At 28.5% G+C, this 72,089-nt stretch overlaps 1 protein-coding gene and 1 long non-coding RNA gene across 11 annotated transcripts; one reads left to right on the forward strand and one right to left on the reverse strand.

Annotated features, from left to right (window-relative positions):
- Nucleotides 1-6,235: 6,235 nt before the first annotated feature.
- LOC122272446 (uncharacterized) lies at nucleotides 6,236-17,442 on the reverse strand. Its single transcript, XR_015431137.1, has 2 exons — nucleotides 16,780-17,442; nucleotides 6,236-14,922 (listed from the first exon to the last, which is right to left on the reverse strand). It is a non-coding gene; the product is annotated as an uncharacterized LOC122272446 (long non-coding RNA).
- A 3,455-nt stretch (nucleotides 17,443-20,897) lies between these two features.
- Nucleotides 20,898-55,352, forward strand: LOC147800824 (transcription-associated protein 1-like). 10 transcript variants are annotated; one of them, XM_087156363.1, is made up of 12 exons: nucleotides 20,898-21,957; nucleotides 22,905-23,026; nucleotides 25,957-26,121; nucleotides 26,702-26,751; nucleotides 35,123-35,206; nucleotides 36,368-36,571; nucleotides 39,234-39,396; nucleotides 40,853-40,950; nucleotides 43,002-43,138; nucleotides 46,334-46,538; nucleotides 49,612-49,747; nucleotides 54,881-55,352. In XM_087156363.1, exons 3-7 carry the CDS (start codon nucleotides 26,016-26,018, stop codon nucleotides 39,261-39,263), a joined length of 474 nt encoding a protein of 157 aa, XP_087012489.1. In that variant the 5' UTR covers nucleotides 20,898-21,957; nucleotides 22,905-23,026; nucleotides 25,957-26,015; the 3' UTR covers nucleotides 39,264-39,396; nucleotides 40,853-40,950; nucleotides 43,002-43,138; nucleotides 46,334-46,538; nucleotides 49,612-49,747; nucleotides 54,881-55,352. The 10 variants fall into 10 exon arrangements, with proteins under 10 accessions (XP_087012489.1, XP_087012496.1, XP_087012490.1 ...); XM_087156370.1 differs by lacking the exon at nucleotides 22,905-23,026 and adding an exon at nucleotides 37,270-37,372 and having other exon boundaries at nucleotides 43,002-43,135; XM_087156364.1 differs by having other exon boundaries at nucleotides 20,898-21,955; nucleotides 22,898-23,026.
- Nucleotides 55,353-72,089: the final 16,737 nt, after the last annotated feature.

The following is a 72,089-nucleotide window of genomic DNA, read 5'->3' on the forward strand; positions in this document are numbered from 1 at the left end:
AAATTAAAATATTCCGTAAAAAAATCTGACAATTTAGTTCAGAAAATATGTAATTTAGAATAAACATATTTAAATGTTTTATATCTTAATCTTTATAGGGCAATACCTGCCATAGATATTTCATTAAAAGATATATTGGAATATAAATAATCGTATAAAAAATAAGAGTGAACTACAGAAAATTTTTAACATGAACATACATAGAACTTCTTACACTAAATTATAATATTTCAAACGTTCACTTCTTTGAAAAATTCTTTGTAAGCAGTTAAATTTAAAAATTACTTTGAGCAAAATAAAAAATGAATCATATCAGTAGCTGTATAGTAATTCTAAACTCTCGACAACTAACCATTAAGCATTGTGTATAGTACAATATTCTGCCACAATGGAATAGTTCGCATAAATATCATTTGTAATTTTTTGAGGGGAAAAAAGGGAAAAGATACAGATTCGATTGAACAGAAAGATTATTAAAAGTGGAGAATCGAAAATTGAATTAGTTTTGTTTGGTGAATTTTAACCATTTGCATTTTGCGCAAATATGCATTGAATTTTTACTCATAAATTTAGGAGGTTTTTCTTTTAGGTCACAAGAAATTTATTTGCTGAAAGATCAGAAAGTGCAAACAGGGTTGACAAAGATGTTATAACAATCAGTTTGATTGATTCAAATCTTACAAGCAGCATATTTTATAATGTCACTCAATTGTTAAACTACTATGAAGAAATTTAATACATGAATGTGATTGATGATTTCTTAACACTTCTGGGCCTTGGATTTCCGGATCAATAATTCCATGCACAGGTGATTTTATATAGATATAGAAAATAGTTTCCTGCTGTACATTGTTCTTCAGTTCCATTAAAACTGATGCTCATACAATAAATGTATGTTTTACTCCTTAAACTATTTATACATAAAATAAGTTAAAAAGTATCTTACAGGAATGGCAAAATTTAAGATACTATTATTTTTTTAGAAAATAACCTTTAACTGTCAATAATATTAATTTTAAAGCATTAACACATCGAAACATTTTGAAGTTAAGAAAAATGTCCAAAAATCTGTAGAAATTTTTTTTTCTGAGAGATTTAAATTATAACTTAACAGATGGGAGTAATAAATACAAGATGCAACTATTTTTTAAAGTATTAATAAAATACATATTTTGTAAAATACTTTCAGTAATTACTTAACTGAAAAGTTCTAACATATAATTTTAACAATGCAAATAATTATAACAACCTCGTAAAATAAAAATTATAACAAGATTAACTTAATATTTTATCTGATCTTTCTTTTCTTGATGTAATAATCAAGAAAAAGAGTTCATCGTCTGAAACTAGTTATTTTATCATGATTATGTAAAGTCTTTGAAAATTATTTTGCATTTTGCTAATGTATATTGTACTTAAAAGGTGCTTATTTTTTTGTTGAATGATTTTTCTACGCACCCTGATCTGTTAGCAGGTTTTGCATTTTGATTACACCAACGACAGAACAGGATCTAAAGAAACTAAGAGATCAAAGAACTGATTTAAATAAAAACTTTTACTTAAATTATATTGTTTAATCAACTTCTCGTGATTCAAGAAAAATGTATTAAAAGGCTCTCAATCGGTTTAAAAATGTTGGTCTTAACTGATATATTTAGTAGTCATTTACAGGTATGATGATTTAATAATCTCTACTGGCTTCTTTATTTCGCTCTGCTTCATTAAGTTTAGTTTTGATTACGGTAACTAAACGAAATTGATATTTTTCTCCCCATAATATTATTTTCTAGTAACCGTAAACATATATTAATTGTGCTTAATTTCAGAAAAAATTCCTTCGAAAGAATACATTTTGAACAGTAATTTCAGATAAATACTGAAAATTTTGAAGTTTCTACATTTTTTATATAGGTCCTTTACTATTATTTTTTAAACAATCATTTACTTAAAATCTGCTTTGAATTGTGTTTTTTTTTATTATCAGTTAAATTATCGAATTCAAAGGTAAATTCGTAAAGGTTTTTGGGTCTTAATATTTTAAAATGTTTTAACTTGTTTCTCACTGAAAACCTTTTATTAAATATTGAGCAAAATGTTATTTGCATGCGTGTAAAAAGAAACGATTCTTTAAAGATAGTATAATGCAATCATAATAAAATAGCATAGAATGTAGGACCAATTTATGAGCCTTTACTTTTTTCTACTAAAAAAGCTTAATATTTCATCTTTTTTTACTCCCCTTAAAAAACCACAAGATATAGATAATAACTACTGATTTATTCGAAACAAAAAATATTTACTTTGGGTTTTTATTAGTGGAATAATGAATGTTCCATAAAAACATCCAAGTGTTAAAAAAAAGTAAACTTAATTATTTAGCAAAGCTACTACATAAAAAAAATTGCTATACATTTTTAATTTCGCCAAGAAAAAGAAGTAAAACTTATAAAAATATTCATGAACTCAACAATTCAACTTATTTTGTATTTCAAATGTTTGTGATTTATATCAAGTAAAACAAAAAAATTTCAAATATTAGATATGCTTACCAACAAAAAAATAGGTACTTTATAAATTTGTTTTGTTTAAAGCAATTTGTTAAGTGATTTTACTTCTTAAATTAGGTTAAAATTATGCAAGGTTGTACTAAAAGTAATATTAATAAGAGGCCGTCAGCAAAGATGCAAAGAATTGAGAAGATTAATTTCGAGGGAGAAGTAACAAGTACCACATCACGCATTTTAGTTTAAATATATTCTAGTAATTTAAAATGTTTTATTTTAACTTGCATCCTTAAAAAATATAAAGTTCTATTTCCCTCTTATATAAGGGCGAGTCGGGTAGCCCCACCCAGCGGGTACCCCCACCCACTGTCAATTTCATATGTATAGAATATTTTTTCAAGTCAATGGGCCATCGGACATTAATTGTTATATTAAAAACAGATTATTTTCAAAGTTTCAAGTATTTATGCAGCTGTTAACATGGTAAACAATAGTTTTGAAAAAATATTGAATACAGTAGTCATGATATTAAGAAAAATTGGTTGAATGTTCGATTCAACTTCATTTTAATACTTAAAAAAAAAATAATTTTTTCTATACATACGGCATTAAAGTATGTAGTCTTAAGTTTAATTTGCACAAAGAAAGAAGTTTATATGTGAAAAATTGTTCAAGTAATTACAAATTTACAAAAAAAATGGATTTCGGGTAGCCCCGCTCGCATGAATGCCGGGTATCACCGCCCAATTTTATTTCGTCGATAAATGTATGATTGCAAAGATTATTTTATTGCTTCAAATTTGAATGTAATATGCATTTTTAACAACAAATATAGTTGTTATTAAATGATTGTTATTAAATGATAGAATTCACTAAAAGTATATAAATATGTAATAAATAAAATAATTTTGTGATAAAAATGATAAGCGGGGTTTATTTATTGTCAATACATTAGTTATTTTCATTTACACCTGAAAAAACAGTCAAGAAACATAATTTTTGTAACTAGGCGGGGCTACCCAACACATTTTGAAAATAACTGAAAAACATGTTTCTTTAAATTTCTATTTTTTTAGGCTAAACTATTCTTTTTTTGGTTTATTCTCTTTGCATTATTTAATTAGATGATAAAACAATAGAAACATACAAAAATATTGATCATTACTCAATATTATTCAAAAATATAAGCAATACTCCTTAAGTGGGCGGGGCCAGGGACCGATCAAGACAAATTCAGGCCCAAGGCCCACCAAATTTTCTGGGCCCCTTACAAAATATTTTGAAATTAAATTACTAAAGAGTAGTCCTAATAATGAAAAAGAATCCATTAAACTGCATGACTCAATAGAAACATTCTAAGAAATTTTAAAAGCAGACAATTGAAGATTATTTTTCTAAGAAAAAGTTTACGTATCTATAAATTAAAGCAAAATATAAAAACAATACAATGTTATATCAGAATAAAAAACAGTTTGATGATCACAAACAATTGAAATCAGTGATTTTTGCTAAAAGTCACTGATTAGCTGAATTATTTTTAATTTAGTACTTAAATCAAGACAAAGCTAGCTCACCTTTAATTAGCGATTTTACTAATTTTTGAGGCCCCTCAGAAATTGGGGGCCCTAGGCCCATGCCTATTGGGCCTAGGCTATAATCAGGCACTGGGCGGGGCTACCCGACTCTCCCCTAAATATTTTATTTACTAGTTTTTAATTGCGCTTTTTCTTGTAAATATTAATCTCAATTCAAGCAATATTGCACAAATAATTATTTTATGCTTTAATTATATTATAACACTTTATTATTTAAAAGTAAAACGTAATGTGTTCTATAAATAAGTTTCTGTATTTCGGGTATATGTTTATCTAATGTAGTTTTACTTTTGACAATGGTATAGCAAAAAAGAGGTAATCGAAGTTATTGAAAAATATGACTTCAATCATGGACTACAGTTTCATTGCTCATTAAAACAGTAAGACATGGCGAATGTCAAATGCGATTAATTCTTTCGGAATTACTAAAAACTGTCATTGAAAGATTCAGTATAATACTAGTGTACATGGATTTTATCGTTTGAGAGCATAAAAGTGCACTTAGTTTTATTAGTTGTCTAAACCAGTTGTATGTTTAACAAAAAGAACATTTATTCATATAGATCAGAAGAATTAACATAGTTTGTTGCTTAGTTGTTGAACCACTTTCTGTTTTCCATAAACATGTTTGATGTTACGTAAATACATAGTTTAAACCGCTATCAAACTCATTCTATAAGGTAGTAACAAAACATTTATAGAACTCTTAAGCGCCGCAAGTGTTCCTAAAACATACCTTCAGCTGCCTTAAAAGTATTCATTGATGTAGAAATTGAGATGTTTGTAAACGTTTTGAATGTTGCTTAAATTTATAGTTCACTTTCTTTGTTTAAGAGTTCAATCCAGTTTAATTTTCCAACTCTTTATACTCATTTCAAACTTAGCAATTTCAAAATACTATTTCAGTTATTATTTCTCAGTAAATTATCGAATTTTAACTATACCATTTGAGCTGCATCTGACGAAATAATGAGCAATAACACTCGCATATTGCAATGAATGTTGATATTAACTCCCATGCATTTTATGCATATTAAAGATATTCAAAGCTGTACACTAAGCTTCACGTAGCTAGCTATAAGAAGGAATTTAAACTCGAAATGTTATGTTTAGGTTGTAAAATAAAATTTGTCGATATTATGTTAAAGGAAAACATTTAAACATGCAAATTAAAGAATTAGAAAGGTAAAAAGTGTGAATCGAAAGTTTCTACTTCCTTCAAATTTCGCAGATTTCTTTAAGTAAATTAGAAATGTGAATTCTCCCTCCAAAAAATTAGACTTTATTTTGATTACTAAATTGTAATTTTTGCATGGACACAAAATCACAGGAATTTAATTTTGAAGAAATTTTTATCAAAAGTAATTACAAAACGATAGCTCAATGACTTATTGCAATATGCAATTTGAAAGAAAAATTCTTTCAATTTGAGGATAAAACTCAACTCAAACGTATGTTTTCCTGAACATTTTTAAGGTATCTACAATTTCAGAAATTAATCTCTGAAACAGATTCAAACCTGTCAAAATAAAAACTGCAGATGCTTGTTTCGTAGTGAACAATCATTTTAAGATTTTTTGCGTGATTTTTATGCTTTGTCACATTATGAACTGTTCAATACGCTCAAATTTATGTATCAAATTTAAGCCTTTGATAGTTCAAATTAGTATACAATATTGTGATTAAGGAATCTATATTTTGGTTCAACATTGAACCAACTTTTCTGAAAAGTTATCAATTAAAAGAATGATAAATTAAAATTTCACGTGTATTAAATGAAGTTACATGTAACACTAGTTATTAAATTTAATTTTATAATCTTTGGTAAAATTTTGATAGTCTTAAAAGTTGGATATAAGGTAAATGAGCAAAAGTGAATTTAGCATCAACTAAATTTATGAACTACCATATATACTTTCCAAATTTCCTTTGCAATCCTAAAATTTGATGCTAAATAAGGGCTAAGATCCATTGTGCAGTTGGTATTAGGATTAGCAATTTTATTTTTGCGTGGTGTACATAGCAACTAGTGTTTAAAATAGGTTTGTTCATAAGTTTAAAATAAAGAGTAAAAGTAAAATAGTACGGAAGTAAGATTTCTGAATGTTTTAAGAAAAACCATTAAATACACATTAATACATACAAGACTAATTTATTAGTTCCTCATTTTAAATGTACATCAAAACTAAGAGAACGTCAAATTATAACAGAAATAAAACGCTCACAAATTCCAGCATACATTCAGTACAAGTTCTAATATACAGGACTACCAATGCTAAAAAAAATTCTATTGCCAAGCACAGGTCAAACAAAAATTCACATTTGCAAATACTAATTTAGTTATGCATGCAATTTTGAAGAAATTTAGCACTACTACATATAAATGATCATTTAAGAGAAACTTGACTACAGTTCACTAGTTTACAAGAACTAAAATTTAAAGTTCGTTCAAAAACTAGAATTCGGGGAACAGAAACAAAATTCTATTTAAATGAATTTCTTTTCGCACTTTTACTAATTAAACATATTAGATTAGTAAGAATAAATTGCAAGCTTTTTATGCTCATTATTACAAAATGATTTTTATTAAGAGACTAAATTAATTCAGTGAAAAGTGATATTTCGATGGTTTTCCAACTAAAATTTTAAAAAAACTATCACTTAATTTATTAATTTCAATTACTAATTTCATTTTACAAAATTTTCGAGGTTTTAATTATCAATGTTAAACTTTTTAGCCTCATAATTTTGAATCATACCTAAAAGACAAACGTTTCTCAAACTCTGAAAAAGTCTTGGGTGATAACTTTGGAAAACTAGCCGAACTTTTGTTAAGTCTTAATGTTACATTTAGCAAGGATTCAGCATTAAAAAAAACTAGAGTATGAAATGGATAATTGAAACAAAATAAAGTACTGAAAGAAAAAGATACTTCGTACTAGAAACAATTATTAATTCCATTTGCTATTATAAGCAATTTCCTAAACATTTAATGAAATTATAAAATAAACTTATACAATATAAGTTTACATATATACATATATAAGTTTTCCTCCAGACAGTGATTTACTTTCTATTGCTTTTTTGGTTCAACACAACATTTATAGGTCGTACATTAATAAGCATAAATCCACAGCAAAAAGAACAAACAAGATGTTGAAAATACAAATTAAACATTGACTGAAGGTTAGAATTTGAGTTAGAAACTTATTTACTTTGGATTATGCAACTTAATTCTTTATCTCTATTGAATATCCACATTTTTGTTCTTTTATTTTCCTCTATAGCAGGAAAGAACATTAAAAGAAATTTATAAATTTCAGACTGTTTAAAAAAAAAGAAAAAAAGAATTGAAACAACATATGTAAAATCAATGATCTGAATCTGATAAATTTACTTCATTTTGTTTTTAAAAATTCCTTTCTTATTTAAAAAGGTAAATTACAGGATCCTCATTTAAAGTAAATAAAAGGATCGTTCAAGATTTTTTTTTAAATGTTAGATTTAGAATATATTTTATTCCACAATTGAGATAAAAACTTTCCCGCAATTCTAGCTCTTAAGGCTCAGTTTTAATAAAAGTTAATTGAAAGCTCGCATTTAAAGTGACAGTTTGATTTGACAGTTTTGTTTTGAGAAACACCATTAAATACACATCAATACTTACAAGACTAATTTATTGCTTCCTCATTTTAAAAATGCACATCAAAACTGAGAAAAATTGGCACAAATTATAACATCGAAATAAACAGTTCACAAATTCCGTCATACGTATAGTACAAGTTCTAATATACAAGACTACCAATGAAAAAAATTTCTATTGCCAAAAAGAGTTCAAAACGAAAATTCACATGTAAATGTTAAATTTAGTTATGCATGCAATTTTGATTAAATTTAGCACTACATATAAATGATGATTTAAGAGAAAACTTTACAAGAACTAAAATTTAAAGTTCGTTCAAAAACCAGAATTAGGGAAACAGAAAAAAAAGTTCTATTTAATTTGTTTTCCTACTTTTTCGAATTAAACATTAGTAAAATTAAATTGCAAGCTTTCCATGCATTAAAACAAAAAAATTTTTGACTAAATTTACTCATTTAATTCAGTGAAAAGTGATATTTCGCTTACTTTCCAACTAAAATTTAAAATAAACTCACTTCTTAATTTATTAATTTCATTTTATAAAATTTTCGGGGTTTTAATTATCAATGTTAAACTTTGTAGCTTCGTAATTTGAAATCATACCCGAAAGACAAACGTTTATCAAGCACTGAAATAGTCTTAAGTGATAACTAACCGAACTTTTGAAGAACTAACCGAATTTTTGTTAAGTTTTAACGTTACAGTAAAGTGATCCGAATATGCAAATAGACAAAAAAGCAACGAAAATCTCCAATAGGTAGCCTGAGAAGGGGATTCAAGCCCATGATCCCTTTTATCACCGAGTTTATTTTACGTTAAAACTGGAGTCTGGGAGAGCCGCAAGCCTAATTCAAATCGACCAGGTCATCTCTAGGATTTGAATTAGAGTCACCTAAATAAGAGGCAAGCGCTCTATCCCTTGAACATTTGTTTTCATACTTCTACGAAATATGAAAACACGGCACGAAGCCGAATTGTCCAGAAACAGACATTTGAATAAGTGAATTGTGAAGTTCGGAAACGGCTGAAAGAGTGTGAAACACAAAGCAAAAGCGATAGCGGCCGTCTACCACTTCCACTTCATGCATCACATTCTCCCAGTCAATTCAAAACTTCTGGTCATTACTTGCAAGATCCTGTTTTATATTGTCCTACCACAGCACGAAGCCGAATTGTCCAAAAACAGAAATTTGAATAAGTGAATCGTGAAGTTCCGAAACGGCTGAAAGAGTGTGAAACACAAAGCAAAAGCGATAGCGGCCGTCTACCACTTCCACTTCATGCATCACATTCTCCCAGTCACTTCAAAACTTCTGATCGTTACTTGCAAGTTCCAGTTTTATATTGTCCTATGTTGCATTAATTCAGCAATTCTCATTTCGGTATGACATTCACTAAATTTAGGCTTTCTTTCAAGGGAAGAAAAGTTGCTTTCAGTATTAAAAATTTAGGATCTGATAACAGTTTGGCTAACCATTGGAGTTTTTCGCCGTTTCCTTTCCATCTAATGCAAATGCTGCGCACTAAAAAAACTATTAAGGGACCGTTATTCGATTTTCTGTAACAGAAACGAGATTGACATGGAAGATTTACTCATCGAACAGGGATTAAATAAGTCAAATTCGCCAAAGAAAGGAATAGCTTGACCCAGAGATTATCGTATTTTATAGAAATAACGGAGAATCGCGTGTCCATTTTTAGGACGGGAAAACCGAAACGCATGGTAATTTAAGAGTTACGAAACGACAATTAATTTCCACTAACAGTTAAAACAACCCATCTTTCCTTAACTAATCGCAGTAATAGTTAATGACTTTTTCTGAAACTTCTTGTTAAGTAACGCAAAAAATTTTTAATTACTATTTTAGAGACAATCTCTGGGATATAAAGCAGATTTATAGGATTAAATTTTATTGACGTTTATCGGGACTATTTAGAAATAGAAGCTAATTTAAATGTAGAAAATTCGTTATTTTCGAGGAAAAAAAAATTTATAAAGTCCCTTTAAATTTTAGTTCTTTAGTTTAACATTTAGAAAGGATTCAGCATTTGAAAAACTAATAGATGAAATGGATAATTTAAACAAAATTAAGTTCTCGCTACTGAAAGAAAAGATTCTTCGTACTGGAAAACAAGCATTTCAAACCATTGAAAATATTAAGAAATTTCCACAACATTCAAAGAAAGTACAAAATAAACTTTAATACAAATTATGGTCTTCCTCCAGACAGTAATCTACACATTTTAAACAGAATTTTTGACTACACAACATTTATAGGTCGCACATTAACAAGCATAAATTCTTAACTAAATGGGAAAAAAACAAAGATGTTGAAAATAGAAATTGAACATTGACTGAAAGTTCTAATTTGAGTTGGAAACAGATTACTTTGTATTATACAATATAATTCCTTATCTCTTGACAATACCCAATTTTCGTTCTATTATCTTTCTTTATAGCAATGAAAGAACATTAATATAAATTTATAAATTACAGAATGTTTAAAAAAGTTAAATTTTGAAAAATTACAATTACGCTGAATCCTTCTGATAAAATTCATACCTTTTCTTTTAAAAAAGTATTTTAAAGCAAATCAGTAGAAACTACTAATACACTATAATCTGTTACACATTCAATATGTAAAGTGTCTCAGTTGGAGATTTGAAACGATATGCAAAACCAATGACTGAAAATCTGATAATTGAACTTCATAATTTTGCTTCTTTAAAAAAAAAAATTCCTTTCTTATTTAATGCAAACTAAATTACATTAATACGTCAAAAACCCATTGAAATTAAAATTGGAGATTAGATTTTAAATGTGAAATTTAGATAACTTCTACTCTTATTTAATGCCGCAAACTGAACGAAAACTTTATCGTAATTCCTGCTTTTTCAAGGCTCTGTTTAAGTAAAAGTTAATTGAAAGCTCGTATTTAAAATAACAGTTTATACTTTGACAGTGAAGCTTCTGTTCTGCGGAAAATAGTCAGCACACTTCCCACACTAGTTTCTGAAAAAACACTGCTTTTCATGCAAAATCAGTGCATGCTCATGTTTGATTTAAAATAAAATTTTATTCATTCTACTTAAAATTTTTATAGCAGTACCCAAATACTTATACTTAGCAACCTTTTCTTGAGATCCCGTCACTTTAGCAGAAACTTCAAATGTGAATTAAAAAGAAATTAAAAAACTTATTTAAACCTCGCTCTCAGAAATATGTAAAGGAGAATCCTACATAAATATTGTTCTGTGAAACTGGCTTTCGTTCTTTAACAAAGGCTTATTCCGGATTTTTAGAAATCCTGAAAATTCTACCGATACATTTCTGGAGATAAAAATTTCGTATTTTTACTAATCTTTGTGAAGACAATGATTGCTGGTTTTTAGGAGAAAAAAGTCATAATTAATTTTAGAATTAAACTGAAGTTATGGATTCTTAAGATTGAAATTATGAAAAGCGGGCGTCTAAAATTAAGTTCCTTGATGGAAGTAAATTTCTGATCAAAGACAGGGTCTTAACTACTTTAGTTACTTTTTTCAGCTAATTTTGCATTTTCTTGCTTTAAATTTTGTGCTTAAGATCGTGCTTACAAGTTTAAAACATAAAATTCCTAGATTAATATTTTAGTACTACAGAGTTAATTCAAAAATTCTAGACCCTTTGATATTATTTAACTTTATATTATGGTTGTACGTGTTTCATTATTCCTAAATTTTTCTGAATTTCGTATGACCAACGACGTAGAAATGTTTGATATTGAAAATCATATCTACAACAAGTCTTTGTTGAGAAAAAATAAAAGATCAAGAAATTTGAACTTTAAAGGAACAATTTATGAATAACATATCTACTACGACCACAGTGACTAGAATTCCACTTTTTATTTTTCTCAACAAAAAAGCAATCTGAACATATTGAGGCAAATAAGAAATTCAAGTAAATGCTGTTTCAAGGTATGAAGTTAATCTACCAGTAAAATAAATTAGATAATTCAGTATCTTTAAATAAAAATCTAAAATTACAGAATAATTTAACATTCTTACAAATTAAAACTGGTTCAAAATTTGAGATTATCCAGCACCATTTATAAAGGCTAGTGATCTAATTTTTACCTAAGCATTTTTAAATAATCAATATTTTAGTCATTTCTAAAAATATTTACTTTAAACTAGATATTGTAACTATATAGTTTGGAAATAAACAGATAATCTAATTCACAATCTTCAGAATTTACAAATGTCAGCAATTTTTATGATTAATTTTCTTTATAATAAGAAATCCGTATTCCAATCCTACGTTAAATATTCCACGCAAATCAAATCTTATTTTGCTTCTGAAATAAGTTAGTGTTAGCTTTCTGTTGGGATAAGTTAGAGTTACTTGTTAGTAATTTACTCAGAGCGAAACAAGATTTGAATCTCTTCTGAAGAATTCAGAAGCCACTTAATAAGAATTTCAATTTTTATAAAGATTTCCCCCTATTAAATACTTTTAACTGAAACGTAAGGGACGTAAAAATTAAACTTTTCGTAGATAAACTGAATATATTTAGAAACTTAAAAAAATCCAACTAAACATTACTGAATCTTGTTAAGATATTTAAATAAAGCGCAATTTTATTTCATCTTTTTCAGTCTTCACTTCATACTTTCCCTTATTTGCCAATATTTTCTTTCGCCACCAAAAGATTTAAAGTTAAACGAAAATATTAAAAATTTATTTACTAACTTAAAACAATTATCCACTTGCAAAGCTTTTCAGGTTCTATTAAATCTTTGAAAACTCTAAAATGAGAGCAAATAAATTTTTAATATGCGTGGAGCTGGAAAAAAAAAGCAAAAACTCCAAGTCACTGTGGTGCTTAGAATAAGGGTAAATCCTGATAATTCTTTAAACTTTTTTAGACAGAAAAAATAGAATTTTGATTTAAAAATGATCTAGAATATTCTTAAACACACTTTATTAGCCCTTTCCGAAGCTACGAATTTAGATTGAAAACTTTAGTGGTGCAGAACATTAGAAAGTTCGTCCTTAGACATTACATTGAAAGTAAAGATACTGTAGCTCTTAGTTATTTAATCAGTGGTTGCAAAAAATCCGTGCGTTTAGTTTTACATTTCTAGTGTTTTGTTAAGTATGTCGAATTAGTAATCGTTTTTATTAAGCTTCTTCCGATGTTTACTTGCGCCCTATATCTATTTTTTGAAGCTGATTACAAGCAAAACATTTTGCTATATCTTAATAAAAAAAAAAGTAAACTAGTTACTAAATAAATATGTTAGATTATTGAAATTACATAAACACTTTATAAAATATAAAAAAGTTCTCATTGAAAAATTTATCAAGTGCATTTAAGATCTTTTAAGGATGAATAACCTTTTTAGATTTAGAAGTGAGTCGTATTGAGCAGTGAGTCGCCAAAAAGTCACCGGTGTTTTACGCTGTATTTTATAACTATAAATTATTAAAGAGTTAAATACGTTTTTCACTTGTTTTGGCCTAAATGCAAAATGAAAAAGTGCAAATTGGTTTAATGGTTTAATTCTGTGTCGAAGAGTTGAAAAAGGAGGGGTCTGTTAAAACTAAAATTACTTCGGCGAATCTAAGAAATTTACCACTGCCAACTATTTGGGAAGTCGCAGAAACAAGGAAAACATATGAAGATAATGTTTGAGATTTCCAGATTACAGTAGATTTCTAATCTAAATGATAGAATGTTTCTGCTCTGTTTAAATTATAAACATCTAAATGTTTTAGATCATTTTTAATTTTGGAAATATTAAATAGCCATTATGTAATTTTATAAATGTTAATACTTTATATTAGATTGCCGATTACACAATATAGATTACAAAAAGTGGTTTCTAGTCCTTGGAAAATTTGAATTTTGTTATCCCTTACGGTGAACGTATTTATATATTGTATTTCTCTATCATTTTACTGTTTAACAGTAAGTTTATCTAGTTTTTAAATTTAATATTGTTCTATTTTTACAATTTAAGTTTTATCCCTTTAGTTTTTTTTCCACTACTTATAACCATTATATTTTACTATTGAATCACAATTTTTAAACTTACTATTCTAATATAGTAAATTTCCGTTTAATGCAGCAATTTATTTATCTGTATCCACATTTAAAATAAAGAGAAACAATGCCATATTGAGTTGGAATTTTGGATTTAAGTTAGAGAACCAGTAAATCTAAATTCACTTTTCTTAAAAATTTAATTTTTAGAAATTATTTTTACCCAACCTGCATGTTTAAATGCAAAAACATTAAGATTTTTATCTTTCCCGTTTCAAGCTTTTAAAAAAATTTAGATTTGTATTTTTAAAGAAATTAAAATGTAAGATTTGCAATTTTTTTAAACTTTTATTTAAATTTATAAATTTCTTTGCTTATTCAACTGTCTATGAAGACTGAAATGTTTTAACGTTGAAATTAACATAGATTACAGTTTCAATGCGCCAATTCATCTTACTATACCTTCCAGCATTTATCGTAGAATTAACTAAATAAAGACTTGGACTTCTATTTGTTTCTTATATTAGTGGTTCAACTTATGATTTTCAGTCAAACTATTTGCAAATTAAAGATTTCATTTCTGAAAATTATTTAAAATTTTTTTGAAAAGGTAGATTTAAAATTTCAAAAAGTTACAATTATTTTAAGAGATTTTAACATTAGAATAGATACGACTTAATTTACAGGAATGCATAGGTTTAACAAATTTTTTAACTGTCAGTTATTTGACTTCCTTTTCATTTCTTAACTAGTTCTGAACTGATAAAAGGGCAGAAGCATACTGATATGTAGATCAAAACAGGAAACAATTAGTTCGAGTAACATATTTGCCTCCGTACTTTATACTGTACAAAAAACATCAACTGAAATAGTATATTTTGAATAAATATTTTGAAACAGTTGTCAATTCTCTAAAACAATGTTTTGTAAAAATGCATCAATACAGCTGCGAAATAATTTTTAAGTTCGAAGAAAAATGTAAACTAACTTATTGTAGGGTGTGGCAAAACTTTATTGCAAGTAGACTTCCATGAACTATTGCTCTGTTGTCGTTGCTCTGTCTATCGACGGGAATTTAGATAGACAGACTTCTGGTGATTCTGATAGAAGAACTAAAGACTGCACTCTGGACGAAAACGGTAGTGAAGCTGTAAGAAAAGGACATTCATTAGTCACGAAGAAAAACTTAATTCATGTATAGTTTAAAAATCTTAATTTGAAAAACTTGCTTAAAATTTATCACTATTCCATCGATTAAGCTTAAATTTTGTATTTTAAAGTTTGAGTTTAAAATAAAAATAAAAAAATTTGTTTTTTACCGAATTTTTCAACCACTAACATATTCAAAGCTATTCGTTATATAAGATTATCTTTTGATACACTAGTTTTCAAAACTATTATGCACAAAAAGTTTTCAATTAACTTTACCTATGGTAATGTGCCGAAAAGAAAACAAATCTTTTAAAGGATTTTTGAGATTGAGTACCACCCAAATTTCGATCACAAATCTACAAGAAGGTATATTCTAGGAGCATAAGTTTGTGTTTAATGTCGCTACCTAATTGTTTAATTATCGTAATTGATTCTTACGAAGATCACTGTACAAAGTATAATAAGCACGTGTGTAATTATAAGTATATAGCTTTTATAAGCACATTATAATTTAATAAGCACATAGTTTTTATTGAAATAGTTAAAAAAAAAAGACACCATTTTTTAATTTTTGCTTGTTTGCTCTAAGTTTAATTTTTCGAGTGAAAATCTCATTTCTAAGGAAAACCTGTTCGTTCTAGAAAAACCGAAAAAGTCAGTGCTAGATCCAAGAAACAACTTAGTTTAAAAAACTCAAAGAATAGCCACGTCGAGTATTACATTCTTGCAGTATTTTTGAAATATGTCTTATTAAGAAACTCCTTTAAGCGTACAAGCGTTGTGCATGAAGGCTATACTTTTTATTTAAATCTGTCTATTTTATTTTCTTTCTACTCAATTTTTAACGATATTTTGAATAAAAAATATCACAATTCGCTTTTTTGGCAGAGTTTCTGATGTGTTTATAAATTCAGGATTCAATGCAAGACGACAACATTAAAGCAATATAAGTTGAACTCAAAAATACAATTGTGAAACAAAATGGCGGCTGAAATAAGGCGAGCAAAAGTAAAAAAATAATACAGCACGTTTAAATAATATAACAATGAAAATATAATAGTTTTCGTAATTTTATATTATAAATGAAAAGCAAAGTTTTATTTCCGAAGTAATTACAAAATAAATCACATTAGAAAATAATGCAAAAACCTGAAGAAAAAAAAACACAACTTTTGTTTTTCGGTATATTTAGTCCACCTTTGCAATACGGGCAAAATGGGGCATATTTTTTCGAAAGAAACATCAATGACGACAACAACAAAAAATTTAGCTAATTACCTCGTGGAACTTTTTGGAACTAAGTTTCGAAAATCATTCAAACATTGTAAAATGTCAAATGATAAGATATAAACTATAAGTTTGTCAAGAGTATTAACTTATCCAACAAATTGAAAAATTGTATTATAATTTAACACTAACTAATTACTCTGATAAAAGTGTAACAGTAAGGTAAAATTCCTATATATATATTTATGAAATAAAAATTAAAAAGTTACATTTAAAACAATTTTTGTTAACATATTTTTCAATAAATTGTACTCTCGTCGGTCCAAAAAGTAAATCATAATCTTTGGAATGATTATGAATACTTAATTTGGGATATATTAAAACTGCCTACGCATATTCTGGTTGAAAAATAATTTTTTTCTTTTGGCCAAAGATCATAATCTTCTGGCCCACAGTGCAACGTAGAGCTTTATCGTCTATTCAGCTATTTCAAAGTTGCCTGTTAGTAAAACGGCCTCAGTGAGAAAAATAAATGAGGACAACAAGTCAGTAAATTATTTAAATTATCATTTAAACAAAAATGCGAAAAGTTTTTTTGAAAATAATTAATTGAATATATCACTTACCGGAAGAGGATGCTGTTGAAATACACTTTCGCACTGGCAAATTTAATAATTCATCTGCGATCTGGAAGATTCTACGGAATATTCGATTAAAGATAAATATTTTTTCGATTTAAGATAAACTGTCAGATATCTTTTCATTTTTGAAAGTACATAAAGTTCGATCAAAACCACTCATCTAAAATATACGCACACCATATACATTGAATATATATGTAAGAAAAAAGCGTCAAAATTATCGTATATAACTACAACCATTTGCTAGAAAAAATAACAATTTCGATGGAAAAACTCCAGACAGTCACAACCTGGTCGCAAAATCTTAGGACAGAGGAACAAACTCTCGACTTCGGACATATATATACTCCATAAAAATGCCGATAACGATTATTTTAGACAAAAATTTAAATTTGAAAAGGGGCCTTCCTAGCCGAGTGGTATCACCCGCAATAGGCTGTGCGAATCGTGAAGATTTCAGGTTCGTAACCCTGAATGTCTTCTTCGTGATGTGCTCCAAGCATCACAGGTTGCGATCAGTGTTCGGGTGGGTGACCACTTGGATCAGACTGTGTAGGGACAGAGGGTGTGCGGTATTGGTCCTCGTTAAACTGTTCTACCGTAAAGTACTCGACTTTGCGTGCATGTCATCGGGCTACCGAAGAGGGAATGCCATCCCCTCTACCAAGGATCAAAATTGTGATTGCATGTCTTAGGATCATTCTCAAGGATGTTTCCCAGACCGTCACCAATAGGCTATTGTGCAACTCTAGTGTGACGTAAATGAACTACAACATCGTGATGTCTTTCACTAAACTTTTCTATCTGTCCTTCTACTTGATAAAGGTTCAATAGCCTAAATTGAGCACTCAAGTCTTCAAATGTATGTAATTTCAGCAACACCGAAATGACCGAGATTTCTAAAAGGTTAGTTTCCCGAAATTGCAGCAAGGAGAATTGTTGTATTCATTGTTCTGCAGCAGAAGTATTAATAGTTACAAATAATCTGCGAGTTTCGTTAAAAGTAATCAAACAACTCTCATTTATTTTATTGTAATTTTTTTGATGAACATTTCGTTTTATTTTGCAAACAAAAATTACAAAAAACAGAAATCCTAATTAGTTAATACTCAATTACTGAATTAATTTGATTTTTTTTATAATTACACATTTAAGTAACATAAAGTAAGTACGTAACATAAAGTATGTATATAACTTTTTTATATTGGTAAGTAGGTAGGTACTTTATTTGCGTCGCACTAGAGCTGCACAATGCGCATTTGACGACGGTCTGGCAAACGTTCCTGAGGATGATCCGAAGAAATGCCATCGCACTTTTGTCCCTGCTTTGGTAGCCCGACGACTTGAGCGCGAAGTTGAGCTCTTTACAGTAGAACAGTTTAACAAGGTACTTTCCGTTAGAACTATGTTTCATGTAGTTTTCAGTTCCATGTAGCTTTAAAAATTAAAAGATTTTAATCTACATGAAAATCAAGGCAGAAACTAACTTCCTTCCTTCTTGTATGACTCTCCTCACGCTAATATTGAAAGCATGCGAAGTGTTGCCATAGGTAGAGAGTTCTATTTTACGCCACTCGCTAATTTCAACTGCCTTATTTCTTCCTCAGTGACTCCTCAGCTCTAGTACGACGTAAATGAACAAACAAGCGGCCTTATTTCTCGGTGGCTGTGCTGCACAGCAACCTCCTGCTATCTATTAAGCCTCAACCCTAAACTACATTGATGGGAAAATAGAGCTATAAGCTAATGCAAAGATTTCGAGGCGATCTATATCAATTCAGCTAGTAGTGTCTATTTATTAGATTGAAGCAGGGACTAATATAGGGGATAAGGACATTTAACTTCTCCCGGGGGGTTTCAGAAAAGCAACATGCTTGAGACAGACCGGTTTTACGCACAAAAAGTGGCGTTCACGTCGTCCTAGTGATTATTTTCTGACATTCCCGCCGTACCTTAGCATTGCGCGTAATCAGTGTTGATCATTAAAAAGCAATTTAATTTAAATTCTAAAATTTTTTCATTTCCGTAAACCAGTATATTATTTTGTATATTGCTTAAAGATGTCTATTCATTACTCATAATTTATTTGTTTGTTTATTGAAATTTTAAAACCAGAGATCATTCAGATTACGAGCAATTATATACTATAGTTTCGGTTTTGTTTAATTTCGGTTTTCAGAACTTGGGTTAATTAAAACCGAAGGAAGGATATTTGCTTATTCAACCATAGTTATTAGTTTGAAACGCCTGGTTCTATTATAACTGAAGTATAGATGCTTATATTAGCATTTTTTTATATTTAAAAATTTGATATAGCAGAACGAGTTCAAAACTAAAACTCTTTGAATTTTATAAGTTTACTATTATAGTTTTAAAATCGTTATAATTAAAAATGCACATTAATGACAAATTTTTTTAAGCAAAATATAAGCCATGCAACCTTAAATTTTTTAAATTTTCCTATGAGAATCAAAAATAAAAATCTTTTTCATGAAAATAATTATTCGTAGCATTTATTATGAATTTATGAATTCGATTGTATGTTTCAATTTCCGATCTTTATTAATGTCTTTGCACGAATAATTATTCAAATTATTATAATATATATATATATATATATATATATATATATATATATATATATATATATATATATATATATATATATATATATATATACCTATCAAAATCTCCCAATTCATTTCTTAATGTCCGCGTAAGACTATCTACCTTGCTAATTAATTGCCCTCAATCATTTTGTTTTGATTTAACAAGGAGTAAAGATAAAATAAATCATAATTTATGTAAATATTTAAACATTGCTGCCTTTATGAATGTTTTTTTTAAAGAAAACAATCATATTTTGCGTTACACGTAAAGGGAAACCACGAAAATATCATTCAGATTGTTGACGCTTGAAGAGTTCCAGCGAAATGCTCAGTAATCGTAATGAATTTTTTTTATATAATAAATCATTTTTTTTTTGCGTCTTTGACAGACAGTCAATTATTTCGGTGATTAGCGAGATGCTCTTCATATTTTTTGTAACTTTAAACTCATTCCAAAAATCAAAGTAGCGTGCAATTTAAATATCGGCGTAAAACAATGTTTATAAAAGTTATTAAAATAATTTATTTTAACCAAGATTAAGTTGAAATTAAAGTAATCAAATATTGCGTTAAATGCAAAGGAAAACCTCGAAAAATTCTTTCAGATAACTGAACAATAATAAGATTACAGCTAAATGTTCATTATCGCAATGAATTATTTTTTAACCATTAATTTATATCATCCTTGACAGACAATTTATCCATGGTCCATCCTAGCTCCATGAATTTATCATCTTAGTGGATGTTGTGAAATACTTTTCCGATATTTTTAACTTTTAACAAGACCCAGATATCAAAGTAACTTGCAATTTAAATATCAGAGTAAAATCATGTTTATAAAAGCTTTTGTAGCAACCTACATATTATTTAAAATAAAATTAAAATTTAGACAAATCAAATGTTGCGTTAAATGCAAAGGAAAACCACGAGAATGTCTTTTAGATTGCTGAACAATAATCGCATTACAGCTAAATGTTCATTATCGCAATGAATTGTTTTTTTAACCATCAATTTTTTTTATCATCCTTGACAGACAATTTGTCATCTTAGTGGATGTTGTGAAACACTTTCTTATATTTTTAACTTTTAACACGACCCATAATATCAAAGTAACTTGTAATTGAAATAGAGGAGTAAAATCATATTTTGAAAGACTTTTTGAATGAAAATAATTAGAATTTCCATTACACACAAATAGAAAACCAAGAAAACGTTTTACTAGCAAACTAGTTGTACGCTAACAGGCAATAATGAGACTATATCTCAGCAATTATTATCATTTTCCTATTTCTTGTGTTTTATATGAAATTTAATGTTTTGACTAGCTTGGAATGTTTACTAAAATGTTGTTTATTTTATTTATTTATTAATTTTTTGTAAATACATGAATTGTATTTTATTTTATTTGAAATATTTGAATTTCAGAATGATATAAAGAATTAAATTTTAATAACATATTAGTTTTTTTTCTTTTTTTTTTTAAGTTTAAAATTTACGAATTATAAATCTTTAAAAAAATCTGGAAAAAAATGTGTCATAAAATTTGCGAATTTCAGATTTTTCTGGCAAAGAGACTGAATGTTATGAATTATTATTAATCATTACAACTTATAATAAAAATCAAATTAAAAAAAAGAGCAAATTATGTACAGCTGCAATAAATAAGCACCGCAGTTCACTAGAGGGCGTGGATATAGAGTACAAACTAGTTACTAAACCAGTGATGTCAACGTTCACCGTGACGTCCGTTTGGTCGAGTGATTTGAAGGTAAAAGTACCCAGCGGTAAGCCAAGAAGCGGTAAGTTCCTGCAGATAAATGTGCGGAACAATGAGCAATCGCGAAGCTCGAAATTCGTGTAGGTGGTCCAGTTGTTCGCCGCCGCAACACTGTGTGCGAATCAGATTTTTTTTCGCATGATATTGGTGAAAATTATGAGTTGTTGTCAATTTACGTCGCACTAGAGCTGCACAATGGGCTATTGGTGACGGTCTGGGAAACATCCCAGAGGATGATCCGAAGACATGCCATCGCAATTTTGATCCTCTGCGGAGGGGATGGTACCCCCGCTTCATTAGCCCGATGACCTGCGCACGAAGTGGACCACTTTACGGTAGCACAGTTTAACGAGGACCAATACCGCACACCCTCGGTCCCTCTGCAGACTGATCCACGTGGGCACCCACCCGCCCACTGACCGTAGCCAGTGATGCTTGACTTCGGTGATCTGCTGAGAACCGTGACTTAACGATCAGTCCACTGCGGGACGTGAAAATTATGAGCGAATATTCACTAGTGAAAAATTCGCCTTTGAGATTCACTTTTGCATGCAGTGACAATGGCTTTTTACAAATTTAGTATTTCCATTTGAACTGGTTAGTAACATTTGCAGAAATGGGCAACCGGATCCTTTACATAATTAGGAAATGTGTCCGTAAACAAACAACTGACTTTGTTGATCATTTCGCGTTAGCATACCCTTAATTATTTAATGGAATAGTTTGAAATATTCCTGTATGTGCATCAGCATTAGTCAATTTTAATTAAAGAATGGTGTGAGTTCTTTTTTATTTTTATTTCTCATAATAATAAGCGCAATAACGTTTTTTTAATTTTTCAACATAATCATGTTTAGAATTATTTATTTAAAAGCTCTGCAATTTTGCATTGCACTTTTAAATGCAAATAATATTTTTCGAAGAAATTAATCTTGTGTAACATTTTTTTTACATTTGGGCCGTGGAAGTATATCAAACCCTGTGCTGGTATAAATGCAGTTTCTTTATCTTTATAATTTTACAATTTCAATGAGTCTAAGTTGCTGCAATGACTAGTTTTCTGTAATCTTTTTAATTCCTTTTTTCTCTCCCTTTTTAAAATTGGTTAACCGTAGTTTTTTGCAACCCTATTAAACTTTTATTACCTTAATCACTTATTGCAGTAAGTTTATTATACCTTGCTGTATCAAGAAGCTCATTGTAGGAAGATTTCTGTATCGTGATCTATAGCCAAACAAATGCCAAGCTTTCAGGCAATGGCCCTCAAGAAACTAAAAAATTTTATAAAAGGGGGCCTACTAAAAGGATATTACTCATAGCCATCCTTAAACAAGCTTCAATCTACTTGTTTATTTCTTTTAGTTTGCAAATTTAAAATAAATTTGCTACCTTGGTGATTATAGTCGGCATGACAGATCATGACACGGAAATATTTCCTTAATTATTACTTTATAGAAACTTTACTAATAATTATAAATAAAATTCTGTTTTCTTAGTTAATGTGTGTGAAAATATTACATAATTGATAAACCTTATGTGAGGGTAAACAAATCAAGGGTAACCAAATTCATGGCTGTTGGAGTATAACTAAGGGTACTTTTTGCTTTACTGGGTGCAAGCGAAAAGTCACTAATATATACATGTGCTTTTCTTAGTTGTTATTATGCGTCTGTGAGAATATGTATTAAAGACCTAATAAATATCAATTTTTAAAAAGATTTCAGGAATATGAGTATCTACGGGTATGAGTATCTCCATCAGTACCTGCACTAAAGATATTGCCAAGTTTTGGCCCCTTGGCAGTTTCCTGAGAAAAACAAATTGAAGAAAGAAATCAACTAAAGGGGTAAAACATGTATCCAACAATAGCATTTTTTTTTCAATTTTTGCAAATTAAAAAAACTTTTTGGCACAGAAATACCATAGAAATATTTAAATAAAGCTCCTTAAACTCTTAGTTTAAAGTAAAAAGGCATCCTAGAAGTGACTATGTAAGCTAACATAGGTTTTTAAAAATTAAAGAAATACTCTATTTAACAGTCGTAGTTAATTTTGAGAAACAAAACACTAATATTATAATTTAATTTCAAGATGTTTAATTTCATTGGTCTAATCCTACTAAAATTTTTTGTTTCTAAATATAAATAATAATTATCTTTTTTAAGCACAAACTTTTTATTCTCTAACTGTATATAACCTTGTGAAAACAATGGAAGGGATATATATATATATATATATATATTTGCATTAAAAAAATAAAGCAAATAAAACCAAACCTGGTCTAAATATCATCCCATATAAGACCAATATATGTTAAAATAAAAATGGGCACAACCTGCCTAAGTGAGGTAACCTGTCCAGTACAGCGGCAGATGACATCCTGTCAATCAGAGGAAAAACTTGTCTACTATGATGTGTGATTGCCTGTAACAGCTATATAACTCTTGCATTGATGTTTCATGCTTTTTCTTAGAGTTCTTATCAATTCGTGTGACAACTGTACTCATTCTTGCATCAAGGCATCCTTCAGTTCATAGCTATGGTCCTTGGAGCTGATCTTCAAGCTATAGTGATTGTCCAAAGATGTCCCAGATAGGTTCAGTGGGATTTAGGTCTAGAGGCCACTCCAATTGGAGGTATTCATCACCCAACTGAGCACTGTGTGGATAGGCATTATTGCTCATAAAGATGAAATTTGGTCCATATACTCTGTTGAAAAGTCTCACGTAGGATGTAAGAATCTGGTCCGTGTACTACTTAGCTGTCAGAGTACCACTATTGTACACATTCAGGTAAGTATGCTGATGCCTGGCCCTACGATCAGACTGCCTCGATCATAGTGTTTCTTTTCAACAATGTTAGAGGGCATATATTGACTCCCAGATTCTCTCCTGATAAGAACCTGTCTCAAATCACTGTCGAGACTAAATCTAGACTTCTCACTAATGAGAACCTACCCCCTAATTATGCTCTCAGCACCATGTAAGGTGGTCTTTTTTTGTGTGAATCACAGTCGAAGGAATGCTGGCGAAAAGTCTGAAATAATGGTCTTGAGACTGCATTGTTGTCCTTTTGTGGCCTTGACCAGGTTGGTGGATCACTTTCCCTGTTTTTGTGAACTGTTTCCACTTAGTGGACACCACAATTCTCGAAACTCTGAGTTCCCTACAACAAGTAGCCTATAATTGGCCTGCCTCGAGTCTTCCAACTATGGAACATCTTGTGGCATCATCTAGACAATGACAACTGGCTATAATAATAAGTAAAAAAAAGAAAATTCTAAAAAAAAATTTAAAAAAAGAAAGAACAAACAAGGATTGGGCTAAGCTTTATGTTTTGAAACGTCTTTACGCTGCTTGCTTCAGGGAGCAAATGTGGTACCTCTGCGACAAACTCAGTCACAGCTCCACTGCCTTGCAATGTCACTGGCCACTGCATTGAACAGGTGTCTGCAAACATCTTATCTATCTTCTGATGTCTTATTTCCGTATAGATGTTACTTATTTTGTTTTTCTTTATTAAAAAAAGCTGTTTTTTTCTTTAATTATTTTTATCAGTGTCTTATGTTTTAAATAAAAATGTATATAAGTAATCAAAAAAATTTTAAGGGTGAGAGATTAGGCACCTACAGTGGTTAGCTGCATACATGAATTATTTACGCAAAATATGTTTATACATAGATTATATACATAATAACATACTAAAATTATATGTTTGTGTACTCACAATAAAGGCCTAAACAATAAACCCTGTGTCTAAATATTATAAAATAAAAAATTTTAGCATAAAAAAATATTTTGTCTAAGCTTAAGGAAGTTTCATGAAATTGAATGGCAACCGAAAGTCGATTTTAATTTCCAAAACGAATTTGATGATTTGACCATGTGAATGTAAAGACTGATTTTAATTTTTTAATGTAGAAATTTATTTACTTGGCTATCTCTCCAACGGTGCCATTAAGCTAATAATTTTTTGAAGTCTTCTTTTTGCCTTCAAATTCATTATTTATTGTTTGAGATCTCTCCATTCTTCTAACTTAAAATAAATTTAAAGCAATTAGAGTTTGTTTCATTTTGGCGAATAACGAAACTTACAAATTTAATTCACTGGCTTGCATCAGAATGTTTTAATTTGTAACACAATCATATTGAAGTTTCAAATTTTTTTTTGTTATCCATTAAAAGTGCCATTGAACTAATTAACGTATTTGTTTTGTCTAAAGTTTTAGCATATGTTGTACTAAACATTTTAAAAACAAACTCACCACGATTACCTATTCTTATCAAATTATCTTAAAATGACCAGATCTGAAAGTACGAGCATGTAAGAGACAAAAATTAAATCCACAGTTCCTAAAGCAATATGAGTTTGTAGTCATACATTGTTTTGATTTTGGATCATAAATCTCAAAATAACTGAAACTCTACTTTTTTAAAAAGGTAACTACCTAGTATAAAATCTGAGTAAATATGTGCACTACACATAAACACGATATAGCAAACTCATGTTATCTCATTCGCTTTTGTTTGGACCAGCTGAGTCATTATATTGAGCTTCAACTGTATTTATATTATTTTATAGAATATAACTCAGCTAGAAACTGAAGCTTTAAGTGACATTAAGTGAAAACTAATATAACATTTCTTGTTCTTATAAAACAGAATAATCTCTGTTTTTTTTTAAATTTCTAATGCATGTTTACTAATTTTGCCTGTGAATAATTGCAGTCCTTACAATTTATGCAAATTCTTAAAAATATTGAAAATTTTTTTATAGAATTGTTAAAACTGGAGGTGAGTTTTATCATTGAATAGCTTTTTCTGGAGTCCTTAAGCATGGCAAGAATGCCAGTAATGAGTGTATCAGCATCCATTAATGATCCTGTTGCTGTTATGAATACTTACCGCTCATATGTATCAATGCTCAAAGATCCTGTTGCAAGTAAGTTAAATAATTAGTCATTACGAATTGAAAAATCAGAATTTATTTTCACTTACAAATTGCTCATTGCAATTTAGTATTTGAGATTACATTTAACTAAAGATGTACTTAATGAATAACTACATACTTGTGGCTGATGTTTTTTATTTTGGTAATGTTTACAATCCTCATAAATTGATATTCATAAAAAATAAAATATAAAATAATAATAAAAATAAATAATAAATAAGTAATATACTTATAAATAAATCTTACTTATCTTCATCAAATACAAAATCATTCTTCAATATTTTTTGTCTCATTTTAAAGATAACTATAAACAAATCATTGTATTTATCAGAACCTGATAAAAAATCATACTTAATTATTCTTACTTCTCATTTTTAATTAAATCATATCCACATTTCTTTTTAAAGCAAAACCTTGATCAAATATATTTTATGCATTTATTGTAGTAACCTGTAATTATAGCTTATTTTATTTTTTATTTATTTATCTGTCATTAATTCACTTTTCTTATTGATTATTGATTATTGAATATTGCAAAACTTCAATTTTCTCTTTTTATTTTCTTTTATAGAAAATGAAAGTAAATTAAAAGCTTTACAAGAATTAAGTGGAGAGCTTGAAGTAAGATTTTAATGTAATAGTGAATTCTATAGTAAAATGCTGTATTCAAATTGTCATTTTATGAGGAATTCAAAATTTATTTTTTCAGTTTCAGAGATGACAGTTCATTTTTTATAATTTCGCAGATTATATATGCCACTATCAGGACTGAATGTGCCGTGGAAAAATTCTGTATTTTTCGCTAACAGTGATCCGGAAGTTTCTGGAGATTGAAGGTCGAGATGTTTCAAAAAATCATTGATCACAGAAGTTTTCGGAAATTAAATTTTCAAAGGTGGAACTTAAAAACACAGTTTATTTTATTTGTTTGTAAGGGAGAGCCAGATACTTTATAAGCTTATATTCATGATTAATATTCATTTTTATCAGTAGATAGTTATTATAATCATAAACTCAAGAAAGAAAGACATATTTATAAATTTTAATTACTTCTCCGGGTCATCATAGGTACGTGTAAATGGTATAGGTATATGTAAAATTTTTTAATTTATTTTAAGTAATCTAAGAATTATTGAGAAAAAGGAAAAAAACCTTGTTTAAATTTTTTTTAACTCAAGAAATTTTCCGGAATTTTGACTTGGGCTCACAATCACCCCTGCACTATTAAAGTCATTGTACCGTTAAGACCAGCATTCAATTCGATTTTAACTTCTGAATTACAGGAACCTTTTAAACCCTGCCCCATTTTCTAGATATTTAAATTTGCCTCAAATTTTTTGGTTTAATTTTTCACTTTTTTACCAAATTTTTTTCTTTTACATTAAATGCAATTGGCAGTTTAGTTTCCCATATACTGATAAATTTATTTATTTAGAAATTAACGTTTAAGCACCAATCGTATAAAGATCATTGAATTTAATTGAATGGCAAATAAGAATTTAAATTCTAAGAATTAAGGAGCATTCAAGTGATTGGCTCAAAAGCTTTTTAAAAACTGTTTAAGCAAGTTGAGACATAAAATCACTATTTACCCTCCCTCCGATATTAGTACAGTAGAGAACCAATTATCCGGGATGCTCGGGACCATCGCTATCCCGGATGTCTGAATTTCCCGGTTTTCTGGATCGGCAAAAAAACGTAGTTTATCGATGTTTTATCGAACCCAAATTACAATGAAAACAAAGTAAAACATTTTAAGAAAAGAAAATTTCTCTTCACATGACAAAAATAGAAAAATAACATTTACAAGAATAGAAAAATAACATTTTAATAACATTTAAAAGTTTTGACAAGAAAAGTAAGTTTAAAAATTACAAAATTCGCATATATTTATTTTTTAAACATTTCATCAACTTTTAGCTGACGAAACTTTGGTTTTTGATTGAGAAACAACTGTTGGATTTTATAAACAGCCATTACATGAGTTTCCTCAATAAATGATTTCTGTTCCATTCCAGCTATTAGTTCTTTAGTTAGTTGGATACATCGTTCATTAGATATGGCAGATACTTGTTCAACTTCATCTTCGTCGTCACTTTCGTTTTGTTCTGCGCCTGGGTTCAACACCATCTGAATAATTTCAGAATCTGTCATTTCGTTTACAATTGGGACGTCGTTATCTATATTAAAGCACTCATTAATCTCTGCTTCTGACATTAAGTCCCGCTCTAACCATTTTCGAGAGTATTCCCGGAGCTCATTTTGAAAATCCTTTTCTTTTGAAATTTTAAACCCTTCAAAAGGAGAGTCGTCAACATCTTCTTCTAAAAAAATACAAGTCGGAATTAACTTCCGCCATGCGTGAGTTAATGTATCGTGGGAAACAAATTCCCATGCTTTCGCTGACAACCATATAGCATCTTTCACGGTGAATGTTTTCAGAAAATCTTGGACTGATTTTCCTTCATTAGCTGCGTCGATCAGCTTCTTTAAAAACTCAACCTTATAGCGGCATTTCAAGCTGCGTAAAATGCCTTGATCGAGAGGCTGTATCAAGGACGTACAGTTTGGGGGGAGATATTGAATTTCAATATTACTGGCAGTTAAAACGGCTGCAGGTGGATGTGCCGTACAGTTGTCTAAAAACAAAACAATTTTACAGTCATCGGGCAATCCCACCGATTTACAATGTGCGCGTGATTTAGGCACAAATTCCTTCTTGAACCATTCCGTGAAAAGTTCCTGCGTGATCCAAGCTTTTTTATTAGCTGTATAAACTACAGGCAAAACTTTGACACCTTTTAATGCCCGGGGATTTTTACTTTTGCCGACAACAGTCAGTTTCAATTTACACGTGCCCGCTGCATTCGCGCAGGCTAATAATGTCAGCCTATCCTTCGCAATTTTGAAGCCACTAGGATTAATTTCATCTGTTGTGGTATAGGTAGTATCTGGTAGATACTTGTAATACAGACCCGTTTCATCAACGTTAAAAATTTGCTCTAGGGTCAAGTTCTGAGTCTGAACCACATTCAGCACAAAATCTACATAATTCTCAGCGGCTTCTATATCGGCTGAGGCTTTTTCACCGCAAAATTTCGTTAATCGAATGCCGTTTCTCTCTTTGAATCTGGCAAACCATCCTATGCTGTATTCGCAATTTTTTTCTATGCCAAGCTCATCATGAAAATTTTTCGCTTGAGCCATAATTATTTGTCTAGTTAAAGGAAAGTTTTCTGATCTTCTCTGTCTTATCCACTCCATTAATACTTTGTCGACATCCTCATTTTTTGCCTGATGTAAAGTCTTTCGTTTTTTCATTGCATCTTCTCGCTCGGAATTTGAAAATAGAGCCAGTATTTTTTTCTTTTGACCGTCTTTTCGAAGATCATAAATGGTTTGAGTCCCTACGTTATAAATCTCACTAAGAGATTTTACTGAAGAACCTTCATCTAATTTTTTTAAAATTTCTACTTTCGTTTTTATCGATAAACTCACGTGCTTTCTTTTTTTAGACGTTGAAATAGACGAAGACATTTTCTTTCAAAATCACAAAATATACGACTAGTGCTATAAAATTCCAAAATTAAAATAAATTTTTCACACTCTAAAAAAGATTTCTAACACGTTTTAACTAATCCTAGCACAAGTAGATAAATGATGGATGATCTACTAATGTCAGAGAAGGGGGTGGAACCAATGTCAAATAAATGAAGCTGCGTGTAAATTATCTGCCCATCTGGAGGTGAAGGTCATGATGTGAAATTATTTTAAACTATTCTTTCTAACAGTAAAGACCAGATGTCCCATGAGTCATCCATTTTACAGAAGGTGGTTGGTAGGGATTAAGACAGGTCAAGTAGTTCTTAAATTACATTGCTAAAAAAAGCAAGATTATCTTATTTATGTTGCGTGTCATTTCAAAACTGATTAAAAAAAAAACTAAAATTTAAACGCTAATTAAAATCCAATATATTATTGGAAAGAAAAGCACCAATGAGTTTGTAAAACAAAGCATATTTTTAGCATCTAATTTCAGACCGTTCTTTAAAGAAACTAACAAATATGTAAACAATCCATATTTAAAATTAATCCTTATTTATTAAGTTAAATCACAAAAAGAATAACTAACTAAAAAATAATGCATTTTACCAACAGATAAGCAAATAAATAAATATTAAAAATAAATAAACTATAAAAACTTATATTTTTAATCTTTAGATACAAAATAAATAAATTATCCCCTGAAGTATTAAAAAAAAATAAAAAATCTTAAGGGAGAACTAATTAATCAATAAATTAATAAGAACAGCTTTTCAACAGTCATCCCCCAAAACAACTAAATTAATGAAATATTCAACATTTTATTTATATTTAAATGAAATTAAAACGTATTTAACCAACTGGCGAACGTTTTTAAAATCGAAGGAGAAAAAATTATAACAATGCAATACGTTTAGATTTTCTATATAAAAAAAAATTAAATCACAAATAAGATGGATAGATAAAAAAATAAAAATTAAGATGGTAAAACAGCGAAATTAATAAAGATAACTTATTTTGATCATAATACACACAAGGAAACAAATTAAATATATAAGTTAATTGAAGTTATTAATTTAATTAAAGTTGTGGAAAATTATAATAAACTAAATAAAATCAAATTAAATTTAAAAAAAAAAAACAACGCTGGAAAATTACCAAATGGAAACAGTAACTAGAAAGGGCTCTATCATAAATATTAAAACCGGGAGATTATAAAATCTACTGAATTAAAAAGAAATTATCTTAAAATTCATGAATAAAAAGATATAATTTATGAAGTACGAAATTTATTGTGAACGACAGGAGGAAAAAAAAAAAAGGGTATTGAAATCAGAAATAAATCGCTTTTAAAAAGGGAAAGCTGCAATCTTTTTTATTTTTAATTTTAGTAATAAATAATTGTATGCTTCATTATTAAACAATCTTTTCCGCTAATTTTTTTTATAAAATCAGAGGATTTTTAACGAAAGCAAATGGGATTCCACATCAAGCAAAATTTGAAATCATTATTAAACGAAAGAATCTGAATTTATTTAATCGAAAAATATTGTTTCGTTAATTAGTGTCAAATAAATTAATATAACAGAAAAAAAACGTTTTAAATTGTAATAACGATGTATTGTCAGAAATTATAGAACAATAATTTGTCATAATAAATCACGGATAACAAAAATGAAAAAACTGGAGAAAAAAAATAAAAGATTAAAAAAAAAAAAGTTCTAACATGTTAACAAGTTCCTTGACTCGGACTTCTAATAGACAACATTCCAGAAATGATTAAGAATAATAGAAGAATCTTAAAGATGCAAAAAATAACGTCGGTCCGGTAAAAATCGGATTTTTGTAAAATTCTGTGTTGCGCTAGCGCAAATTACAGTACTGAAAACGGAAGCGAAATCTCGCAATTTAGTAGTGTCGAATTCTCTGACAACTGTTTCCAATTGTGTTTTAAGTTTTATTTTGCGAAATTATTCTGATTACTTTTTTAATGATAAAATGTAATCTTTTTTTAAATGATCAACTTAACTATATTCTTACTTTATTATTGAACTAAAATTTGTCGTACAATTTTAATCGTTTTCGTATTCCAATTTGTACTCCCATTTCAGTTTTTTTTTTTACTTAGTAATGTATAGGGATATATTTTTCTTTTTATTTCTCTTTCACCTTCTATTCAACGATATTCGAGTGCAATGCTTGTTCCCCGCCCCCCACATAAATCAAAGAGAAAACGAAAACAGCATGCCACTCCCTTTTTGATTGACGGTAGCTTATCTGAAAACCACAAATTCTTGGGAATGCAGGGATGAAAGTAAAAAGTTTCCCCTTTTCCGGCCCCTTCCCGTCCTAAAGAACTTCAAGGTTACAGAAGAAATAATCAAGTTTTCTCTTGACATATGACTCCCCCCACCCACCCTTTTTCCTACTAAACTTCGAAAATGAGTAACACTTCCGCATTTTTTCTCCATCCTTCCAGTTCAAAATGGCGGGAAAACGAAGCGAAATTTTTCCCGGTTTTCTGATTTCCCGGTTTTCTGGGTCCCGGATAAATGGTTCTGTACTGTATTAATAGACTATTAATGATAAACATGTTATTAGTTTTATTACTCTAATGAAGAAAAAGAAAATTATTTTGATACATCACAGTTTGAATTTGAAACTTAAAGACTAGAGGCACACAATTGAAATCAAGTATACTTTGTTTATAAAGATGTTTTTTTTTAAATAACAAATAAAAATAAAAGAATTTGAATAGAAGTTTAACTAACAATAATAAAAAGAATAATATTTAAATAAAATATTTGTGTAATAATTTTGTAATTAATGTATCCTTTTATTTTTTCAGACTATTGTTAGTAATCCACAATATCCTTCATTTTTGGATCAGGCTATAAAAAGTATGTATTTTCATGTCTTGCCAATGGATCATTTTGCATATTTTGATGTCGACACACACATATGTATTTATATATATATATATATAGATATAGAAATATATATATATATATAGATAGATAGATAGATTATAATTTTTTTATCCATATGTTGTCAATTATTAGTATACATTACTAATGAGCTTAATGAACACAGTTAATAGTCATTGATATGGGTTTAAGATAACAAATTTGAACAGTATTTAAAAAAGTAATACCATTGTTGCTAATGTCTGTAGGTTAGGTTGTGTGTGTATGAAATCAACCTCATTTTAATGTCTTGGCAGAATAATCAGGTTTTCTCTATTTGCGCTTGATCTCACTTTGTTTTTATACTCAAGAATGCTGTTTTTAAAAATTAGATTAAATCAGGTTAGTAATTGTCCTGATAATATTGATGTTCCTGATAAAAAATATATAATCCGTATTAGACCTGAATTTTGCGTGCCTATAGAATATTTGATTTTCGAGGAATGAAAATGCAGATTTTTGAGAAAGTAGATTTAAAGAATTGAAAAAATTTGATCCAATATCCTTTTTCTTCTTTCTTTTTAAATGCTTGTCAAAATTGCAATATTTGATAGTTCCAATATGGGGTCTGTCTATTGATTATTTACATGGTTTAGATCTTTAGAGTCTTACCCAGAGGATTCATTGTTTCAACCTATTTGGGAATTAAGTCATTCACTGGAAAGGAAAATAGATAAGCTATGTTGCAACATCAAATTTTTATGATGTCGATTTCAAGGGTGATACGCTTATTTATTATTTTCACCAAATACAATAAAAAATCTTGTAAGATTTCTGTTTCACAAATATTGATTGTTTTCTTTCATGTGATTTCAGTCAACAAGCAGTCATAAAACTTTTAAATGATGAATTGGGGGATTGCTTACTAAAATTAGTGTTCTATATAAATGTAAAGCTGCATATTCATTGCATTTCAGTTTTGAGATTATTGAAACCCTACATTAATTAGATTAAAGAAATCTTCAACTCAATTACTCATTTGAATTATATATTGGTCTGAGTAAAATATTGACAAATTGATACTGTTCATTTTTTTAATGCAACAGTCTCATCAAATTTTTCCATGTTTTGATTTGGAACTATTATTTATTGTTCTGTATTGATAAAATTACTCTGGAAACTGTTGAAACTTTTTGCTATGAACAAGTTATTTTTTTGCTGTGAAATTTTATTTTGTTACTATTAAGTAGAGTAAATTATACTTTTCAATTAACTGTTCTAAAAAGTGCTCTGCCGTTCCAAATCTGTTCTAATTTTGTCCTGTTTTTTTTATTTTTAAATTGCTGTTCTGATTTGTTCTTTGGCCTGCTACAAAGCTTGCTTAATGTTTTCAGCTTGGGCAATGTTTGTATTTTATTTCATAATGTATATAACCTTTTTTTTTTATTTAAATATATTTGCAGTTTTTTGTCTATTCAAGTTTTTAGAGATTTATTAAATGTTTTTAAATTTACTAGCAAATAGGATATTTCATATTTTCATCATATAATTTCAAAATTAAATTTGAGAACACTACTTTTTGTTATATAATATTTTAAGCATGAAAATCTGTCTGTTGTCTAATATTTTATTGACAATTTTTTTAAAAGGTAACTAATCGGACCTAATTTGAATTTTAATATTATGATATATTGTCATAAAACATACATATTTCAGAGTGTATTACAATATTTTTAAAATTTAACTGTTGACTTTGGTCAAGTTCTTGTTAACCAAACAAAATATAAAATTCAGCTTAATGTTATAATCTATAATTATATAATTTGGTCAATAATACTCCTGATATTATCACATTCTATATTTATCATTTTCAATAAACAGTGCAATTTTTTGATGTTCAGGAACTGTAATTGATAATTGTGTTTTTGATATTTATCATTGTTGAAAATTATAATATACTCAATATGTATTCAAATTTACTCAATATAAATCAAATATTGTTATCACTATAGTTAAGAATTAATGTTTTGTTGCTCAACTCTAGTAACTAATATGATTCCTGTGAAGTTTATTTGATAAAAATTTTGAATAGCTGAAAATATTTTTTGAAAACTAAAAATTTTCTTCACCAACATTTTCAAATTTACTTCTCTACATTTTATAATAATGAATAAAAGATAAACGTTTGTATTTCCTTCATATTGTGGGAAAAGAGTAACACTTTTTGTTACAGAATTTACAGTGAAAATAAAATTTGACTTACTGTGCTTCATCTCAAAACTGAATTTTTTATTTTAAATACTTGATGAATTTTTATTTTTCAGAAATTACCTTACTACATTAGATTGATGAAAAGATTAGCTAATAAAATGTTGCTATTTATAAACTTAGAATTTTGTTGCTTTCATAAAAACTTAAAGAAACTATGCAGATATTTTTCTCAATTTATATATTTCCTCTATATGTTTAATGTTGGAATTTTATGACTTCTCCTATACTGATTTTATTGATATTTTTTATTTATTCAAATCTTTATATTTTAGGTGGAAAATGAGGAAAACATATTGGTAGTTTTAAGAATAATCATAGAATTTTATAAGACCTTCAGGCCACCATGCAGCTTTGAAGTAAGAATGTGTTATTTATATGATTTATCTTTTTCAATGAATTTGCTTTTGTATTAATATATTTCACAAATGTACAGATTCATGGAAAACTATTTTATTAATCAACTTTTGTAAATTTTTGCATTACATTGATTGGAAAGTGTTTCTGTAGGTTTATTAACTTACATTTGCACGGAGAAAAGAATATTGACTTGAGTGGATTTCATTTAATAGGATACATAATACTACTAGTTATTTATCATTTTACACTACTCTGGCTACTGTTTTTTTTATTATATATCTTATAAGAGATTTTTTTTTTATTTAGTTTTTCCACTTGTTTAATTAGTTATTTTGCACTTAAAAGTTTAAATATAGTCTTCCATTACAATGATAAATGCTTCTATGAATAATTCTTCATAAAATGAAAAAAGGAAACAATAGAGGAAAGAGAGGACGACAATAGTTCTGCTTTGAATCAATTTATAAATAAAGTTTATAAGCCTGTAATTTGCGATATAAATGTCAATGATCACACAAAGTTAACTCATTTTAAATTCTCTGTACAGAAATTTCTTGACAAATTGTTCCTAAAATGTTCTTGTTTAAATTTCTCAAGGTTTTTAATAGAAGTTTTTTTTTTTTTTAAAAAGAACTATATTCTTTTTAATTTCTTGTTGAAATTTTATAAAACATTTATGTGTTTTTTTTTCTTTTAAAATTTTAATTAAAAATGATTGACTACAGACGCTTTCTTTTGTAGTGTCTGTTGCTTATTTAATCAGAATTGGTTTATGACAAACTCTCTATTGAGGAAGAAAAAATATTGTGTATAAATATTTAATACTCTGCATTGTTCAATATGAATACAGTTTTGTGATATATAAGCATGCTTCACCTTTATCGTGATAACATATGTAATTATAATAATTATATGATGTATATACCATATCGTATAATTATCATATCATATAACATCATGATATTAATTATGATTTTGTTAAAAAAGTCAAAATATTTGAGAGAGCATTAATATAATGTATGATTATTATTAGTATGATTCTTAACAGTATCATGAAATTGGTTGGTTACACTATCATGCTACATACCGATTGAAAGAAGAAAATATATTCTAAATTGTAAAAAATAATTAAGCTTTTGTGATTTTCCAATTATTTTTAGATACAGATGTTTCTGCTTTATGTAAAGAATATTTACAAAGAACTGCCTAATCACTTGCATCTTATATTTGAACTACGGCCTACTCCAAATGTAAAAGATTTATCGGCAACTACGTTGGAACTTTTATTGAAAGAAACATTTACCATAACACAGATTCACATTGAGAAAAGTGGAAAAAGAATCCCGAATTCAACTACCCAGATGGTGAGTAAAAATAATTTAACGTCTGTGAATCAGTTTTATTAGTTATTAAAATAATCATTAGTTCTTATAATATGAAAATTTCAAGTCTTTTGTTTAAAACCTTTTTAAATGCATGTAGATTACATTATTCAATTTTTTTTCGCTTTCATTTCCTGAGTAAGCAATAAAAATAGTTATTTGGCTAAACCATTATAAAATTTAAACTATTTGTTGTAGCTTTGGTAATATTTAAAAATTTGCTTATTCACAAGTATGAAAGGGTTTCCATTCCTAAAAAGCCTTAAATTTAAATATGGTTTTAGGAGCCCATAAAAAGGTCTGTTTTTCTTTCTAAGCCTTCTTATAGCTCATTCATATTTTAATTTTGAAGACTTCAATTGCATTTTATAATTGTTTTCATTATTATTCTTAATGCTATTAAATTTCAAAAGTGATATTCAAGTAAAATTAAAAAAGTTATGAAGTAACTTCATTTAAAAATTTAGTGTGAGGAGCATTTTTTTTCCAATTTAATTCTAAAACATGCTTAAAATCTTTTTTCTTACTAAATTAATTTGAACTTCAGGTCAATTTTTAGTAGTATTTACTTTAACATCTCAAAAGCATGCATACATGATCTAAAAAATAATCATGTATGCATGCTTTCAATCTGTATAAGCCTTCAAAGTTAAGAGAAAATGTTACTATTATTATAATAGGGGTGTACTACCTTTTGAAGTGAAGGGCCACATGCACAGCAGATTGACCTATGAAGGGTTGCATGCCCAAGAATTTAGACAGGCATGTTGACAGCAATTATAGGTAGTAATTGTTTCATAAACATCATTGTTCTAGGCACTAAATTCTTTTTATCAGTTAACCTTGTAATATATTTGTATAAAATTAAATGCTTTTAAATGTTTAAAATTAAAAACTGATTACCCAAGGAAACAAAACACAATCAGAAAACCAGAATCAATTTATGAGAAGAAAAAAAACAACAGATAAATAGAAATAAATAAAAATAATAGGAAAATTCATTTTTTTTATCACATTACATAATGCAGAAGTCCATTTAAACATACATTTTAATATTAAAAATTTTTAACGTTCATAGAATTAAATTTAAAAAAGAAAAAAAAGTATTCTAGTTAATGAAATAAATGCAAGTTAAATTCTTTTGTTTATAGAAAGTTTGTAAGGTTAAGAATGATTAAAATTAAAACAAAACCCTTTCAGTGTGAAATAAGATTCAACATTTAGTAGGGAATATTCTCCAACTTTAAAACTTTAGTTTTATATAAATTATAAAAGCAGGGGCTAGAAGAGAAAAGAAAACATTAATTTTGATCTTAAGAATCTATTTATTAATTATTATTAAATAATATCAACTTAATCTATGGATTTATCAACTTAATTATAAGAACTTACGGAGCTACCTATGATTTTAAATTGTAATTATACTATTTTGGAATATATATTAATTTCCTATACTATTGGACTTGGTTATACTATAATACTATTTGGAATATATGTTAATTTTCATGAAAATTAAAATATTGTTTAGAAAGTCAAGCATTGTTAATCTTTCACTGTATAAACGTTAAATTAAATAAATATGAAAGATTCACATACAATTTCTTTTGACTACAGATGGCATAAATGTTAACATGCAGCTGACTTAACTGTCTTTAATTATATATTCAATCTTAAAAAAAGAATTTAAATTTAAAGTTTGGAAATTTTCTGTACAAGCTAAGTTTTTATTGTGTTTCAATTTGAATGACTTAAAAAATTGAAAAATAACCTTGTTAAGTCATTGACAAGACACTGTATTAATGTAATATTTCTTTACCTGTGTCCTTTTACATTGGGTTAGCTCTCTGCCTTGGAGATTTTGGAACTTGCTCTTAGATATTCTAGCTATATAATTCAAAAACTGATTTTTTTTTTTCAATCTTGAGATAAAGATTAGAGTTGTTAAATTTTTTTTATTAACAAACAATTTTGTATTGAATTAAAATATTTTGAAAATAAACTTTATTTTTTTATACAAGTATTTTTTATAATACACAGACAGTTTTTTATTTTATCCTTTTCAAAAAAATAAAAATTCATATGAAACTTAGAAATTGAAAATTTGTTTGATGCATTTTAAACAGAAGGATCAAGGCAGAATCAGTAAGAATATACCTTAGGTTTCCAAAACTCGTGAATTGTATTTTATTATTTTGGAAAATTTTGAATTTTTTTCTAATTGTTTGTTTTTCTTGATAGAATTATTTAAAATATTGTTAAAAGAATTATTAATTTAAGAAAAATGTCACGTGAAAAATATGAGCTGGATCATTCAAAAAGTCAACTTTCAAATGATTGTTTGCTTTTCAGAAACCGAAGGGACTTTGAGCAAGCTCCCTGTCCCTGAACTCACCCATTCTTTTATTGTCATACTTTGTTGCTTTGAATACATAATGAAGGCATAACAATCTATTGCATCAATAAAGTTTAACTGGTAGTTCTCTTAGTCAAATTAAATAACATGGTTCTCCAGTTTTATGTGTGTTTAAAAAAATTTTAAACTAAAAATTAAAAAATTACTTTCTTCTATACTTTCTTGCACTAAGAATTGTTACTTTGTGATTTTTCTTTTTTATATTGTTTATATGTTTGATTTAATTTACAGGTCATTTTAATCCCAAAAGCTGTTCCTTAAAGGCACTGGCAGAGCTACCTATAATTTTTGTCTTGATGTACCAGCTGTATAAAATGAGTGTTCATAAAGATGTCTAAGAATTTATACCATTGATAATGACAACTATTACTTTACAACCCACAACTCAACAGAGGTAACTTAATTTTAATATTACTTACATATTTTTTGATAATAGAAAGTTTAATATTAGTGACTATGCTTCAATGTTGAAATAGTCTATGAAGTGATAAATAATTGTCTCTTTGTTTGCCAAATTACTCTTAGATGATAATTTATCTATATAAGATAACTAAGAACTCTCTGGAAGCATTAAAAATGTTGCACATGCTTTAAATTCCAGAAATTGGAAGCAGTTTTCAGTTGATAATGATCATTGTCAATATTTACATAGCTTTTGATTAATCTGGCATTGATTCTCATATTTGCTATTAAGTATTTGTTTTATTAAAATTTTCCTGTTTCTAAATAAAAACTAATTTAAGTTTTGATATGTGAAATATCATTAAAATATATAATTTTGATTAATTTCAGAACAGTCATTAAAAATAATTTTCTAATTTTATAGAAAAACTCATACCTCCAATAAAGTTTCAATTAATTCACAGCATGTCCTATATAAGATAACTATAATGTATTCTCTTTGATAAAATACATCTCAATGTGGATATATAATTTTCTAATTCTTATTCTGTTTGGATCAAATCACTAAACTTAGAATATAATTTTTTTTTTTAAATATCTTACAACCAGCTCATAATTTAATTAAGAAATAGTTAATCTGAGAAATATTTGTCAATATTACAAAAAATTTTACATTTTTTAGTCTTTTTAAAAAATAAAAGCTTGTTAATCTTTTTTAGTTAAAACAAATCTTGTATCCAAATGAAATCAGATTTATTTTATTGGTCTCATTATTCTTATACTTGATTGAAGCTGGAATGTCTTTTTTTTTCCCTTTGAAAAGGCTTGCAGCAAAAATATTGCAAAATGTGAGTAAGTTTTTTTCCAAATATTGCAAAACAATGTCATATATTTAACTCAAAAAATAGTCTAAAGAATATTGACGATATCGTGTATAATGTATTTTAATACATTGTTACACTTATTAAAAATAAAACTTTCTTAATTGAAACAAACATTTTACTATGGAGTTTAATGTAACCTATTAAGTGATCGGCCCACTAGGTATACCAAGGCTATAATTAACACCACTCTTGCATCACCTCTTAATATACTGACCACTTTTCAAACTAGGCCATCAAATTGGTACATTACAAATGGTCGACTTGCGTGATTTTCGCTGTAAAATCTATTTTATTGATTTTTGCATGCAGGATATACCTTAATGTCTTTCTTTTTTACTTATTTTATATTTTATACCAAATGATCAAGTCAGAGTGGTTTTATACAGTAAAACTCTTAATGTTTTTTACTCATTCAATTGTATTCTGTGAAAGAATTTTATGTTCAATGACTAGGTGGGACAAAGTTAAACATTAAATTTTGTGCATTTAATTTGTTCTTGGGGAGAAAAAGACAAAATGCAGAATGTTTGCAGAAATTTTATTTTTTGTTTTGTTTTATTTTAGGAGCAATCCATCTTTCAACAAAGAAGTTTATGTTAACTTTATGGCTGCATAGATAAAATACATTATCCTTTCTAGCTTACCTAGTTAGAATATATCAAGTGAGTAGGTTAATGACTAATAAATCAAGAATTATTCCTTATTTTTTGAATAAATATTTTTTATACCGTATTTTTAAGGAAATCCCTTTGCTGGTTAGAAGTACTCTAATGTGGTATAACAATGTTGAGCACACTACTAAGAAGTTTTAAATAAATAATAATGTGATCTGTAATAAATAAAAGTTAAGCAAATTCTGAATAAGTTTTCTGTAATTACTTAAAACAATGTTAATTTTTTTGGTTATATATCAAGCATTGTCATTCACTGGTGACTGACACGGCCAAAACAAAAGGTTCAGTGTCAGTCACTGATGGCTGATGTGGACCTCAACATGTTAAAAGCCACTTTAATACTCACAGATATGATTTCAAAATCGACTCAGAGGTCAAAGGCACCAAGCTATTCATGTGCTGAAGTGGGGATAGATACTCAATCAAGCTTTAGATCCATAAGTGTGAGTTAGGAAGTAAAAGCAACTTCTGCTTAACAAAATCATGCCATTGGTTAGGAATTGTAGAATTTTAGCTTTTATGACCCTCCTGACCTACAACAGGCTGTTGTGAGCTATCTTTACATTGAGTACTTAATAATGTGTGTTGAAAAATTAATTTTCCAGGCTCATTTTTTCAATACATTTTGCATTTAACATATTAATCGCTAGTTAATTTTTTTAGTAATTATATAATGAAACATGGAATATGATAAAAAAATTCTGCACAATGCATTAGGAATCAAATTTTTGACTTTATAAATAAAATAGCCCTGATTCTGAACTATTTGCTCTTTGAACATTAAATAGAGGTAATGTGCAAAGTATATTACAAAATATATTATCTAGAACTCATTAAAAGGGAAAATACATTGAAAAGTCATGCTAATAAAAATAAAGGGAACTTGATATGATATATTTGATTAATCCCCCCCCCCCCATATTTCCTTGCTTACTTGATTATTGGTTCAAAATGAAGGAGGTAATTTATTTTTTTAGAACTATTCTGACTACTGGAATATTTTCTGATTATTAAATTCATTTTATTATGTTGTGAACATAAAAAAAAATTTCTGCCCATTTTATTTTATTTTTTACTACTGTGATTTAACTGTATCATTAATACTGGAACCTTCAATTATAAAATCACTGAATTGTAAAATTAGCTGCTTTTTACTATTAAATCTGCAAGAACGGAATCATTTTAATATCAAACTATGTGAAAACCATCTTCTAATAAAATTATTATTACCATTATGTAAAGACAACATTTTGTAAGGCTTTTGTTTAAAACAATGAAAAACTTTGCTGTTTTTTGTTTGAATGATTAGAATTTTCTATATTCTCAAGTTTTGAATGCATATAAATAATAATTTTTTTGTCTGTTTTCTATGAACAAAGTTTCTGGTGTTGATTGCATTTTGTGTTAAAATTGAAGGGCAAAAGTTAAAAATATTAGGAAAAAGAGAGTCTAAAGGAATCCAAAAGAAAACTATTTATGTACTTAGAAAAATTGTAAAATGCCTATCATTCAATGTCAAGGATCCTCAATCATTCAATGAGGTTAATCTAACTTCAATGGATTTCAAAAGAGCTCTTGATTTCTTAAAATGAACTTTACAGAAAATAAAAGGATATTTAATGTTTTAGAAACTCTTATATGCTTTCAAACTATGGTGAATTTTTAATTTGAAATTTTGCTTATCAAATATAATATTTTATAACCCTCCTGTAAGTTAAAAAATGCAGCTAATGTTAATGTCAAATGTAGGTTTTGTAAAAATAAAACATAAATGTAGTAATTAATTTAGTTTTTAATCAATTTAATTTAGTTTAAAATTCAACTTTGAAATTACTTTTTCCTGCCTTTTGGTTTTTAAAATTTGCTGCTTTTTACTATCAAGTGTTCTCAAAACGGATGTGATTTTAATAGGCAGCATGCACTGTATTTATGTTTATCTGAGTAATATTAACCTAAATTAGTTGCAAATTTAATTTTAACTCAAATTATAATAATAATTTAACCCAGCTCTGATTTTAATTTGATTATTTTTTTTGTAGTATGTTGTGAATGAACATTCCTCACAGTTTGCTAAAGGAAGGATAAGATTGTTGTATCTATGTCCTCAAGAAGTTGCCCACTTGTGCAAAGAATTGCTCGTAGCAGCCCGTCATATTTTAGCCACAGAGCTGAGGTAGTAAATGCTTTTTTTTATTACTTAAATATGTCTTGTTTTTTCCTTTATTCTAAAACATGTTTTTTTTTTATAAATGACTCATTTTTTTAAAAAAAATGTTTACTTTAGATACCATTTTTGAAAAATATTTCTGCTTAAAATGTTCTCTGTGTGTACGAGTTTTCCTTATTTTTGAGAAATTCTTTAATTTTTGCGTCATTTTCAGAATTGTGCATATCTTACTAATTATATCTAAAAATTAATGACTCTAAGAAAAGGAAATTTGTAGAAGTTTTTGTAATAGCGGCATTTTTTGAAACAAGAATAGCAAAATTATATTTTAAAAGTCTTTCTCAGTCTAAAATAATCTATAATTTAAATACTATTATTTTAAAAATAAACTATGTTGTTATATATCTATTATTTGTTAAGATGAACTAAAAAAAGTTTTATTGAATAGCATAATTGCTATCAATGTTTAAATTAAAAAATATAATGTTTCATTTGAAAAAATATCCTTGTATAGTTCTTACGATATTACATAAATTCAATAATGTAAAAGTCTTAAAAAATTTTCTACAGTAATAACTATTTCTTTATATATTTATTCAATGTGAATTTTGTTTTCCTCCAAAAAAGTCTTACATGTCTAATTAGAACAGTAAATAAAAATTCCTTTTCTAAGTGAGTCAAGTTAATAAGCCTTAAATATCCTATGAAGAATACTCGATTAAATATTTATTATTAAAAAAATATATCGAATAATTAATAAAAAATTTAAAACTTTTTGTTTTTAGTTTATTTTGGTTTGTGAAAGTTGGAATTCAAATATTTAATTATTAGTAGTTATAGATCAACTATGTTTACCTCAAAAAGAGGGGCTGTATGTATTATTAGCATTAATTTATAATAGTTTTAATATTTAATTGGTTTTTAAATGTTTTTAGTTTCAAGAATGTTATTAGCCCTCCAAGGGTTGAGCCTCTGGGATAAATATTCCAAAATTTCCTTGCTACCCACTTTTCTATTAAATAACAAGGGGGAAAATGATTTTATGATGATTTTATTATTTTCAGCTTACAATTCAAAAACAAACTAATGCTCAAAGGTGCTTTGAAGATCACTAGTGTTTAAAAACAAACAATTCCAGAAGAGCTGTTCAAAAAAAAATTTTTTTTAAATGTATATATTTTACTTGAAAATTAGCAGTCTTCGTGAACTGCTAGTTGCTATTTAGAGCATCTCATTTCCTTGAAGCTGAGCTTACCAAACTCACAGATTTCTCCAATTCTTAAGTTTCACTTTAAACATAATTTCAACCCAAATTACTATTGTTTTAAAGAAAATTATTCTCTAAAAGAGTTTACGATGACAAATGATATTTATTTTAGATTATTGAGTCTTGTTTATCATCCTGTTTTACTGTTGAAAATATACAGTTGTTGCAGTTATAGAGTTTTTGAAAAAGATTGCTAACCTTAATTTAACGAATTCCCATATGTTATCTGGAATTTTTTTTTAATGTTTGGTTTATTGTTATAAAAATCTATATAAAACTTCTGTTTATTTTGAGAAAAACTTGAATTCAAACTAGAAATGTTCATAAGTTTTTTGAAAGGGAAAAAAAGGGTTGAATGCTCTTTGCAAAAACTCTTAACTCATTTCCTCTAGTTATTTTATCAAGCACTTTTTAAATCATACATCAATTAACAGGTTTGTTTCTGCCATGTCCAGTACAGTATCTATATTTTAATAGAGGGGGGGGGATTACAAATAAAATTTATTTTTAATTTATTTTAACCCTTCTTTCAAGAGAAGTTACAGTTTTCTATATAGTTAGAAATTCAATTGCAAGAGGGAGATAATTAATTTTAATATAGGTTCTTAAGCTTCTAATTCTAACATATTTGTGTTTTGTTAAAAAATTTAGATTAAATTGAGATATAATTAGTTTATTTTATCTATCAACTGCTGTTTGAAATGGATAAATCATAATATGCAGAGATGCTAAAAATATCTACAATATAACAGCATGAAAAAATTACAAAAAAGTTTAATTGAAGAGATTATGTGACTTTTTAAACTCTGTTTTTGCTTTACTTAACATGCCAATATTTAATGAATTGTGTTTTATTGCAATTCTCAAAGTATCCTCTAAATGCTAATTTGTCAAATATATTATTCTTAATTAAGTGTTCTGTTATGCTTACTTGGCATCTAGTTTTATAATCTTCTAAGCCTCTGCTTTAAATTTTGTATTTCAAGTTATCTGCAATAAATTTATTTGTACAAATATTTTTTATTTTCCTATCAAATTGTTTTAAACTGAATGAGATGATTCAGTGAGACACAAAAGCATCATCAATGTTTCTTGTCCTGAAAAACCTTAGAGTTCACAGTTGTCCTGATATTCCAGATTGACGTGATAAAAAAAAGGGATCTTGTTTTTAACTTTTTGATCTAATATTCCTGATTTCCGTGTATTTGCTGATCATCCCATTTTCTACAAGCATGAACTTTAAAAGATTTGATTTGTAGAATAAAGACATTTTGGTTTTCAAACATTTTTTGTTATTTATTATTTTAATATAGATTGATAATGCTAGTTAAAATTTCAAAATTTAATAGTTCCAACTCAGGGACCGTCTATCAACTACATATATTAGAGAACTTTTATTGTGTGGTCTGTGGGCTATTAGAAGCACTTAGATTTTAGTTGCTCTTTGAATTATCTCATTTTGTTTAAAATAATAATAAACTACTTGGAAAAAGAAAAGGTTTATAGAATGACATTTTTTGTATTGTAATATAAGTTTTTTTCTCTCCTTTCTTTTTGCAAAATAGTGTATTTCGTATCTCAGTATCATAGTAATTTTGCCTATGCATTAATTGATCCTACTCTAACTTTATTTAAATTTTTAACAACCAACATTTTGTAACATTTAATGAACTTTGTTTTAGTAGAACAAAATATACCTTTTTACTTTGTCATTTGCTTTTTTTTAAAAATTAGTTTAACAATGTGTACTGTTCCGAAGTATATCTAGTTTTTTTTTTTGAAAATTGCTCTGATTTTTTCTTTGATTTATTATGAGGCTTGGAAAATATATTCTAAATTATAATTTTTGTTAAATGTATTATGTTTCACAGCTCTTTAATTGCCTTTTCTGACTGTAGTATTACTTATTTTAATGTAAGAATCTTGTATATTTTTAGGCCTCTTGCTTATAGTACTTTAGCTGATCTTGTTCATCATATGAGACAATATTTATAGTTGATGGATCTGACTAAGGCTGTAAACGTGCTCTCAAAAAATGTTTATGATGAATCTTTAGTAACTGCAATTCAAACAATGTCTTGTAAGCTTATTCTAAATTTAGTTGAATGCATTAGAATCAGATCTGATCGAGAAAATGGCATTGTAAGTTCTTTTTTTCTTATTAATTAAAATATACATTTTATGCCAATAATTAAATTTATTGTAATTCAAGGCAATAATGCTTTTATATTGTGAAGAATTTTTATTGTATGAATAAAAGTTGCATTTTACTAAAATCATGAGAGTTGCTTGTGCAGTTAAATTTATTTTCTTACACTTCTTATGTCTATAAAAATATGATGTCAATAACCATGAGAATCTGGCAGGATATCAAAGCCTTATACTTTCAGCCATTTATTTTCACATTAGCTTTTAGCTATGAATTTCAACTATTTTTAAACCTTAAATATTCTTAAAGTGTATTTCAGTTCAGATTATTTCATGGTATTATTACTAGTTTATAATTCCTGATCTTATACTAGTTTTGTTGTTCTGGTAATGAAAATTGCGCTTTGCTAACTATTAAGTCTATTGTAGAAATTTTCAAGAATTTTTTTTTGAAAATTAGTAATTTCTATGATAATAATATTATTAGCAACATTAGCTCTGGTATAAAGTCATCTATGATGTTTAATATATTTTGAAAAAAAATTATGCTTTATTTAGGGCGGTGAGTTGTTAATGAGGAGGCTTGAAGTTTTTGGTTTTAAAATTATTGCAAAGCTGCAACTATCTGTCCTGCAGAAAAAAGCATAAGCATACATTTACTTTCTGTTAAATTTATATAGTTGCTTATAGTGCTTGCATTTAAAACAAAACTTGAAAATATGGAATCTCCTTGAAAAAAAGAAGGAAAAAAAAATTGTATCCACTGTTTTTTTACATCTATTGATTAGTATTAGTCATTTAGAGTAGGAAAAAAACTTGAAAGATATTTAAAAACTAAATATTGTCTTAAAGAATTTGTATCTGTTCAGTGCTGATAACTGCAAATGCATTTTAGAAATCATTCTTGTCACACACATATTTATAATTGTCATATGCTAAAAAATAATTTTTCAAAGAATTTGGATATAGTGAACTTCTGTTTTATAGTAGACTCTTTGATGGGTTCTTAAACATTTTGCTATTCAGGGGTTAAATTGTACTTCCATATGCTTTTATTCTATAAAATATCAAAAATCTTATAGCCTAAGAAAAACCATTTAATTGTCTTGAAATTTTATTTAAAGAAAAATAAGAGATGGAAAAATACAATGTTAGGTTGGAACCTGGAAAAATCTTTCAGCAAACCTAGAAACTAAACAACCTATTTCAAATTGGACTATAGCACTAAATAGCCTATAAGGTTCAAAGTAAATAAGTTCAACATCTGTTTTTATTTTTTTGTTGTTAAAATTCTGTAGTAACAATGTTGAATTTATCGAAATTAAAATACTAATTTGTGTTATCTTTTTATAATTGTTTCTGTAGCAAAAAAATAAATGAGGCAAAATCTGATCTGCATTTTCTAATAGTCCCACAGTGGACTGTAAGACTCGGTTTCCAGTATATCACCAAAGTCAAGCATCACTGGCTGCGGTGCAGGTGGGTGACCATTTGGATCACGATCATGCTTCCCAGACCGTCGCCAGTAGCTCATTGTGCAGCTTTAGTGCAACGCGAATTAACTACAACTGCAACAGCATTTTCTAATAATCAAATAATTAGAAATGCTTGCATGTGCTTTTGTTCTTTAAAATATCAGGGTTTTCACTGGATAAGGAAGATCTGGAAATGTCTGGGAATTTATTTAGGGAGAAAAGAGTTGGGGGGAATGATGCTAAATTTTGAATGTTTCAAAATTTTGTAAACATTTTGCAGGACCTTGAGTGTAAATAACCAATTTCAAAATTTGCAGTAACAATATGTTGCCAATGAATTTCAAAATAAATAAGTCCAATATCTATTACTTTTATTTGTTAAATTCTTTTTGTTAATATTTTACTGTAACATAGTTAAATCTTTTTAGAACATTGAAATTAGAATGTTAATTTATAAAAAATACTTGGTTTAACAATTTATGGTTTCAAATTTTTTCTTAAATATAACTATAAATCCAGATCAATAAATAAAAAAGTTCTTGAAAATTAAGTTTTCTGTATAAATAAATGTTGATTTTTGATCATTAGTAAGAAGTTAAATAGCAGACTGTATCATTGATATGACTCTATTAATAAATTATGTTTCATTGAGTTTTTCAGTTTCTAGTTTTTATGCAAAATATTGCATTTGTCTGTAATTTATATTTGTGTAAAACCCTTCTAGGGAAATAAAATGTATTTTACAAAATTTAATATTAGGCATATTTCCTATTAAAAAATTAGTTTGAATAAAAAATATATATATTATATCCAAAGAAATATAATCTTGAAATCTCATGATTTCTAATCTTGAAATTTTCTTGAAAATATGTGAAAACCTGTGTTTTAATCCTATAAATGACGTGGAACCTTGAATATAATTAATGTTTAAAATCCCCATTTCTGTGTATTTGTAATATTTTTTTCATTAATATCAGAATCAATAATTTTTCACTCTGCATTCAAACAAAAGTTTCTATGCTAGAATTTTAAAACAACAGTATTTAAAAAAGCAGGCTCAAATATTTTTAGTTTCTTTTTCTTCCTAATTTTTAACATATAATATTTTATACATTGTGTGTAAAAAATTTTATACCATCAATAATAATTTTACAATCAACTTTAAGAATATTTTATTAATTTTTGTTCCTTGACATTATTTGTAGGTGTACCCATCCATATATGTCTTGACAGGGCTCATAAGTTTCAGGTTAATAAGTATATGTTTAAATAAAATGGAAGTCAAAGTATATCTTCTATAAGACTAATTTCTTAATAGTTGTTTGAAAAATGTTGCAATAGATTTAAAGAATGCGTTTAGAAACTTATATTTTTATTCATTCTAAATAAGGAAACAGGAATGCAAAAAAAGTCTATCATTAAGGTGTTGAAAGTGCTGTAGTCACACAAAGACATGAATGCTTCTGTATATTTCATTAAATCATTATTTATTAACTATTAAGAAAATTGTTATTTTGTTAGTAATTTTTTTTAATATTAGTGAAATGTTTCATTGCTTTAAATGAATATATATTCTAATAGTTTTTTTTTAGTTTCAGGCAAAATTTGGTTTTCCTGCTTCTCAGGCATCTAATTATAACACAGCAGAATGTAGAAGCTTAGTCAAAACTTTAGTATGTTGATCGAAAACAGTTACTTGGTGAATTGCGACTTGCAAGTTTTCTGGCGGTAAACTTTATTTACCCCTTCTTAGAAAATTTTATTTTAATATGACTATAGACATATCCATAACCTATATGACTATCCATAACGTATATACATACCCATAACCCATTTGACTATAGACATATCCTTTTATTACAAGTTTTATTATCTGGTGTAGTTTAGCTACCACTAGAATTATTCAATTCCAATTTACTTGTATATAAGACATGTTAACTCGATTCTATCTGGAGGTACCTTTGAATAGATAACAGTTGACACTGTCCGTAGCCTAGCTTTACATTGGTGACTTTTCAACTTGATCTGAACACACATACCTCAACAGAAATGCCCACTTTGATATGAACACTCCTTCTTTGACAGATTGAACACTGTGAACAGGTTGACTTGCTATTTGTGACTGTGACGTTGCTTTCCTTCTGCTGTTGCTACACAGCCTTGATCAAACATAACAGCAGCCCATACGCATTCGACTGCTAATTGCAAGACAAGAGCGACCGCTCTAACAACCGTGATTTTAATACAACTCTCCTGGCCTCTGGCAAAACAGCAATGAATCAACTAGTGGCATTCGTTCATTGAATTCTATCACACATAATATTCTGAAGAGGAGTATTGTAGCTTTTTACAACTACAATCATTTAATTCCAATTCACTATTATATACGACATGCTAACTCAATTCTATCTAGAGGTGCCTTTAGATAGATTGCAGTTGACATTGTCAGTAGCTTATGCCCACACTGTATTGAATTTTAAATTAATTCTAATTTAAAAATGATAACAGCACTCAATGAACAGACAGAAACAAAATGTACAGACAGAAAAAGGATTTCATATTAACCGTCAGAAAAATATATAAATTTTTGAATTTATGTTGAATATCAATATCTTTTCTTTCTTATTATTCATTGAAAAAATAATTATGGTCGAATGAGCTAAGCTGAAGGTAATTAAGGTTCTGTTGAATATAATTACCTTCAGTAGAAAGTCAGTTCTTGCTACATTTAATTAAATAAAATTGAACAAAAAATATATCAAAATATTTTTAGTCATTTAATAATTGTGTTCAAAATAATTATCCCTTATTTAACAATAAAGGAAGTATTTTTCCCTATGTGAAAATGACCCTAATAAGGTACTGGATGGAATGTGATTTTTTTCTACTTACATATCTCTTAGATAGTAAAAATAAGCAGAATTTGAAGTGAGGTGATATTAATAACTAAAATTTTCCTGAACTTAGTCCATGTATTTTCCTTTCTATTTTTTGGTACCGTTCTTAAAGTGTATCAGAAACTCAGAGATAGTTTTTTTTTTCAAAAATTAAATAGATATAAACTATTTTTAGGTATCATACTTAAAGGTATATAGGCATATATACTTTTAAAGGTATAAGGCATGTAGCCTTTTTATGTTTTTTAGTTTGACTTAAATTTTTTTTCTTGTGCCCAGAAGTAATTAAGCTGTTAAATTTATTTTTTAATTAGTATTCTGAGAATATTTTTAGAAAGTAAATACAATTGTAACTTTTCTTGTTTAAGCATTATTTTAAGCTTTTTTAAAGTGAAGCATAATTTTAGATTTAGATACTTAACATTTTGCATTACATCACAAATTTTTATGAATTATTTGACTTTTTGAAACAACAAATAAGTGTTTATGAATTTTTTTGTCTTCATTTTCCTATTAATGTTATTATTAATACATAAAATGTGTATTAAACCTTCAAATTGCATGACAGTTTTGAAAGCAGTAATTTATTTATATCTTAATTTATGGGCATATTTAAACTTTCTATTATAGATACATTTTCAAAGAAATATTTTTGGTGAAATTTTAAGTTAGCTGTGTGATGAGACTTTAATATCAGAAAATGTGCTCCATAATTTAACTCCATAATTTTTCATAGAAGTACTTAATTTTTTCAAGAAAATGTCCTTAAAAGTGCTTAATTTTTACTTTGTTAAAATAGAAAAAAGCCTGAGTGAGGAACAGCAAAATGACAAGTTCCTTATGAAAACCAAACTGGTGACCAATGCTAATTACAGATATTTCTGATACATTGATTTTAGTGTTTTGATTATTTGTATTAAGTAAATAATTTACCAATTTTTTTAAATGTGACTTCTCAAAGTTTACTTTTCTTTAAAATTATTTTCTTTTTTAAAAAAAATCAGAAAAATCATTTATTTGTGACAATAAATTTGTAACACTCTAATAGTCACCCTATCATTAAAAGAAAGAATTAATGTCACAGTAGTGACAGGTATCTAAGTTACAGGACATGGAAATAAACTTGTAACACTCTAATAGTCACAGTTTTCACCCTATCATTAAATGAAAGAATTAATGGCACAGTAGTGACAGGTATGTAAGTTACAAGACATGGAAATAAACTTGTAACACTCTAATAGTCACAGTTTTCACCCTATCATTAAAAGAAAGAATTAATGGCACAGTAGTGACAGGTATGTAAGTTACAAGACATGGAAAAATAATATTTTGAGTTTATGTTTTAGAACCATATAATGTGTTTTTTTCCCTTTAAGATATATTATTAAAAGGTTTATCAATGATAAAATAAACACTTATTTATGTCATAACTATTAAATAAAAGCAAGATGGGAACAGTAGTGATGTGATGTGCAATACAAGTTTTCTTACTTTTAAGCTGATTTGGGTTCAAAATTCTGGAATCTATAGTCAAAAATTTACAATGTTTCACTTGTACAGAAAAAATAAGGAATCATACAATCATTCATTCCTATGTGATTTAATATGTGGGTTTTTAATGTTCAATCTGATAATATTAATTGTAACAGACGATAACAGAAAATAAACTAAAGGAGCGCTTTTGTAATGACTTTCACAAATGTGAACAAATATTAAAAACTGCAATAAACATTTCTAACAAATTTGACATTTAGCAACCAAAGTTTTCACAATACATAATTAGCATGTTTAGTGCTTAGTTGGAAATTTACTTTAAATATCTGACTTTAAATTGGGGGATGGGAAACAGAAATGAAACTTTACTCAATGGAATATTATACCTTTTAAATATGCAATTGTTAGAGAAAAAATTGAAACTTTTTTATGAAGAAAAGAGATTAAATAAAATCAAAAGGCACCAATTAAAACACTTTGAGAAGGTGTGAATGAAAAAGCCCATTTTCCCCATAAAAATTCACATATTAAAATAAAATTAAAAATTCACTTGCTTTTACATTCTTACAATAAATTCTTTGTTATATGATCTATAAGTGAAAAACATTAATGTATGACCCCTCCTAAATACAAATTACATAATTATGAAAACAAAATTTTTCATTTAATGAAGAGAATTTTTCTTTCATATTACTTAAAAAATTCCTTGTGTTAACTTATCACAACTGAATCCTTAATAAGATATTGAGTATATATAAAATTATTAAATCTAAGTTTAGAAAGTGTGCAACTCTTTTAACAGAATTTTGTATAATGTCTTGACTTCAGATAGCCTTAAAAAATTGAAAAATAGCTTTGAAAAGTTTCTCAAAAAGCCTCTATAATGTAGCCTAAAAATATAAATTCTGTAATTCAAGAAATATTACAAATATGTAGAAAATGTAATACTTATAATTTTAATTTTATTTACTATGAATTATTATTTTATTTCTATAAAATCTATTTTTATTTTTAAGCTAAAAGGGGCATTTAAGTAACTCCTCTCACAAAATTGTATTTGCTTATTTTTCAGCAATTATAAGAAGCTTTTAAAATTGTTATTATATGTTATTATATCTAAGTTTTAATTTCAATAAAATACTGTGTGAGTGAATAAGCTCTTTTTTTTAAAAATTATTTTATTTACTGGCTATATTAAAATAGAGTTATGACCTTAATCATGTCTAACATTCTTTACTGTCACTATTTGTGATATTTACTTAATGTCATATATATATATATATATATATATATATATATATATATATATATATATATATATATATATATATAATCAGCGATGTTAAAATTTTCATTATTGTTATTGTATTTTTTTTAAAAATCTGGCTTAAGTTGGATTAAAATATTAATCACAACTTAAGGTTTATTTCTATGATAATAAATTAAATTGTTTTAAATTTTATTAACTGTAAATATGAATTTTATATACTTTTTTGCATTATTTGTTTCATTTTGCCTTCTCTAACTAACAGTTACGAATTTGTTACGATTGTATAACATTATCATTCATGTTAATATTGTATAACGCAAAGTGATGCAGAACAAAATTTTTTCCATAATATTATGCTAAAAATGTTTACACTAGCTTTATATCTTCTGACAGAGTGGCAGATTTTATTTATAGCATTGTGATTTTTCCTTATTTTTGAGTATGTAATAGTGATTAAGTTTGGCTCAGTATAACCAATTCTGATTATTATGCATTAAATTTCATCACAAACCAAGCATCAAATGGTTTTGGTGACTATCTTGTTTAAAACAGCATTGGTAACTGTTTTCAATTCTCCATTTCAATTTATCATCATTTTTGTGATCAGTATTGCAGTTTTAAAAAATTAACATGTAAAATAACTATGTATTTTAGCTAATCTTTCACATAATATTTTTACAATTTGTTTTAATTTGTACAAATTCATTAGGATGACATTTTTAATGAAACATAATAATTTTTTTAAGCTTCTTGATAAAATCCATCTGTCTTAATATATATTATCTGACATTTACAACAATGTCTGAGTGATCAAACAAACTGAGGTATAATTATGAAGGATGGTGACAAGCCCACACACAGTTGCTGATTGATGGTTAAAAGCTTGTATGGGATTGAAAGGCAAAAATTGTGTGTAATGCTTACCACACTGAAACCATTATGCTGTTGGTCACAAAATTAAGGGACCTCCACCACCCATTGACCCACCATGAGTTGTTGCAGAAATGCTTTGATTTAACAATAAAGTGAAGGACATTTATTGTTGGATTTTGAAGTATTATTTTAACTTTTGATTTCTTCCTTAATTTGACATATCTGTTTATCTTAATTTCAATCATTGATTCTACAAGAGGAAAAAAAATGTTTATTATCATTCAAAAATATTTCAAAGCTCATATAAATTTTTTTTTTCATTTTCAGTACTGTTATAAAGGCTCATTGGGGTGGAACTGTAAGGAAACTGTTATATAAGATTGAAAAAATGTCATAAGGAGTTTTGAAATTTAAGTTTTCAAAGAAAAGTTTTTAAAATAAAGGTTACATTTACAGTATGATACGTATACTTTTTATATGTTTGTGTTTTAAATAAACTGTGTGTGTGATATAATGTATTAAAAATAAAATGTGAAATTAATTACTCTTCAAGTTTATTTTTTTTACAATGTTTGAAAACATATTAAAAAAATGTTTTTTTTCCCTCTGCATGTGGATATTTAATATGGTATTCTGGTTTTATTATACTTTATAATTTTATAATGCTGTGTTAACTTTTATGTTAACCTTTGTATATTGGTATAAACTCTGTACGTTAAATTATAATTTATAAGATATACGTGTTCATATCTGAAATTGCGTGTGCATGTGATTTATAAATAAAAAATTTTCTTCCTTCCTTATATTGCTATTTTTTCCCATATCTGTTTTCATAATTTTTCTTCTCTGAATTTCTACCCCACACTAGCACTTTTTTCTCACGCATTTTTTGTTGCATTAATTAATTAATGGGTAGTAAAACTAATAACAAAAAAAAATTCTTTATCAAACAATTTGAATTCGATTTGCAGAATTCAAATATTAAATTATACTGGCACTTATATATCTCACTTATCATAGCATCATGCAAAACTATTAATATAGATAATATTTTATTAATGTCTAAGCTTCATTTTTTGACATTAAGAGTGCCATTATGTCAAAATAAATGGGAGTTTGTAAGAATAAAATTGAATTAGTTAGCAAAGTTTTGAGATGGTCACCCTCCCGAAAATTGACCACCCTCAATGATACATCAGTTTAATTATCTGTTTTTTTCATTATATTTAACATTTTTATCATTTTTTTGTAAATTGCTCTATACATCAAATTAAAACATCCTTTTTTAAATAAGCATATTTTTAAATATGTGTATTTATAATTTAATACTTTATTTTTTATGGCTTTAATCGTTTATTTTTAAAACAGATATGTGATTATTTTTCAGTAATTTTTAGCAGTCTTCAATTTTGTGTGTGTGTGTGTAATTGTGCATTTCAAATTATGCTGATAAACATACATATTTTTCCCAAATCATTATTTTTCATTCTAATTGTGTTACATGTCTGTAGAAATTTAATGTCTGTTTGCAATACATGCCCAAAGGTTTCCTTTAGGATTACATTAAGATCTATAAATGAACAGTCTGATGCATTATATATAATTTGTGTATGTTCCAAATTGTGCTTAAAACTGATTGTTAACACTAAACAAACCGGTCAAATGATAGTTTAAGAACTTTTGCATCGAAAATGCGCTTATTATCTTATCGTTTTTGCACATTTGACTTCATGACTTTTTCTAACAATTGTGTACAGTTAATATTCTATTATTATTTTTGCATTTTGTTTGTTTCGAATAATACTTTTAGTATACGTATTTCTGCCACAACCAGTTAATTCTCCCATATCGTGAATAATTTTCATGTTCTACAGAGATTTTAAAGTTTTTATGACAAAAAGTTTTATTTTTACATAAGGGGTTCGAGTTTATTTAGCTCTAGTATAAAACTGGAAAAATCACTCAACCATAATTTAAATAACAGTTTAAAACAGTATCTTAATAAAGCTTACAGTATTTAAGTTTCTAACACATGAGAAAATACTCCCAAGAAGTTTTTATCAATATTTTACCACAATTTCAAAATTAGCGAAGTTTCTCGGTTATGTTAACAATAAAAAATAAATAATTTAATAATTTTTAAAGTGACGACAAAATTATATTCCCTTAACATCTTAACTAACTTTAAAATTTTTATTTAACTATGCAGCTGTCAGTAAAAAAAATAATAAATATCAACTGCATGGTTTAGCATGAATTAGTTTTGCATAAAGATAACCAAAAGCTCCGAAGTGAAAAATAATTACTTGCACTATACGAACAGTTTTCGTAATTCGTTTCGTTGATTTTTTTTTTTTTTTTGAAATATCAGTTTAACTTGACATTATTTTAATGAATGTCTAAATTTCAGATGAGGCGAAGCACGTTATTCGCTTCCTTACTTTAATTTCAGAGGAAAATAAAGTTTTCTATTTAAAAATCGCTTCAAAGTTGGAAACAAAGTTTTTTTTTCTTCTCTATTTCTAACTTTAGAAGGGGCGAAATACATCATTGGCCCTTTAATTAAGTTTCAAAAGAAAATAAAGTTTTTTTTTTTTTTTTTTGAAAATAACTTCAAAAAAGAAGAGCAGTTTTTATTTTCTAAAATTACCAATTTCACGTGCCTTTATTTTAGCAGCAAATGTTCAAATTTCAGGAGGGGCAAAACATCGCCCCCTCACTTGAATTTCTGAGAGTGCGCCTATTCCCCCAGCCCCTTGTAGGAAGTGGAGGTTATAGCAGACAAGTATTCTTGTAATAATGATGGAGAGCGCATGCAGAGTGGTTCACAAATTGGGGGCGACTTTTACTCTCAATGAGTCGATGATAAGGAAATAAATTAAAATTATGATTAAAAAGCAAACGAATATTGAAATAGAAAATTTATACAAACCAGTCGCTCGGATGAAGAATTATGAATTAAAAAAAGTTAATTAAAATTTCTAAACTTTCTCGTCATAATTTGGGTTAGACAAAGATCTGTCTGCCAGATCCCCTCAGAACTAAGAAATAGGTTGAATATTTTCTTGAAAGCGGAAATCTGACGAAAATTCATGATTTATCTGAAAGCACAAAGAATTCATTGTAATGATAAACAATAGAGTTTTCAAATTTTAATTGTCAACGCATCAAACTAAAAAAAAATTTGTATTTCTTTAAAAAAAAATACCTTATTATATATATATATATATATATATATATATATATATATATATATATATATATATATATATATATATATATATATATATATATATATATATATATTTCCTTATTCAGGGTGCGTAGCGCTTTTAAAAAATGCTTAAAGGTGTTTGTTTTTGTTTGTTAAGGTGTATTAATACAGATGGGAGGGATTTTTATCATAGTGGAAAATGGAAATGCTCTGTGTCGACATTTCGAACGTAGTGTAATTTCTCGTTCAGGAAATACCTTTATCAGAAAGTAGTTTTTATCAAATGTTAATTATTTTTATTACTTAAAAATTTAAGCAAAATGGGTCAAATATTTTCCAAAATATCAAATTTTGGAAAAATTAGTATTTTTAAAATTAAAATAATTATTCGATACATTTCGTTCAATAAGATTCCAACTTTCAGACTGCCCTCCTGACCAATATATTCTGACCATAATTCCTAGATTGCAGCTACTCCTTATATTTGAACGATATTTATCCGAATGCGAAAAAGTGGAATGTTTATTCGGAGAAAATATGTTTCCTTGTCTAATTTCGTAACTTAAGAAAATTGCTAACAGTCTATTAATATTATAAGAAAAGACTTTTTATTCGGCTTTTCATCACGGAAACCGCGGTTTTTTAAAAGGTTTATGGAGCCCAATTAAAATTCCAAAGATAAATTTAAAAATATATATACATATAGAATAAACAAAAACTTTTTTGATAAAAAATTATCATTATATTGAAGATTGAATTATATATATTTTTAATAGACGCTGCAGATGCCATAAAGGATATAAAATCATAAGAAAACAAATTTTCCCTAGAACTGCGTTTCCCAATTTTTTCCGGCTACGGAACTTTTAAGTGATTGATGTGGCGGAACACCGATTTAAAAAACAAAAAAATAGTTTTGAAGTGACGAATTGATTTTTGTTATCGTTCAAACAATAATAATTTTAAAATTATGCATAAACTAAAAATGAATAAAATAAGCTGAATTTCAGGAAAAAACAAACAAATAAGTCAAACATTGAAAATGGCTATTAGAGAAACACTTTTCTTTACAATTAAAAATTATTTATTTTCTTTTTAGTGTTAAAAGTTTATTGGAAAATATTATTGTGTTTATTATAAAAAAAAGAAGAAAAAAACGATTGCAGGAGACTGAGGTGGTATGATTATTATTTGATTAAAAAAACTTCATTGCTTTAAAATTATACTGATTTGAAATAACAGTAGACATGTTTCACTCACTCAAAATTGGCGCTCATTTTCAAGACTTGCCAGACGTAAATGATACGAAACAAAGGCAATTTGAATTATGAAACGTTATGGGTCTGACGTAAAATGGAAAAATAAAGGTGAGAAACAAAACTAAAAGCTATTTTTAATTTCGAGTTATTTTTTAAAACTGCGATTTTTTCATTGACATTTTGATTGAACAATTCAGTGGAAATAATTAAAATATTAAGTAAATAATGATTCGATATAAATATAATATTAGGTTTCTAAAATTGTTACTACTTTAATTGAATTTTATTTTATAACCGTCGTTGAATAGCCGACCTATTTTTACCTCACTTCTAATGTTCAACTCCGTAGCCTTGTAATTTTGAACCCAATCCAGAAGACAAGTGAACTCCTGGATCAGGTATTGGGAGAAATTTGCCTTCATAGAGGACTTTTCTATGGAACTAACCCCCATTTGCGTTACTTGGAGAGGAAAACCTCACACAGTTAGCCTGACTGCAAGGGGAGTCTAACCCATGACCCGTCTACCATTGAGGATATTTTACGTCAGCAAGCAGAATGTTAAATTCGTATCGACCAGCCATTGATGGGATTCGAACCCGGTTCTCTCATCGGAAGGCTCTATCCCCTGACGAATCACGACTCAATTTAATCGAATTGTCTTAACTCTCGACCTTCCACGGAACACGTCTTTTTTCCGACGAGTTTTTGACTCAAATTATAAGGATTAACCACAATTTTAAAAATACGGTCTAACAAGTTTGTTAATTTGAGACCTTGAGCTGCGAATTGTTAATTTCATTCTTTGCATCCCTTTTTCATTGCATCGAATCAGAATATATTTTCGAAGAATCAAAAAATAGTTTTGGTTATTTACTAAATTTAATATTAATTTAAATATTTTTGTCTTGTCAGATAAAATATATATATTACAATTTTCACGTATCGTTTTATATTGGAAGATGATTCTTTCTTTGTTCAAAGCCTTTTTAAATAATTTCAGAAAAATATTTTACTACTTATCAATTACTTTTGAAATTTTAAGCACATTCGAATTGGATTTTTTTTCTCCATTACCTTGTGTGGAAAATGTAATTATTTCCGCATCTGCATTGCTTAAAACTACCGATAGTTCAAATATTAATAGTTTTTCAGTGCTTATTTTTTTAATTTTACTCAATGTTTTATATTATATTTTAAATGCATCGTTCAATTAAAATTCCTAAGATCGATGGTCGCAATGCGGTATAAAAATAAATCAGTGATCAAGTAAAGAGTTCCCGCTACAGCCCGTAGTGGGTCATGGGGGATAAGACTGCACAATTTCGTGACCAACGTCATGATTGTGGCAATGTGGTAGACACTACGCACATGCCCCCTTTACTTTACGCACCAACTGATACCTATCGATCTGAAGCTGAGTGGGCTTCAAACCGCCTCTGGGAATCGAACCTTAGCTCTTCTCAATGACTGCCTTAGCAGGTGAGCCATCACGGCTCAAAACAGTGTTAGGAGAATTCCGATAATTTCCACCAATTTTTGCTGTTATGAACCAATCCACTTCAAATTTGTTCAAACGTTAGGAGACACTCCCGCCGGACCAAACTGTCAACTTTAAAATTACCCCCGAGCACCGATTGGGGAGTTTTTCATAGCAATAGTAGATACATATTAGATAAGGCCGGGATAGCTTGGTATGTTAGGTGCTGGACTCAGTTTTATGAAAACGGGAGTTCGAATCCAGCAGACCGAAGACTCCCCGTATAGTAAAATGGTGACTGCTGCACGTTAAATCTGTTGGATCACGAAGTACTCCATGTTCTTATAAAAAATCAAAACCTCTGGGGATACTCAATTGGAGATTGATGGTTCTCCGGTTCAGGTCAAAATTATGATCTGTGTTTGTATGAATGGGTCCGTCCTATAAACGGGTGTGGCAGAAGTCAATTTCTTGGCCATAGTTGGCGCCACTAGAAAACAAGAACGATCCTACCCCCTCTGCCTATATGGCTGACTACAGCAACAATACATAAAATATTCATCTATCAATTCTAATAGATAAATATTTTTATAATAGTTGCATTGAGATAAAGTTGACGACCTCTCCCAGATCGAACTTTTCTATAGAAATATTTTAAACAAAACGCTCTAGCGGAAAAGACTAGGAAGCTTTTTTCATGCAGAAGAAACAAGTTGTTGTTACGTTTTTCGGTTTTACACGTTTTCACTGTTATTTTTGTACATCTTGTCATAGATTATAGTAGAACTAAAGTAATGAACAGTGCGGAAAAAAAATAAGCAAAACACCTAGAATAACTTTTAATCTAATGACTGCATTTTTAAGTTCTTGTACTTAATAGTTCAAGGGGGTGGGGTGATATTAAATCTGTTAATTAGTTAGTGAAGATGAGTTACGAAATCAGATACAAGAGCTATTTTTCTCTGAATTACAATTTTTCTACCGATTATGATTATTGACTCCCAAAATAAAGGGGATTGCTGGAAAATAGAGTCCCAAAGTTTGGTGAGGGGATCTCCCTATTGTTAATTTTGCGTATTTCGTCCTAAAACGTTTTAAGAAAATAACATAAAATTTAATTAATAGTATGAAAAGAAAGACAAGTGAACATCGAATGTTCTTCAGCCACCTGAAAATGGCGTTAAATGATTTCAGTCGGCACTGATTATCTGGCATATGTGATGAAAACAATCGATTTTGCAGCAAAAAGCATTTTCATTTTTCGTTGATGCTGTTGTCGTAGGCAAATAGTGCGATTGTTATCGTTTTTCAGTGGCGCCATCTATGGCCAAGAATTTGACTTCGTCCACACCCATACGCTCCACCCGTTTACAGGGGGAATTCATTCATGCTTCCACACATCGTAATTTTCACCTGAGCCAGAGAATGATCAATCTCCAATTCAGTACCCTCACAGGTATACTCTTGTAGAGTTCACTAGATCAGACCTGCGGATCGGAATACCGAACCTGCGACCTCTCATCCTGATATTCTTTCTGCTGTGAGAAATTAACTGCAACTGACTGCAGGATACTAATGTCGTAATTATTCTTCGCACATTTTCTCCAGTATATATATGCATCTGTTAAACCACAAAACCACTACTACTCTGTTATACCCTATTTTGAATTTTAATTTGTTTTTAAGTTAGTCACGCAGCTTTTGTGACTCTATCATTTTCCAGGAAAATAAAAGTGTTTAATTTTATCTTGTGATTGTTTTAACGTTGTCTTTGGTTCCGTAAAAATGTAGGAACGCTATTTCTCGTTCCCACATAATGGTGACCCGGTGAATTACTACGGTTGACCGAAGAATGATAGTAACAGCATATAGAATACAGTGGTTTCCAGTCATCGGATAATTTAATCTACTAAAGTAGTGTGTTAAAACAACCTTCATGGATATTTCAAATTTTAAAGTAAGTGAGATTTTGGTTTTCTTTCTTGACCGATTGTGATGACTTATGTGAAGTTTGAAGTTGGTCATTCTCCTGTTTGCCTCTTTTGATTAAGTAAAGTATTTTAACTTAAGTAAATGTAGGGCTAATCTGATAATTTAATTGTTGATAAATTCTTACGCGTGTCTCGCATAATTGACAGTAAGACTATTTTTCTCTTTTCAATAATTTAATGCATTGTAATTGTAGACATTTATGATGTCTGTTGAGGACAAGGACTCTAAAAATTTAGAACTTTCTCGTGTTGCTTTTAAAGCACCTATTTTTTGGGAAGCAGAGGCAGAGCTTTGGTTCCACCAGTTAGAATCACAATTTGTGATAGCAGGAATAACAACCGATGAAACTAAATACCATTGTGTAGTTTCCGCTTTGGACAGTAAGGCTCTATCTTCTATAAGAGATATAATTCGTAACCCTCCCAAATCAAATGCATATGAGAGTTTAAAAGCCAAAATAATCGAAACCTTTTCTCAATCAGAATCGGCTCAGTTAAAATTGCTGCTGCAAGATTTGCAGTTGGGTGATAAACGACCGTCACAGCTTCTGTTAGAGATGCAAAATCTCTCTTACCAAAAGCTCAACAACGATATATTGCGTACTTTGTGGCAACAACGTTTGCCAGTTCATGTGCAGCAAATTTTGTCTGTTTGCAAAGACCCAATTAATGAACTAGCTTTAATTGTCGATAAGATATGTGAAATATCTTGTTTCCAATCGGTATCTGAAGTTAAAAATTCTCAGGATAATTTAACTCTTCAATCATTGCGAGAAGAAATTTCGATTCTTAGCGCTAACGTTGAGAGATTATCTAGATCCCCTAGACAACGTAATCGTGATAGAAGTCGCAATCGTCGATACAGACATTCAAATTCACGTAGTCGTACTCCTGACAATCTACGTACCGGTAAATTATGTTGGTATCATAATCGTTTTGGTAATAAAGCACACAAGTGCATACAACCATGCCAATTTTCGGAAAACTAAACGGCTCGTCTGATGCAGCGACGGCAGATGTTAGCCAGTCTCACAGTCGCCTTTTTGTATATGATAAAATATCTGGTTTCAGATTTCTCGTAGACAGCGGCGCAGCAGTTAGCTGTTTTCCTAAAAATTTAACAAAAAATAGCAAAATTCAGGAATTAAATTTGTATGCTGCAAACGGTTCTAAAATCTCAACATACGGCAGTAAGCGTTTAGAACTAGATCTTGGCTTGCGTAGAAGGTTTGACTTCAATTTTATCATTGCTGATGTGTCAAGCCCTATTATTGGTGCGGATTTTTTGGAACGTTTCGGACTGTTGGTCGATGTTAAAAATCGTCGATTACTTGACAGTTTGACAACAGTTTTTTCTAAGGGCATTTCATGTCCTGGACCATCATTTGGATTAACTTTGGTCTCATCAGAGAACCGTTATCATGATTTGTTGATCAAATATCCGAATATTTTAAGTTTCAATCAAAATGCACCGCGCCAAGACTACGGTGTGACACATTGCATTGAAACATTTGGACCCCCGGTTTTTTCTAAAGCAAGACGTCTATCGCCTGAGAAATTAAAAATTGTTCGTAAAGAATTCGCCGATTTAATAAAGCAAGGTATTGTTCGTCCATCTAAAAGCCCGTGGGCAAGCCCGATACATTTAGTTCCAAAGAAAAACGGAGAATTTCGAATATGTGGTGATTTTCGTCGTTTAAATGCCAAAACTATTCCTGATAGATATCCGATACCTCATATCCAGGATTTTTCGCATAATTTAAATGGAAAAACTGTATTTTCTAAATTAGATTTAGTAAAAGCATATAACCAAATAAGAGTTGAAACTTCCGATGTACCTAAAACAGCAGTTATCACACCAATTGGACTTTTTGAATATATATTTATGCCTTTCGGTTTAAGAAATGCCGCACAAACATTTCAACGTTTTATTGATAATGTTTTAAGAGACATAGATTGTTGTATAGCATATTTGGATGATATTTTCATTTTCTCTGAAACCGAAGAAAAGCATAAATCGGATTTAGAAAAAGTTCTTAAACGTTTAAACGATTTCAATTTAATAATTAACTTAGAAAAATGCGTTTTTGGTGTTAATGAAGTTAATTTTTTGGGATATTTAGTTTCAAAGGATGGTATTCAGCCTATGCCTGAAAAAGTAAATGCTTTAAGAGACTTTCCTTTACCTAAATTTGTAGAACAATTACACAGATTTTTAGCTATGGTAAATTTCTATCACAGATTTTTTAAAAATGCAGCTAAAATCCAATCTTGTTTACACGATTTAACTAAAGGTAAAGCTAAAAAAGATAAAACACCTCTAGTTTGGACTGATAGGGAAATTTCTGCTTTTGAGGCAGTTAAAGATGCGATTGCAAATGCTGTTTTGCTAGCACATCCCTTACCAAATGCAAATTTATCTCTTGCTGTAGATTCTTCAGATTTTGCTATTGGTGCAGTTTTGCAACAAAAAGTAAACAATGAATTACAGCCTTTGAGTTTTTATTCTCGCAAACTTAATGCTGCAGAGCAAAAATACAGCACTTATGATAGGGAATTGCTTGCAATTTATTCAGCAATCAAACATTTTCGGCACATGCTTGAAGGTCGAAATTTTCTAGTGTACACTGATCACAAACCTCTCATTTACGCATTTCAACAAAAAAGTGAGAAATGTTCTCCAAGACAAATGCGACATTTAGAGTTTATTAGTCAGTACACTACAGATTTAAGACATATTCCCGGTAGTGAAAATATAGTTGCTGACACTTTTTCGAGAATTTCTTCCTTTAGTTTTAATAATTCAAGAGATATAAATTTTGAAGAGATTGCGGAGGCACAGGTTAATGACACGGAGCTTCACTCTTTACTTGAGTCTAATTCCGGTCTCGAGCTTAAACCTATGAATCTCCCAAATTCAAAAACGATCTTTTGTGATGTTTCTACTGGTGATATAAGACCATACATTCCTAAAGACTTTCGTGGGAGTATTTTTCAGACTTTTCATGGTTTATCTCATCCCGGAGGAAGAGTAACTTTAGACCTCATCAGGAAGAGATTCGTATGGAAATCCATGACCAAAGACATAAAGCTTTGGTGCAAGACTTGCCTCTCATGCCAAAAATCTAAAGTTGGACGACACACGAAATCCCCTCTAGGAGAATATGAACTTCCTAGTGCCAGATTTTCGCATGTTCATGTAGACATCGTGGGTCCGCTACCACCGTCAAGAGATTACAGGTACCTACTTACATGTATTGACCGTTTTTCTAGGTGGCCGGAGGCATTTCCAATGCAGAATCAGACAGCTGACACAGTTGCAGAAACGTTCTGTGCTGGTTGGATAGCCAGATTTGGTATTCCGGAGACAGTCACAACTGATCAAGGTCGTCAGTTTGAATCTGAACTTTTTTCTTCCTTGACTAAGTTTTTGGGAACACAGAAAACCAGGACGGTAGCTTATAATCCAAAGTGTAATGGAGCTATAGAAAGGTTCCATAGAAGCCTGAAAAATGCAATTAAATGCCACCTAACTGAGCGCTGGATGGAAGTTTTACCAACAGTTTTGTTGGGCATTCGCTCAAGTTTAAAGGAAGATATTGATTGTACACCAGTTGAAATGGTGTATGGTTGTTCGATACGCCTTCCAGGTGAATTTTTTCGCAACTCTTTTTCTAAACCTGTAACATCTCATTCTGATTTTTTACAGAAACTTCGTGAAAAAATGAGAGACTTGCGCCCTGTTCCTCTGAATACTCGTGGTGCCACACGTCCAATCTTCATCAGTAAAAATCTGCAGTCTTGTAGCCACGTTTTTGTCAGGATAGACAGTGTCCGACGTCCCTTGGAACAGCCCTATAAAGGCCCATTTAAAGTAATTTCACGAACTAACAAAGTTTTTGTTCTAGATCTTGAAGGACAGAAATCTAGTGTTTCGATCGACAGATTAAAGCCTGCCTATTTTCTATCCGATGAAGTTTCAGACTCTACCAATCAGTCTCCTATGGTAAAGCCAGAAGTAACTACTAGGTCTGGAAGGAAAGTTCGATTTGTCCTGCCATTCCAAGCCTAAACGTCTTACAGATTGGAAGGGGAGTACTGTAGAGTTCACTAGATCAGACCTGCGGATCGGAATACCGAACCTGCGACCTCTCATCCTGATATTCTTTCTGCTGTGAGAAATTAACTGCAACTGACTGCAGGATACTAATGTCGTAATTATTCATCGCACATTTTCTCCAGTATATATATGCATCTGTTAAACCACAAAACCACTACTACTCTGTTATACACTATTTTGAATTTTAATTTGTTTTTAAGTTTAGTCACGCAGCTTTTGTGACTCTATCATTTTCCAGGAATATAAAAGTGTTTAATTTTATCTTGTGATTGTTTTAATGTTGTCTTTGGTTCCGTAAAAATGTAGGAACGCTATTTCTCGTTCCCACACTTTTTTATGGGAAGATGGAGGACTTTGCGACTCGATAGATTTAATTTGCACCAGTCACCATTTACTACAAAGGGAGTTTTCGGAAGGCTACATTCGAACTCCCGTTCTCATGAACGTGGGTCCAGCATCCTGCCAACCAGGTTCATTTACCGTTACAACACCGGTACTGTAAAAAAATGCATGGAAATTTCCTGCAAAAATTACAGCAATTTTTTACAATGTGCTAGTTGCAAACTCAAAAAAACTTTTTGAAACACTTAATACATTAAATAATTCATTGGATTCCACAAATAAGAAACACACTCTCATCAAGTTCTAAAAATCTTACTATTTTTACGAAAGAACACACACCTATAAAGTTGTTAAAACCAGTGTAAAGGTTTCATTGCTTAAAAAGAAGCTCATTTGAGAACATTTAAATATATTTTAAATTTATTCACGCTTACAATTAAACTGAAGCACGTATGAATGCAATAAGTAAGCGGTAAGTATAAATTGAATGTTTTGTATAAAATGTGTGTTTTTTTTTTTTTTTTTTTTTTTTTACTCTTAAGTTTCATAATTTCAATTTTCAACCTGTCAGATTATATATTTCCTACATCGTTGGTCTAACTGAGAAAGTTTCCGTGATTTTCTACTCTTTGTAACAAGGTACAAGGTGGTTTTACTGAAATATTTTCTCATTGATAAGAAATTGCACCATCAGAAAGGTTCCTAATTTTACATTAAAATCGAAAATCTTTTTAGTTTTCTATTCAACGTTGGTATTACAAAAAACAATCAATTCTACTTTTTAATTATTAGAATATCGTTTTAAATGACAATTTATTTTATTTCACGTTAAATTTATTTCATGTTAGATTTAAAATGTCTTTAACTCCGGATTTTTAGTTCATCCGGTGATTCTTTTAAAAATTTCATTTTTAGTGGTCTATTTTTTTTAAAAAAAAGATAAAATTGATGAATCCCAAAAATATTCCTTATTTTTATTTCCTTACTTTTTGCTTTAGCAGAATATTTTTTTTTAAGAGAAATAAAATTTTATTCACACATTTCATTCTTTATTGTATTTAATATTTACTTTCAGCAGTAAATTATTGTAGATTTATAGTTTCTGCCTAACCCAGGAGTAGAATTATATCTAATGTTCGGCTACAAAATTCATTGCAAATGTTGTATATGGATTATGAGATCGGTCGAACCATAGAGGGTTTTCTTCATTATTATGCTGCCATTGCAAGTTTTCCAATGGAAACAAACAGTAACTCTTCTTTTCTTCGTTGTAATCAAAATTAGAAAGTGTTAAACATTGGTTGCCACGAATTTATGGTCAACGCCGATGATAAAATAAACATAGCATTTTTACGTACAGTTCAGTTAAATTCTAACAATAATAATCATTGCAATGTTCTATATTTTAATAAATAAAAACTTTATTATTATTTTTTTATTAAAAGTGTAAGTTTAATTGAAACCAGGGGGAAATAAACAGAATTCTATCGCCTTTGTTACGTGTAAATTTACAACAAAATCCATGCATTATTTTTTTTAATATTAAATAAGAGTAAAACTTGCTCAGGCTCTAATTTTGCTGAAATTGGCGTAATTTTTTTAGTTTTTGGTAACCCTTTAAGATGACGTTGAATCCCGTTCAAAACAAACTAATAAAAATTTGAATGCGAAATAAGTGGCCTTAAAATTCAAATTAATTTTTAAATTTTATCCTATATATTTAATAGGTTCCGATTTTACTTGATTTAAAAAATTTTCACATAGAATCAACAAAAGTTATAATATTCATCTAAAATATCCAATTATTAAGCATATTAATTTACTTAACTAAATTAACACAATAATTCTAATAATGTGTATCGCAAAAATCTGTTAAACTGGGCTAAAAGCACCTGCAACAGGATTGTAGCCCCCTTCCAAACACATATACAAAAACAAGTATGGGTGATTCTTTTTAAACATGACAATTCGAACCAAAAAATTTCTTCAAATTTAAAGTCTTCGAAATAATCTAAAAAATTTTTTGTATACTTCTTTAGCTACATTTATTAATATCTTACCGACAGCAGTGTAGTTTATTGACATTTACTCGAGGAAAAAAATAGAAATTCGCCAAATCTTGAATGCCAGGAAAATAACATATTAGCTTAGAAGTTTAAAAAATGGTCATTTTAACTTAAAAGTAAGTAACTCAACTTGAGACTTATGTTAGATGGACCAAAAATTGCTTAAATTAATTATTTTTATCCGCTGTAGAAAGAATTAATTTTTTGTTGTTGCTAATATGTACAGAATAAATTTGTGTATAATAATTAATCATTAAATAAATAAATAACTTTAATTACAACCAACCATTTTACAATCATACATAAACTTGGTATTAGGTTAATATTTGCTTTTCCGCATTACAGTATTAACAGTTAAAAAAAAATTGGTAACACTTCAATGTCCTGGATTTCATATTACAAACCATATAACAATCATACATAAACTTGGTATTAGGTTAATATTTGCGTTTCCGCCTTACAGTATTAGCAGTAAAAAAAAAATTTGGTAACATTTCAATGACCTGGATTTCATATTAATAACCATATAACAATCATACATAAACTTGGTATTAGGTTAATATTTGCTTTTCCGCCTTACAGTATTAGCAGTTAAAAAAAAATTATTAACACTTCAATGTCCTGGATTTCATAAGCCAGGAAAATGACAGCCAGGATTTCGACTGGGGGTTTTCCTCTCCATTGCATTCAAATTATTATTAATAGCCAATTATAAGGGGATAATTTGGTGGACACTTTAGTAATTTTTTATAATTTTTGGGTTCAAATGACAACTTTGATACTAATATCAGATCAAAGGAGAGGTGTCAAAATTTCGAAAACTATATACATATGCTGAGAAATCTTTATAAAGCATTTTTTTAAAAATATTTCATTCTATACATGTCACTCGATTTACAATAATTAGCACAGGTGTCGCTAGGATCGATGATGGTCTAAAATACGATATGAGGAGAAAAACAATTTCTGTATAGTATACATTTAAAATATACTATCGTCTACTTCGATTGGGGGCATTCCTCTCCATTGCATTCAAATTATTATTAATAGCCAATTATAAGGGGATAATTTGGTGGACAATTTAGTAATTTTGTATAATTTTTGGGTTCAAATGACAACTTTGATACTAGTACCAGATCAAAGGAGAGGTGTCAAAATTTCGAAAAATATATACATATGCTGAGAAATCTGTATAAAGCATTTTTTAAAAATATTTTATTCTATCCATGTCACTCGATTTACAATAATTAGCACAGGTGTCGCTAGGATCGATAATGGTCTAAAATACGATATGAGGAGAAAAACAATTTCTGTATAGTATACATTTAAAATATACTATCGTCTACTTCGACTGGGGACATTCCTCTCCATTGCATTCAAATTATTATTAATAGCCAATTATAAGGGGATAATTTGGTGGACACTTTAGTAATTTTTTATAATTTTTGGGTTCAAATGACAACTTTGATACTAGTACCAGATCAAAGGAGAGGTGTCAAAATTTCGAAAACTATATACATATGCGGAGAAATCTATATAAAGCATTTTTTAAAAATATTTTATTCTATCCATGTCACTCGATTTACAATAATTAGCACAGGTGTCGCTAGGATCGATGATATTCTAAAATACGATATGAGGAGAAAAACAATTTCTGTATAGTATACATTTAAAGTATACTATCGTCTACTTCAACTGGGGACATTCCTCTCTATTGCATTCAAATTATTTTTAATAGCCAATTATAAGGGGATAATTTGGTGGACAATTTAGTAATTTTTTATAATTTTTGGGTTCAAATGAAAACTTTGATACTAGTACCAGATCGAAGGAGAGGTGTCGAAATTTCGAAAAATATATACATATGCTGAGAAATCTGTATAAAACATTTTTTAAGAATATTTCATTCCATACATGTCATTCGATTTACAATAATTAGCAGAGGTGTCGCTTGGATCGATGATGGTCTAAAATACGATATGAGGAGAAAAAAAATTCGAAAATGCTTTCAAAATTACCATTTTCAACGTTTATAACAAGTCTCTTCAGTTCCTTTAGAAGTAAGCCATAATTCGGCTTATTTTATTCAATTTCAACTTATGTATATACACCAGAAATATATTCAAAACTAGACTAGATATAGCACAAGGATTGCAAATTTAACTGTCGGATCTAAAACCTTATTAATAATATAATGATTGTTATTAATAAAACGATGCAAGATCTTTATTCCTTTAATTAAATATTTTAAAAATAGTCTTTTTCTTAGGTTATAACATTCACAACTATCTCAAAAAAGTTTAATCGTAATGTCGGTGTTCTACGGAGAGAAGACTGATTATTTTGGAACTGGGAGCTGTTCCCTTAGAGCAATGGCATAATAATCACTAATTCGGCTTATTTTATTTTTCAGTTTTGTATTTTTATTAAATGATTGGTAATAAGAGCTATAATTTTTAAAACCAGAATTTTCGATAAACTGTTGCAATGCGAACGGAAAAATTACCAAATGAATGGTTTAAGTACCATATATTTTGGTTTTGTTACCAAAATTGTTTTTTTTTTGTGAGAAATATCGTACTTTTTTCTCTACTACTGTGTTCTACTACTTCCGCACTAACTATTTAGACATAAATGCTAAAATCGGACATTAGCATTGAATCTCAAATCCAATCTTGGAAATAAGGCTATTTTCTTTCACTTTGACTTTTACACTTATTTTAAATTATAATATGGCAGATAAATTATTTTTGTGAAACAATGCAGTTAAATTAAGTATATCAAATTCTTTTAATTTTCTTCTGTATATCTAAATAAATAAATATAAAAATAGTAAACAATTGGAAATTAATAACTTACATTTTATTTACATAAAAAGTGTGTATTTTCTGAAGAAAAGTTATTTTTTATATATTCCTCCTCCCCCTATTTACGGGCCTAGAAATTTTTGTTCCAAGCAATTTATGACCAGAAATCAGAAAAAGGGTGTTTCTGCGGATATCCGATATTTCCGAAATATAAGGACAAAAATGCCCAATGCAATTTAAAGAAGCTAAAAGCATTTTC

The sequence above is a fragment of the Parasteatoda tepidariorum genome, unplaced genomic scaffold (assembly GCF_982258835.1).
Source record: "Parasteatoda tepidariorum strain Cologne lab strain unplaced genomic scaffold, Ptep-v5.0 scaffold_34, whole genome shotgun sequence".
Classification (NCBI taxonomy): domain Eukaryota; kingdom Metazoa; phylum Arthropoda; class Arachnida; order Araneae; family Theridiidae; genus Parasteatoda; species Parasteatoda tepidariorum.

Bases quoted from the DNA above. Each gene is read 5' to 3' on its own strand.
- LOC147800824 (XM_087156363.1), top strand. From the start codon at position 26,016: ATGGCAAGAATGCCAGTAATGAGTGTATCAGCATCCATTAATGATCCT. The intron at 26,122-26,701 runs GTAAGTTAAATA...TTTCTTTTATAG, and splicing joins GCTCAAAGATCCTGTTGCAA to AAAATGAAAGTAAATTAAAA. The intron at 35,207-36,367 runs GTAAGAATGTGT...AATTATTTTTAG, and splicing joins GGCCACCATGCAGCTTTGAA to ATACAGATGTTTCTGCTTTA.